The 50,707-nt window shown below is 35.0% G+C and overlaps 3 protein-coding genes and 1 long non-coding RNA gene across 5 annotated transcripts; 1 reads left to right on the top strand and 3 right to left on the bottom strand.

Annotated features, from left to right (window-relative positions):
- Nucleotides 1–9,711: 9,711 nt before the first annotated feature.
- On the top strand, nt 9,712–11,890 carry LOC120325477 (uncharacterized). Its single transcript, XR_013480358.1, has 3 exons — nt 9,712–10,406; nt 11,039–11,166; nt 11,635–11,890. It is a non-coding gene; the product is annotated as an uncharacterized LOC120325477 (long non-coding RNA).
- Nucleotides 11,891–11,963: 73 nt separating this feature from the next.
- LOC120341115 (uncharacterized) lies at nt 11,964–32,164 on the bottom strand. Of its 2 annotated transcripts, none has more exons than XM_078119791.1 (16): nt 30,378–32,164; nt 29,419–29,583; nt 28,074–28,250; nt 26,901–26,982; nt 26,232–26,312; nt 25,455–25,553; nt 24,670–24,753; nt 23,293–23,373; nt 23,122–23,193; nt 22,412–22,486; nt 21,365–21,424; nt 20,390–20,560; nt 19,116–19,205; nt 17,178–17,996; nt 13,153–13,242; nt 11,964–12,647 (listed from the first exon to the last, which is right to left on the bottom strand). In XM_078119791.1, the coding sequence occupies exons 1-16, from the start codon at nt 30,645–30,647 to the stop codon at nt 12,424–12,426; spliced, it is 2,640 nt and encodes an 879-aa protein (XP_077975917.1). In that variant the 5' UTR covers nt 30,648–32,164; the 3' UTR covers nt 11,964–12,423. The 2 variants fall into 2 exon arrangements, with proteins under 2 accessions (XP_077975917.1, XP_077975916.1); XM_078119790.1 differs by having other exon boundaries at nt 26,232–26,315; nt 30,378–32,163.
- A 1,022-nt stretch (nt 32,165–33,186) lies between these two features.
- On the bottom strand, nt 33,187–36,767 carry LOC144431995 (kelch-like protein 25). Its single transcript, XM_078119963.1, has one exon. It carries the CDS (start codon nt 36,702–36,704, stop codon nt 35,058–35,060), a length of 1,647 nt encoding a protein of 548 aa, XP_077976089.1. The 5' UTR covers nt 36,705–36,767; the 3' UTR covers nt 33,187–35,057.
- Nucleotides 36,768–44,706: 7,939 nt separating this feature from the next.
- On the bottom strand, nt 44,707–46,347 carry LOC120340388 (kelch-like protein 7). Its single transcript, XM_078120029.1, has one exon. It carries the CDS (start codon nt 46,345–46,347, stop codon nt 44,707–44,709), a length of 1,641 nt encoding a protein of 546 aa, XP_077976155.1.
- Nucleotides 46,348–50,707: the final 4,360 nt, after the last annotated feature.

Consider the following 50,707-nt stretch of genomic DNA (forward strand, 5'->3'; position numbering starts at 1 on the left):
AAAAAACTTAAATGCTTGCACAGAGAATTACATCAATGTAATATATTCCAAATTTGACACTTTGGACAACAAACAGCAGAGATATTGATTATAGTATATTGAAGTATAGTTAAATCATGCTTTACGGTACCGGTACTGTCTTCAAAACTAGCTCAGTGGAAAGTATACCATATTGGCACACTATACAAATCGAGCGACATTGTCTCGTTTCAGAGAAACCCATACTACCGATGATCAGATCCCCCTCCTTTGGGATGCGTCTGGACATTGTTTTCCCTCAATTTTAGGTAAAAATACAGTATAATGAAGTTGCGCAAAATACTACAAAAAGCGCAATCTAATAACGTCATCATTGAATTCCTCAGGAAAAAAGAATCAGATTTATCAAAAGAAAAAAAAAATTTACCGTGGCATTCGACAGTACCTGTACTATAAATTACTTGTAGCTGTAGACTTTATACTACGTACCGGTACCAGTATTTATGTACAAAACATGGCGCAATGGAAAAAAGTAACTAAGCCTAACATATTTCGGGTCTGGTATAGTTTAGTACCGTAAACGCAGGTAACTTCGGATGGTTTATAACTTCGGATGAAATTTTCAATCGTTTATATCTCGACTAAATTACGTCATATTCTGCTTCTGGCAGTTTCTATAGAGAGTCCTTATATATCTTAATCTCTTATCATATTCAGTCGCCTAATAGGATTTATTTTTTGACACAAAAAATCACCTTTTTGCCAAAAATTCACACCTCGCTTTTGAGCGGCTAAAATAGCGACTTCTATCGACGCTAACTTCGCTAGAGGGCATACACAATGTACAAGGAAAATTACAGTGATCACGAGATGTCGTACGAGATTCAAGTAAAATATATTATTTTGATTTAAAAATTTCGTCAAAATATCGACGTTACGGTGCTTACGCTGAACGTGACGTCAACAACGTGATTCAATTTCGCTTCATTTAAGGCCGACGTCACATTGCGTAGCTCGTGCGTAACTCGCTGCGACATTTGAACGCCAGACTATGTGGCGCCACGTGTAGTTAAATATAAAGTGAAAACTCCTACCTGATCCTCGTCACCAAATCCTACAAAAACTTAATTATAGCCCCGGTCATATGCTGTTTATTTATTGTGAATCCGATTAATGCACATTAAATTTGTGTGTTAACATTTCGGCATTCTTCGACCGTATAGATGTTGTTGATACGTAAGGCTGATGAACAGCCAGATACGCGTATCTATACTATCACAATGACAAGGTTTTACGATCGGCGATGATAATATATTAAGAGTAGAATGTTGCACAGGTGAGCATGAAACTCTGCACAGGTGCACACAGCAGGAGATTGGAGGTTTTTGGCGTTTTTATCCGTTTCATGTCTATCTGCCTGTGAATACATTATATCTGAATTATCAACACGGCCACAAGCTACACTGTTCCATATTGTTGTCCACTTCCATTTTTTTTACTTTTACTACCTACCGTAATTCATCTTCCATTTTTCTTTTTTATTATTTTCATTCGTTTCATTTTTGTTTTGTATTAAAAATTGTTTTCCATTTTTACTTTTACGACTTATTTTATTCGTCCGTTTTTTATTTTCATTTGTCCCATGTTGTCTCATTTTTGTTTCGTATTGAAACGATCATAATAGCAAGATATAGCACTTTCATGAAATTAAGAATAGTCAAGAGATAAATGGTTTAGTTTTGCGAAACGTCAGGAATAGGGCTGGGCAAAATTATTACATGCGTTGTATTTTGAAGCATTTAGCGGTAATAATTATGGCGCGACACTGTCAAAATCGTCGAGTAAAGTGCTGAGTTCGCAAATTCCGCAGATAAAATTGTGAATTAGTCGGTAACGGTTTTAGCTATAATAACCGTTGGGGTATTGTTTTGTTCAAAAAAGTTAAAACTTGAGGGAAATAGTTATAATTAGTGTCCGACCCGCTATCAGGACCAAAAGCCTTATGACAAGTATAAATGCATAACGGCCGATTTATTCAATCATTATTATAAATAAAAATTCAGTATTCGCACAATCGCGGGTGCAAAGCATAACAACATCAACCATCGTCTTAATAAATATCTCCATCTCGGCGACGATAATAATATCACCGTTCGCTTTAAACTCGAACGATTAATAGTATACAAACGGTGATAAGTAAGATCAAAGCCAACACGTAAGATTAAATTAGAACAAAATTAATTTGGGTTTTGAAATCAGTCCTTCTTGTCTTCAAGAGCTGTTGCCGATGTAAACACACGGGTACACCAGATATATAAAACTTTGATGTCCGCCGACCCGGAAGAATTAATAATCACAAAAACGGCCGTCATAGATGAACGTCAGTGTGCGACACGCAAAACGAATCACGGCGTCGTAAGTTCTACGCAGCGACGTTATCACGCGTCACTGATCACGCAGACATTTCTCTCTCACGACGAAGTGACGCAAAGCGAAAAGTGGCCATCCGAAGTTATAAACATTTGGAATACAGATCGGCAGGCAAATAAAGTCAATAATTTGAATGAAAAAAAGTATTAATTGATATGAAACCGAGTTTATCGCGAGGAGAAAGGCTTCAATGTATTATATTCCAAGTTTGGCTTCAATTGAACAATAAACGGCGGAGAAATTGTTCATAATATAGTGAAATCATCCGAAGTTACCTGCTTTTACGGTACCACATGCACTTCTAGTTGGCCTGGCTCAACAATTTTTGCATATGTCAATCCTCACCCTCACCTGACTACGTCACCTAAAAATTACGTCATTTCGACGTTACAGTGGCGTAATAATGCCCACCAAATTATGCGAATGGCCGTCCAAAACGCGCAGACAAGCACCCGAAATCGAGCAAGCTATCTCTCTTGTTTTCTCGTCACAACGATCACGCTAGGAGAGAGATCGCTGGCTTTAGCGAGTTCGTTAATTAGCGGCGCAGATGTCATTTTGGGCGATCGTAATTATACTTTGGCAAGACCTATGACGTGATGGCGACGTCGTAGTGACGTAATTTTTGGATGGCATAGTCAGGCGGGGGTTAGGAATAACATACCGGTATGCAAAATTCGTTATGCTACGCCCACTGGAAGTACCTGTGGTACTAAACTATACTAGACCCCATATTTCTATCCTAGTACCGGTACTTTACAAGCTCGAGCCAATCCCAGATACAAAAAGAAGAAAGCTGCAGACTTTCCACTGCGTACCAGTATTTTACCGGTACAAAATAAGGCGCAAGGGAAAAAAGTAATCAAGACTAACATTTTCCTATCCTAGTACTCACTATCACGTTACAAGCTCGACCCAATCCCAAATAAAAAATAAAAAAAAGAGCTATGCTCAGACCTATATTATATAGACCTCTGTGATGCTAGCAGCAAAACACGAAATTGTGACTGACAGAATCGCAGAAAATACCCACGCGAAAAATTAAATGTTCCCAATGATTTTTAAAAGAAAGTGTACATTTTGATTAGTTTCACAATAGCAAATAAAGCAAAACAAACATTTACTACACTCCTCGTATTGTTAATACATAGTAAACAAGCTAAAGCGAATGTTACAGTGCATAAAATTTTTGCTGCTAGCTTCACAGTGGTTATAGATAGGCTTTGAAATCTATGGACACATGGTGCCACTCAGTGGCGAATTTGGATGACGTCATAGCACACAAAAAACGAATCCAATGCAGCTCACCAGGATATTTGAAATAAATAAAAGCAATAGCTTTCTAGCAAAAAATATAATCTTTACTCACTAAATTTCAAAGCAAATGGTCCAGTAATCAATGGGAAACGCGATTTTTTCATGACAGATAACAAGAAGAATACAAATAAGAACAGGAAGAAGAAGAGTGCCAGCTTAAAATGCAAAACGATTATGTCCACTAACGTGTCCAAAATTTTTTTTTTTATTCCAACTACTCACGCTTCAACAATGGTACCGTACCAATACTTATTTGACGGTCCGTATAGTTTCATTGTACAAGTTTCCGTAGTCCCAATTATCCTCCTAGCTCAGTGGTTCTTAAACTTTTTGAGCCGCGCCCCCCTTTGAAAAATTTTATGAACTTCGCGCCCCCCCCCCCTTTTTTTTGCATTGGAAAAATGCTTTTGTAATGGGCAGGTTGCTTTATAACAGGGGTCGGGAACCTTTTTGGTCAAGAGAGCCATAAAATATACATATTTTCAATTGCATTTCCGTGCGAGCCATATAACATTTCTTCAATTAATCAGACCTGAAATGTTTACTCGAAAGTCAACACATACAATGTCAATATACATTTAATGTGATTTCTGATGCTGCATGTAGGCGCTGCGGGCCTTGAACGGTTGCTCACCTGCAGCCCAATGTGGAAATCTACGCTACTCATCACCCTTTTTCGTTTAGAAATCTCCGTAGTGTTTTTAAAACTATATCGCTTTGTGATGTCACAATATATGTTCCAGAATCCCCTTGTTTGTCACAATGCCTGTCTAGTAAATTTTTTACATAACATAGACATGTGCTGGGCGCGTGTTTTGAAACGTATTGGGAATTTCATGCCAAATTCGGCTATAAAAGAGTTTGGGATCTCGTAACAATAGTAAGCTTAGTCTAAGAATATTAGATTTTTCTGGGAGCCATATGCCGTCACCAAAAGAGCCATATATGGCTCGCGAGCCATGGGTTCCCGACCCCTGCTTTATAATAAGATGGCGCTGCAAGAGTGTTGGTCTCATAGCGCCATTGCTCAGATTGCTTAGGCATAAAACGCATCGGGGTACAATTTCGCCTTTCACTGTCGTATGCATAAAGCCATACAAACATACTGGTCATCATACATTCTCTTTTTTACTCTCATTTTGCAATGCCTGGTGAAGTCAACTTAAGTTTTACGTAAAATTAAACACGCAATAAACGTATGCTCTTTGCGCTTTAGGGTATTTTCTGCATATACGTTTACGACACGTAAAATTTCAATCGTTTACTTCACTATTGAGCAATGCAAAAATAATTACTGTGTGTTAAAAATTCACAACAATTACAGACTTCTTGGCTTACCTAACGTCTCTAAAATTCACTACCAATACCTATGGACAACCACCAGGTCAAGCTACAGTTTACACAATGTAGAAGTGCATATGAATTTATGTAGATTTGTAGCATAAAAAGGCCGTTCAATTGTAATTATGTATGTATACGTTTTCCGGCCTTAGAGTGCTGAAAAATAAAGTCCCTAATGACGTTTGCGATTGCATTTTGTTTAAATCTCTGAGTATTTTTGCCCGCGTGACGTGTTATTTGAGCCGTAAAAATCTTTATTTCGGTGTTTATCTCCCTAAATCGAAAATTTCTCTCAACAAATATTTTGTGCCGCTAAGACATGATAATTACTTTTTGCGTTCTCGCATGGAACCATTGACACCTTTGGGGAAAACGAGTTTTTTTATTATGTATTATATAATCACCAGGAGTCGTACCGCGGGTGTTATGAGGCGATGAATATGTATTTCTGATTTACTAATATACTTTATATGTAATTTCATTGTACTAAATTGAATATATATACTTCCTGAGATTTTATCCCAAATCTTTTTAACGACAATAACGAATTGATGTGGTATTTTAGATCTGTTATGAGTTTATTTTGTCATGAGTCGCCGCAACCGCGAGCTACCTTGAACATAAATGAAGTAAAATAGAGAGACATTTCGAATTCTTGTAGTTGTCATAGATCGAATATTGCGGGACAAAAAAGAGGTATTATATCGTGAAAGAGCAGGCATTTTTCTCTCGCGCCCCCCCCCCCCCCCCCAAAAGCATCTCGAGCCCCCCAGTTTAAGAACCACTGTCCTAGATAGTGTTTCGAAATTCGAATAATGAAACTTGGTGATTCTTAAATTAATGATTGTTCTTATTGAAATTTTTGTTCCACATTTATTGAGGATGTCAAAATAGTGATAATGCTAGTACGAGAAGTGTCATTATTTTATTTCATTTTAGATACAATATTTTCCCAACATCTATTATAGGGGAATTTGAGACCGAAATATTCTTTCAGCTTTCACTTGAATTTAATTTTGAATGTCCCGACAGCAGATGCCCTTTTTCAGAATTGCGACCTTTGTCGCCGGATGTTTCACACAAAATTTACTTTATTTAATTCAACTCTTCCCAGTTATATACTCCCGAGTGAATCCCCAGTAATCAGCATAACGCTTTCTGCAATCCCTGCAGCATATATATTGTCTTTTGATATTTCACAGTTTGGTTGCAAAAATGCGCGCTGAGTTTAGAGTTGTTTTTTTTATCTGAGATTGGGTCGAGCTTGTAAAGTACCGGTTCTGGGATAGGAAAATAGAAAAAGCCCTGATAATTTTTTCCCCACCATGTGCCATGTTTTGCACATAAATACTGGTACGTAGTGGAAAGTCTACAGCTAGCCATGAATACAGTACCTCCAGAAAATAATTTTATACAATCTGGAACATGCAATTCAGGCTGAAATCATGCTACATTGGCACATCAGATAAATAAATAATATGCAATGGTACCTTTTTGACACCCTCAGAAAACATCGTGTGAAAAGAACTCAAGAATGTTATGTAATGTTTATGGGAAAAAATGTATATGAATTTCACTTGGCTAAACACATTGTTTATCGCATTCATGTAAAGCAGAGGTGTGCATAGTTTTTGGACCAGGGGCCAGTATTTCGATGTAATGTAACAATGTTCTCGGTTGGCAGGTTGAGAAAGTTTGTTGTTGGCCCACCCATTACCCGGTTAGAACGCCAAAATTTCTTCATTGGTTTTTGCACAAATATTGCTCATTTCCAAAAAAGTGCGCACACAACAAAATTTCTGCGCACACACACTACAAAAAATTAGAGGGAACATTGGTTGCAGCAACAGCTCATATACCAGATACGTTTTCAATTTGCAAAAATACCAATTAATACAACATAAATAATCATACATGTTTATATCCATGATTGCGTTAGTATATTTGAGCGGTGATACTATTTATATTGTCGCAACCGCAGATTACATCTATCACAATAAAATTAATGAAGCAACACATTTCGTTTTGTGGAGATTTCGAGGTGATGAATATGTATGTTTGATATATACTTTTAATGTATATTTATTGTCCTCAATTAAATTTTACTTTCTGGGATTTTTATAACGGCGTTAACAAATTCACATGTATCAAAACTAAAAATAGTCAGACAGTTTATCTCACGTTATTATGTCCGCAGATTGCCATGTTATTTATAGATCAATAATGCTCTTCTTTGGTGGACGCAATCGCAAAGTGAAATGTCATTATGGGCTATTTTACGGAATGCATAAACGTGGCGGACCGCTCAGAAGCCGGTTCTGATGCATTTTACTGCCCCGTCTTATTGAAAGGTTATATTCAAAAACCCATTTTTTTCAGCCTTAAAAACGGGCCTCGTTCTATTTACTAAGTAGACTTATTTGCCGGAACATTTTAATCAATCATTTTATTCTTATGCGGATTGTGGAGTCGAAATAAACCTTTACTTATATAAGGCGAACACGTCCTACATGAGATGACGGGTGGTGCAAAAGACTCTGCAAGTGATTGTATTGGCGACATCTCGTTGACAAATTGTATGAGAATCAGAAAAATATAAATGTGATGGTTCCAACGCAGGAATATGAATAAAAATACAGTTATTTATAGAATGTATACAGGCAACTCCACGTGTTGACTCGATGACATAGGAGTGCTGTGACAATACAAAATTTAATCGCATTCTCAACAAATTCTTTCCGCTAGTTCATAGGTTAACATCAAGGTAACTCAATTTTGTAACACTGTAAATATTCTTCATAAAATGTAACTTTTACGTCACACTTACATGGACCGCAAGTCCAGGTGGGCAAAATTTCTGGCCCCTGGTCCAAAAACTATGCACACCTCTGCTTTACATGAATGCGATAAACAATGTGTTTAGCCAAGTGAAATTCATATACATTTTTTCCCATAAACATTACATAACATTCTTGAGTTCTTTTCACACGATGTTTTCTGAGGGTGTCAAAAAGGTACCATTGCATATTATTTATTTATCTGATGTGCCAATGTAGCATGATTTCAGCCTGAATTGCATGTTCCAGATTGTATAAAATTATTTTCTGGAGGTACTGTATTCATGGCTAGCTGTAGACTTTCCACTACGTACCAGTATTTATGTGCAAAACATGGCACATGGTGGGGAAAAAATTATCAGGGCTTTTTCTATTTTCCTATCCCAGAACCGGTACTTTACAAGCTCGACCCAATCTCAGATAAAAAAAACAACTCTAAACTCAGCGCGCATTTTTGCAACCAAACTGTGAAATATCAAAAGACAATATATATGCTGCAGGGATTGCAGAAAGCGTTATGCTGATTACTGGGGATTCACTCGGGAGTATATAACTGGGAAGAGTTGAATTAAATAAAGTAAATTTTGTGTGAAACATCCGGCGACAAAGGTCGCAATTCTGAAAAAGGGCATCTGCTGTCGGGACATTCAAAATTAAATTCAAGTGAAAGCTGAAAGAATATTTCGGTCTCAAATTCCCCTATAATAGATGTTGGGAAAATATTGTATCTAAAATGAAATAAAATAATGACACTTCTCGTACTAGCATTATCACTATTTTGACATCCTCAATAAATGTGGAACAAAAATTTCAATAAGAACAATCATTAATTTAAGAATCACCAAGTTTCATTATTCGAATTTCGAAACACTATCTAGGACAGTGGTTCTTAAACTGGGGGGCTCGAGATGCTTTTGGGGGGGGGGGGGGGCGCGAGAGAAAAATGCCTGCTCTTTCACGATATAATACCTCTTTTTTGTCCCGCAATATTCGATCTATGACAACTACAAGAATTCGAAATGTCTCTCTATTTTACTTCATTTATGTTCAAGGTAGCTCGCGGTTGCGGCGACTCATGACAAAATAAACTCATAACAGATCTAAAATACCACATCAATTCGTTATTGTCGTTAAAAAGATTTGGGATAAAATCTCAGGAAGTATATATATTCAATTTAGTACAATGAAATTACATATAAAGTATATTAGTAAATCAGAAATACATATTCATCGCCTCATAACACCCGCGGTACGACTCCTGGTGATTATATAATACATAATAAAAAAACTCGTTTTCCCCAAAGGTGTCAATGGTTCCATGCGAGAACGCAAAAAGTAATTATCATTAGTCTTATTTTTTGTGTGTTTAACAGGTTAGTAATGATCTTGAAGGTACAGGCAAACCTTATTAGTGAAAAGAATACGCTTGAATCACATTTAACCGAGAATTTATTGCCTGGAAATACAGGATAGAAAATGGAGCCACAGACTAGAGCAGTTCAGTAATATGGAGCCACACTCAAATTCGTTTTGAGAAGTGGATTAGTATTATTTTTTGTGTGTTTAACAGGTTAGTGATGATCTTGAAGGTACAGGCAAACCTAATTAGTGAAAAGAATACGCTTGAATCACATTTAACCGAGAATTTATTGCCTGGAAATACAGGATAGAAAATGGAGCCACAGACTTGAGCAGTTCAGTAATATGGAGCCACACTCAAATTCTGTTATGAGGTGTGGATTAGTCTTATTTTTTGTGTGTTTAACAGGTTAGTAATGATCTTGAAGGTACAGGCAAACCTTATTAGTGAAAAGAATGCGCTTGAATCACATTTAACCGAGAATTTATTGCCTGGAAATACAGGATAGAAAATGGAGCCACAGACTTGAGCAGTTCAGTAATATGGAGCCACACTCAAATTCTGTTATGAGGTGTGGATTAGTCTTATTTTTTGTGTGTTTAACAGGTTAGTAATGATCTTGAAGGTACAGGCAAACCTTATTAGTGAAAAGAATTCGCTTGAATCACATTTAACCGAGGTTCATATATAGGTTATAATATATATATATAGGTTCATAGTTTGTATATTTGAAAATCTCGTAATTCTCTACTTTTTAAGTTTGTTTTTAATAAATAAAAATATAAGATATCCCCCGAAAATAAGCCCTAGTGTTATTTTTCGGAAGAAAATTGAAATGAGACCCAGTCTTATTTTTGGGGAAATATGGTATATCTGTATATGGAGCCATACTTGATTTCTGTTATGGAGATGATTTTGTATTTTTTTTTTCATGGTTTTCAACAGGTTAGTAAAGATCTTCAAGTTACAGGTAACCATAATAGTATGAAATCATGTTTGACTGTCTGAAAAGTAAATACTTTGAAATTTGTTGCCGGGAAGTGCAGTTCAAAAAGTGGATTCATACAGCGAGGTGATTCGGGGACGCAATGTCTGAATGTTGTCGGAAGTGGAATAGTCATAGTTTTTATTTCATATAACAGGTTTGTAATGATGGTTAAGTTACTTTACAACAATAGTACCATAAGATTTGTTTCACTTTTTGGGGAATTATTGTTTTTTGTTCAGTATATATGCTGATATGAGTAATGATCGCAGTGAAACAGATACTATACGATAACTGAGGAATGTATACAAGAATTAGGCTGTAAGAAGCTGGTATCATATCAATTTGATCATAGATTATGAATATGAAAGTGAAAGCTAATTTGTAGTTTACATTTACCAGGTTGGGAAAAATATTTCAAGCTTATCTTACTCAAACTATTTATAAGTAATACTCATATCAGACTATACATTTTAGCCTAATATTACAATGTATATTATTTATTAGATAACATTAGCTGGCGCACTGGATTTTTCTTTTATTAAGACTGGTTTTAGGGGAAGCTTTGATTCACACTTTTATATTCGTTCGTCATTCAAATGGTTTGAGTAGAGATTTAAGTATATATTTGTTTTTGAGATTGTTCTGCAATGTTTTACGGTTGTGACAAAGCTAGAAATACTTATTAATATTCCTTATATTTTTATATCCACCTGAAGCATGCATAACATATTTGTATTATATTCTTGTGATGATTACTACTACATACATAATTGGATCTGATTTCAGGGATTGTTTAAATTGATAATGAAACCAGGAATCAAGCGAAAAAGTTTTTCTGAGAAGACATAAAAATATATTCCGAACGAGATTCCACTACAAAGATTAAATACTAAAATAGATGGAATAGTATAATGGTAAGATTTGGTATTATTTGCCTTGATCACATCATTGTAACAATAACTGTACAGATGAGACCTGAATACAATCTCCATGGTTAAATTTTTTTGTTCCAGTCAAGATTGTGTCTAATAGTCAAGTCTGAATTTTGTACATTTGTTTTCCCAAAATAACATTTGCAAGTTCTTTCACAATTTTTCTTGACTATTTGCTATTTTTATACTGTATTTGGAAAAATTTCATTTTCAAGAGATGTTCTCGCAAGATGTTTTTTGCAAATGGTGTTCCCTATTAAGCACTCTTTTTTTTATAAAAGTGTAAGATGTGAATTTTTTGCCACTATCGGTTCCATTTTTAAATATTGCCTCAATCACTAAGCATTGTAAAGAAATACATGTAATGCCTAATATGTATTAATTGTATCACATGATAAAAAATTGTTCAGTATGGCTTTAACAAATAACATAATTTTTGTGACATCTCAGGTGCTCACGTCGTAACGACATGCAAACAGTTGTCGTAGTTTCCATGTTATTGATTTTGATTCTCCAAAACATCGCGTACATAAAACAATAGAATGACGTGGAATTGGCAAGTGTGGTATTATGATTGCTCGAAGATTTATTCAGATTCTACGTACCTCAATGTGAGTTTGACGTATTGTTTGTACTGAGCTTTATAGCAGGACATAGGCAACAATAAGTAAAAACAGAATAGAATATAAAAATTGGCCCATTCCATTTGTTTCCTAACCTAATGAGTTTTTGATAATAAGTGATCTGCGATGTATACAAATCAGGGATGGACCAAACTACTTTTATTGAGACAAAGAAAAAATAGGTTGTATTATATAGGCAGAATAACAAACTAATCTAAAACATCCTCTGGATATATCAGTAATCAGTAGTTTATTTTTTCAAAAGCACACTCGACATACAAATTACAAAAAATTATATGTAAAGAAATTGCGGGGCTCCCGAAGTATGCGAACCAAGATGGTGGACATCGGAATGTAATATTTGTACTAGGTTAGGGTTAGGCCATAATTTTAGGTATAAACACTACGGGAGGCTCTTGGCTAGTCTTCGAACTGATAATAGGACTAAAATGAGGAAAATTATCGCCTAACCTGTTACCCATGTTACGTTCCGATGTCCGCCATCTTGGTTCGCATACTTCAGGAGCACCGAAATTGCATTACAGGGTGAAGGGAGTGATTCTTCATTAAATGAAGGATGAAAAAATAAAATCATTGCAGTTGAAAAACATGCAACTCAACGAAACAGCCTGCGAATTCTTTCATAAGTTCCTCTGATAATTGCAGCACTTAGTGCAGCGAGAACAATATAGGCCATAATTTCCAAAGCAGATATGGCATCTTGGAACAAACAAAGCGAGAGTATGGCAATGAACATAAAGTCTCTCGAGACAATAATTTTAGATAATTTCTTTAGTAAGAAACTGAAGCTTTTGATGTATTCCTTCCATTCCATGTTATCTGTGAAAACCAAATTTAAGGCAGTTGAATAATATGCAACTGCATATAATGAGCAAAGGCCTGATTTTTATCAATATGTACTTGTCTCTAACTGCTGTTAGTTATAATATCATTCAAATAACCATTTATTTTTCAATTATTTTCTTAAATATTTAATATCACCACAAAATTTAATGTTTGTTATATGAAATAGAAAATAATATGACAAACACATGGGCCAGTCAGTGTATCCTTACTTGTGTATATTAAATGAGGTAATCCAGAACCAGCATTGTGGAATCTGGGGAAAACTTAGTCAACTCTTAAATAAGAAGCATACTAAAATTTTGACTCCCATACCACTGTATTTTGCAGCACTGAGGCAACAATATTTTGAGATCATCGTGTGTACGCCACCTTTCTTCAACAATTTTGGACTTATGATTTTTAGAATTTTGAAATTCCTTCCACATATTGAATAGGATATAAAAATATGCCTGTCCTGATTGACCAATTGTTTACTTACTTGGCATTTGACGATGATCAATGGTCATATTTTCTGTATCAATAGCGACTATTGAACCATCAGTAGCTTTTATTTTAAGTTTTCGGTTGCCTGAAAAAGAAAAAGAAATATATAGAGATTTTTAATTAAAAAATACAATTGTATAGTTACTATAATTACTGAATACCAGTGTTGCCTATTCTAAACGGATACATTTCACCCCTGAAATCAAGGGACATAGAACAAAATTTCAATACATCCAGCAAAACATTTCAACTGATCAAAATCCACCCGATTATTAAGAGAACCAATGATGTTGGCCGGTACTGAATAGTGTTTGGATATACCCGATATAAACTAGTAACCGGACAAGAGGCCGTAGTATACCATATGCGCCTTCCCTTTACCCGGGGATAAATATGTGAATCCTATCCTACTTTTACAACATAAATAGAATAGGATTTATATATTTATCCCAGGGGAGAAGAAAGCCAATCGTCCAGTTACCAATTCATGCCGGGTATGGGATTAGTTATTTATTTCAGGTACATGGACTTGACGGTGGAGAAATCCGTAATCAACCAGCGGTCATGTGAACCACCTTACAGCGGCGAGGAGTCCAGCGATCCTCTTACACATAACTATCCCCCGCAGGGCGAACATATTCCTAACGCTTAGCATAAGGCGCCACACCGTCGAGTCAGTATAGATTTCACATACCGGTATGTAGCAGAAGCACAGTACATTATATTTGAAATTTATTTATATGCATTTAAACAGTCTTCACTAAAACCTTCATATGTGATTGAGATTTCCTAGGCGGTTGGGGCATTGGATTTTACTATCTATGCGTCACAACAGGGATGGCCATTTCCGAATACTAAACTATTCCGAATACATTCTAAAATAATGTTTTCGAATCTGGAATTCCGAATACATTCTAAAATCGAAAATACCACATTTTTGTTTTAGTTGATTAAAACCCAGTAAATTAGGAAATAAGCTTCAATAGAAATATCAGATTGAAGCCACAAACCAACAGTATATGTACACAAAGTAATTGATAGTTTATAGCTATCAATAAAAAATAATAGCAACTTGTGACACAGTCAGTTTATTAAAATTATTCACTTTGTACAAATGGGCTATTCCAAGTGACACTACAGGACAATTCCAGAAATTTTGCATGTTGTTAAATTCAATATATTTTCACATTTTCAGCTACATGTTTTGTTTCATTGTCCAATCAGTTGCTTTATCGAATATGTAAAAAATTGCACAAAAGTTACACCCAACCTTACTCAGTAGATAAAAAAAATATAGTAAAATATAGCGTGACACTACAGGACGGCAAATCCACCATGCACTAACAGTACGTTGTGTTGTGCTGTAAATTTTTGTGATGGTACAGTAGGAGCCCATAATATTTTCTGGTGCAGTAGCTGAACTACCCCTCTATGTGTTGCTCAAGTTACTTAATGTAACACTGTAAATCCATGTCAATAATGTGCATATTGTATGTGACACTACAGGACGTGACACTACGGACATTTTTCCACTTCGGAATAGCGGCATCTATCATCTCTTGAAATTCTGTTAATAAATCGTTAAATGGGTGAAGAAATGTTCTACAGCACTGCAAACATTCAAACTTTATTAACTTAAATCCAGTGCGTCAATTCCATATGAAATAACTGTACCACACAATCAAACACTTTGTATCAGGAATCATCACAAAATATGTCAATTATACCAAAATTTCTGCATTTCAGGCCATTTTTTATAAACCACGAAAAACCTGGGTGAAATTTTAAATTGTTCGATGAAATGAATGCAGTCCAATAAAATTCCAATGTCTTTTGATATCAAAAATAAAAAAAAATTACTTTCACTACACTTTTTAAAAAATTGATGGAATTCAACTTTTGCTTGGAATGGCCCAAATGACCATATAAAAAGATAGCCAAGGAGTTGTCCGACGCTTTCTATCATTGGTACCATGATATTACGATAATAGTCAAGTTTATTGACAAAAATACTACTTGTATTCAGATAATTGTGTATATTTTCTGAGAGTAATAAAATTTATTGGCAATACAGGCAACAACCATCGAAAATCCATTATGTCTTTAAAAATTCTAATATTTAAGCCTAGAGTATTCTACTACCTACCAGTATATTTGTATATTAATTTATGTGATCCATATTGTTATTATGTGTAACATATTGTTGTGTTTGGAATTAGAAATAAATTAGTAGAGAATAGATGACCACCACTGCCAGCCGCGCAGCCAGGATTTTCGAAATCGGAAATTCCCATTGCCGCCTGTAACACCCACCGCGATTCCGCGCTCGATAAAAGAGCCGTCTTTTCAGCGTATAATGATCTTCCTGTTACGTAAAATATTCAATCCATGACAACTACGAGATTCTGAAATATCTTTATATATTAATTTAATGTGTGCAACGTAACTCGCGGTTGCTTCTTCTCACGTCAAAAAAAACATTACTATTCGGTCCACGGCGATCTGTGACCTAAAATTACGAGATAAACTGCCTGATGTATTTATTTTAATAAGTATTTTTGCAATCTTGCCAACTCGTTATCGCCGTTAGAAAAATCTCAAATAATTATATAAAATCCTGTTAAGTGTAGAGTATAATTCATTTCATACAATGAATATACATACAAAGTTTAGCAGTAAATTAAAAAATACATATTCATCGCCGCGATTATGCCACCTGTTAAAAGAGTCCGACTTTTACAACAAATAATATAACAACGAATATATATTTTTCTGTTGTGCAAAGTGATGAATTCGTGACCGACACGGGCATATTTAAAATGTCTTGCTTTGTTAATTTAATTGTTTTCAATTTAACCTGAGGTTGCGTCGACAAAATAAAATCCTCACCACTCTTATATACCATTGCAATCCGCGGTCATAAAAATAAAAACGTGAGGTAAACTGCCCTATTAAATATTGTTTTGATCCGTATTTTGCGAATTCGGCAAATATTTAGATGTACTTGTTAACAGTGACTCCGCTCGATCGAAATGCTGCCACTCTGATTATTTTCAGATAAAACCGTTCGAAAAATCCATAAATATGCTGTAATATGTCAAGAGTAAAATTTATTTCATCACAATAAAATTGATTGAATATACTTTAGATTAATTATATTATATACATCCTCACAACCCGGGAAACAGTCGCGTTTCAAACCTTGTATCGTGGTAACACGAAAATATTCGACGGCAATTTAAAGTAATGGATAATCAGGCGAATCCCGCCCTCAATTAGTGACGACATGTTTCTAAACGCCGACCAAACATAATGTGTGCCAGAGGCATACGAAATTTTGCGATTTTCACTGCCTAGAAAAGCGTTTTTTAAATTTTCGCGGGCTTCAATAAAACTTATATTGTTTACGGTTTTATTTTCAGTATTTTAAATTGCCGCTTTTCAATCAAAAAGGTTGCGTTGTCTTTAGAAACTCGCCGCCGATGAACGTATTTACCAGATTTACAATTCCGTGCGCGTACAAAAATAAAATAATTGTTATCGTTATCGTGGAACAAATTTGTGGAAAATTTTCGTTTTAGCGAAAATACCACAACCGTAAAGGCATTTACGGGCCTAAATAACACGTTACGCTGATGAGTGATGAAAACAATCACGCGCAAGTTTCTATCGAGAATGTTTTCATTCAACGGAAACGGCTTGAAAGCGGCGTCGAAAATGTGTGACGTCACACAAATATCCGATATTCTTATGAACGTGAATTCCGATATTCGAATGACGAGATATTCGAATACATTCGAATTGGCCATCCCTGGTCACAAGTTAGAGATTTCAGGTTCATCACCTTACACAAGTATAAATTTGAAGCCTTGTTCAGAATGACAGCATGAAAACATCCAAATATAAAAAAAAAAATTGTCAGTTTTTGTCATTCGTTCTGCTTAATAACACTGATTAATGTATTAGATTAGATTTAGACTGATCAAGTCTACAAGTTAAAAATAATAAATATATTTATACCTCTTTCAATATCCAGTGTATACATGAAGCTTTGGTCCCTCTGGACAGCAACATTATTTACAAACAAATCACATGAAATCTCTAATCGCCTCGGTGCGGTTGCTTCGTTTGTAATATACGTCTCAAATTGCTTATCTTTTCGAATATCAAGAAAATTGTCATCAATTAAGAAGTCAAATCGCTCATGGCAAAAACGAATACCGTTAGGGTTCACGCACTTGATTGTTATAGCTATTCTATCATTTTTGTGTACAAAAATGGTATCAAAACCAGTTTTAAGAGAGCCTAGATTATATTTTAATAAATGTTCCTCTAGAACCCGACTCCTCTTGTTGAAAACTATACGAAACGAATTTTCAGGTTTCGTGTGAACACGACAGTCAAGTAAGTATGTGGGACGGAACTGTTCAACAACTCTTCTTAACAATCCAATAATGAAAGGGCTGTAGTCAGGGCTACTGAAACTAAATCTAGTTAGGCTGGTCAAGGGCTGGGTGGCAATAACTTCCCATTCAGATTTACCATCTGGGAGATGAAGGATATCAACTGTAATTTTTTGGTTAGAGCAGTCATTTTTGCACCAAGAATCCATTTGTACAGTTATTGGGAATTTTGCTGGTATTTCAGATTTTATAAATAGCATAGGAGTGATTGCCGTATAACCAGGAGGCCATTTCAATGGATCTATTTCTAGTTTTCCTTCTACTAATGTTGGTTCTTCGAAAGAACCTGGAGGAAAGGTGACCAGACAGTCACACAACTCAATGTCTCCCCCATCTGAACCTATTTGGACTCTAAATTCTTTTTGGATGACATCATCTGCAAAAAAAGTAAATTCGAATAAAAAGTTTGCTATTTCACAATGGTGACCATATTATGTATGTGACTAATGTAACAGGTATAATATGGAAGAATATTGAGTAAGTCATTCAATCTTTCTTTAACTTAGCAAAAACTCATAATTAATTTTAACAATTTTTACAAAGTTACTGACTGTGAATAGACTGTAATCAGCACTTGATTAATGGAACAAAAGAACAGGGATGAGATTAGTGACTGAAGTCATAAATCTGTTTTTGAAGTTGCCAATTGCATTCACTTATATTGGCTTGGCGAGCAATGGCGCATAGCCTTTGACTTGTCATAGCACCTTCGATTACTTTGCGTGGCTGACGATGATTAACAGGTTTGAATCTTGTGGGGGATAAATATGTGCGAAAGGATTGTTGGACTCCAAGTGTCTTAAGGTGGTTCACGTAACCACTGGTCAGTTATGGCTTCGTCCACCATCAAGTCTATGCATCGGAAAATAGAAAGCTGGCCAACTAATCCCATAGCCTGGTAACAGGTTCTCACATGATTAACCCGTCTTAACGACATTCCTCTCTTCCGGGATAAATATGAAAATTCTATCCCATTGAAATCACCTACTGAGCATTTACAAGTGTGGTTAAAAATTCAGTGTGGATAATGGAACCAAGAGATGCCTAGTGATAAATTGGTAAATTTGAAGATTTACTAGAGTAACAGAAGTGGATTGACATAAAAAGGTATTCGTTTTTGCACTATGTGGCCATCCTAATAGGGGTTGGTTCAAGTTTATTTTTTTTTCAACCAGTAAAAAATCAATTATATACAATATTGAAAAAAAAAAAAATTTTCACACAGGTATAGTGGGGAGGGAAAACTACGAGGAACCAAAGCTGGTTATCGAGATTAACTGGATTATTCAGCCAGTTATATGTTTTCGGAAACATGGGCATAGAATACAATATAGTCAACTGTACAACCACCACAATACACAGGGTGAAGGTATGTCATTTGGCAATAGATAGGTCATTTCTCCACCTATCAGAAGAAGCTTGTCTGTGGTTGTCTCATTGGAATACCTGGTGTGTGGATCATCTGTAATTTTCAAATATAAAATAATATACTCACCATTAATCACCTCACTTTGATTGTGTGAATAATCACTTTGCTGAGCTTCCTGCAGGTCTGGTTCAAATTTGGCACCCATATCCATGAAATCTATTTAAATGAGAAAAGAACATTTTTCCGTCTAAAGCCAGAAATAGAAATGTGTTAATCAATGTCATTATTCTGTGAAGTATTATTGATTATAGTGCTGTGTTGGTGTGCTACACTGAACCTCAAAATACATGTTACTAGTCTTGAGTCACTATTGCAAATACTTGCTGAAATTTCCTCGGAGTTCTAGCCAAATCGCTCTAGCGGAATTTGAGATCAGACGACTCATTTCAAGATTTTGTCACTTCAAATCCTTAGAAAGTCACTCAAGCCAAGCTATTGGGTACTTAATACTGGTCATTTTAAGCATATTTAATGTATCTATAAGCATTGAGTTAAGCTTTAAAGCAACGGTCACAACACTTTATGACTTGAGAACTCAGGGCCCCCTGTTTGTCATACCACTCATTTTGATTGGTTGTTTCAAATTCCATTTGGTTCGTGCTCAACAAAAGGAAATCAACCTGTGAAATAACCTCGTCAAGCAATGAAACTAGAAAGAACAGGTTTTCTTCTGAAGGAATCAGTAAAATCAGTTTTGCGCCTAGCATTTTGGACTTCTAACTGCTCTGTGGCGCCTTCAATGGGCCACGTGTCCCCTTGACCTCACAACCGCTGCTTCAGAGCATTGTTTTTCAACTTTCGGGGTGGGGGGAACCAACCATTGGGGAAAAATCTCTCATCATTAGTATTATAATCATTATTTATTAAGACACAATAAACGAGAATATCGGTCGGAGACCGAAGACTTATCGATCGAACTGTGGTTTCGATCATGACTCTATAGTGACACTGCACGTCCCATCGCTAATTAATCAATAACTCGCCAATTATATGACATAATTCATCCAAAATCAATAGGCTTCTGGTCCGAGACATGATGAATGCACATGCAAAATTTGGAGCAGATTCAACCACGCCTTCGTGAGATATGGCGTGCATCTAACAGACAGACAAATACCTATCAACATACTTACCGATCTGAAGATCGATAAGTAATAACTTGAACTGTACATAAACAGGTGAGCGGGATTCATAGCTAGGGATTCATTAAACATTGAACAAATAAAGAAATCAAGCAAAGGGGGAATAAAGAAATGGGCAAAAGGAGGAATTTGGCAAAAAAGATTACATACCACTGCTTTAGGAAGAATAGAAAGTGTGTCATAGTGTATTTAAATTACCTCTTGGTTTTATGTTGCATTCCTCAACAGCCAGATCTTCTTCCTGATCAATTTGTGCTTGAGTTATTCCTGTATCTCCATGTAATACACTCACCACACTTTCATCATCACTTGAAACATAGCTGTCAGAACTACTCTGGCTTTGACCATGCGTTGTTCTTACATCACTACCTGTTAAAAAGAAATGATAAAGTTCACTGAAATGACTAATCTAATTACTAAATATTCTATGAGCGAATATTCTATTTGAAAAGATTTTACGCCAATTGTCGTTAAAATTTGCAGATAATGATTTTTTTCAGATATGCCCATAAATTTTGAATTTCACAAAACCAGGTTACCCTGACCAGGTTATGCCTAAGAAAAAAGGCTACTCGAAAAATTCACATAGTTAAACAGATTACTGTCATAAAATGATGTATTCTAAAAGGTATTGGTAATTGATTTTGCCTTTACTATTTGTTGTGAAATTAGAATACTGTGGGAAATATTGCCATTTATTGCTGGGACTCGAATCTCATGGGAGAATAATTATGTGCGGAATGTTGGGCTCAGAGGTCACATAACCGCTGGTCGGTTTCGACGTTTTCCACCATCAAATTCATGCATCTGAAAACAAATAACTTACTAGCTAATCCCATACCCGACATAGACTGGTAACCAGACGAGGGGCTGCTTTATGAATAAGCTGTTTTATCCGCTTTCCTCTTCTCAGGATAAATATTTTGACCTATTGTCTAGAGTTTTTCCTTTGCCAAAACAGAATATCAAACTTGATTGAACGTCGTGTTGTCAACTTTTGGCGCTATTTACAATGACAATTACACGAGAAATACTAATACCAATTATTTTCGAAAGTCGATTGTTCTAGTGGCAATCTTCAGTGAGTCAGACGAGCAAGTCACTTGTAGTTATTTATTACAAATTTGAGTTTCACTCTGAAACAAAAGGAAATCAGAAGTAGTAAAATCTCACCATTTTTTATTTCAAATTCTTCTCTTGAAACCAGCGTTTCAGTGGATGCTGTCATAGAATCTGAATGAAATTTATATTTATTGAAAACTTGAAAAATTATTCGTTTGTGTTAAGAGTTGCCAACACAATTTCACAGCATGTAGCTATCGTTGAGACCAAATTCAGTGATGAAGATAAATATCTGATGCTCTAATTCAGGGCTACTCAACTGCCCACCTTTTCGAATTTCCTATTATAAAATGACTTTCATAGTTTTGACTATATACGAAAAGAAACCACAATAAAAAAATTTAATTTGCTACTAATCATTAGTCGGTCGAGGAAGTGCTCGTTTAAGGATGCCGAAATATCATTTTTGGGAAGACCGGACCCAAATAATTTTGAAGTTTTGTTTGCGGACCGTCGATAAAAATAGTTGAGTAGCCCTGCTCTAATTCATGGGGTGTGCCAGCTCACGTCCGAATTTTTAATTTTGTCCAATCTGGTACGTGTGAGTGAGTTCGAGCCTATACCCTAGTCCAGGGGTCGACAACCCGCAGGCCGGATCCGGACCGCGGAGCACTATAATCCGGCCCGCGCCGCTTCACTAAATTATAATAACAAAACATCCGTTTTGACGAATATATTTTTTAGACTAAATTATATTATAACCTAACAATTATATAATTTACAATTACTCGTTTATTGAGCATATAATTTAAATATAATTAAGCAAATGGCAACAAAACGCAGAAAAGTTGATGCTAAGTGCAAAGGGTTCAATGGCGCTGAAAATATTCAAATGGAATTTTATGAAATGAAATGGGGAAATAAATCTATACTCTACTCGAGCCGTTAAAGCCGTTAATAAAATTCCGATAAAAAAAAAATAAAACTGATTACAGAATCAGGAAAGGGAACAAAACCACAAGTAAGGTTTAAAGCGTAGAGATGAACATGGTTTATTCAGACTTTCCAAAGCGACTTTTTGAGAAATACCGTACGTGAAATGAGAGATTGCAAAAATGAGATTTAGAAAATGCAAACAGAAATGAAGATTCATCTTACGTTCACCATTTTTTGAACATTTGCTGAGTTCTTTGGAATTTGATATTAGAGTTTTTGTCGAGGCTGCCATAAAATCTGTATAGATAAAATATAAAAAAACATTGTGCTCATCTGTAATACTGGGGGAAGGAGGTCACAAAAGCCTGCAATGTAGGTAGCTATTATTTGTCATCCTACTATTACTAGAATGACAAATTGACGAAGCAAAAAAAATTGACAGATGAAACATGTTTTCATTCTGTTAAATTTTTAGGCTAGGATAGTATTTTCATATTTATCTCTAAGAGGGGGAAGCTTATAAAACGACTTAATCATACAGGCAACCATGACTTTACATTTGGCTACCAGTCCATATCAAGAAATAGTTAGGCCCTTATTTGTTTTTGCTGAATGGATTTGATGGCGGAGGAAGCCGTAAGCATTAGCAGTAACTTGTGAGCTACCCTACAATGGCAGGTTGTCCAGCAATCCTCTTGCACCAAATCATCCCTCACAAGATTCTAACTTGCGAACCCATGTAGAGTAATCAAAGGTTCGAATAGTTAGCCAGTTATTTGTTTGTGCTGTATGGACTTGATTGTGGAGGAGACGGCCACTGGGAGCCACCCTACAATGGTGAGTTGTCCAGCAATCCTCTTGCACCAAATTATCCCACATGCGTATGTATATATGCTTGGCACATTGCGTCAACTGCTGAAGTTCACACTTACCTTTATGTAATTTTCCGTTGTTGAAATTTTTGTGGAATAATGGATTAATCAGACTTGATCTGCTACTTGCAACTGGAAAACAATATTTTAAAAATAATTTATAACTTTATTTGCTTTCATTGAAAATTTAGAAAACTAAAAGAAAATGTACAATCTCATAAAATTGTTCACCTGAATCAAGAGAATTGGTAGATTCACCAACGCCCGAATCTCTGCTATCTGCTTTTGATAGATTATAAAAAGCTCTCAAAGCTGAAAAAATATAAATTTGGTCAGAAATCCATCGATTAGAATTTGATATTTATCCCAGGGAATAGGAAACCTGGTTAGTTAGTTATTTTAAACTACCCTATGGTACGGAGTCTAATAAGCCGAATTCCGAACTTGAACTTGATGGCCAAAAGAGCTGTTATGTGAACCAGCCTACGACGGTGAGGAGTCCAGCAATCCTCTCTCACATAACTATCCCCGCATGGGATTCGAAGCTGCGAACACATGTAGGGTAATCAGAGTCTGGGCAAGCATATATATTCCCAAAGCTTACCATGATGCGCCGAATACGAGAGGAATGAATGACTTTTATTTTCTATCCGGCTCCAGTGATCATGGTCACTACAATAGTCCAACTTAAAGGTTAGCAAGTCGTTTCGACTATTTTGCCACCAGAAAAAAAAATTCCAGTTTATATCTTATCAAATCTACTCAACTGAAGTGAAATATATTTAGAGTATAAAACTTTGACGTGCATAATTATCAAAAAGCAAAATTTTTCATGAATGATTTAGAATCCTGAACAATGATTAACCAACACACTGACATGAACATAGTCCGTATGGTTTTTGCTCTACTAAGATTCTCATAGTCACCACACATTACCTAATTTATTACACTTTAGTTGAGGTGATAAGCACAACGTTTTAACTTGAAACCCCTATACCAGGGGTGGGCAACTTCTCTAGTCGGCGGGCCAGATGTGGGAAAATGAAGTCCTCGGTGGGCCAGATTATTACAAAAAATACTTCGGTATCCAATCTTTGTTATATGCTCGACACTCTCTGTCAACTTTACGTTTCTTGGGATATTCCATGGGTTAATATAAAATCTAATTTCTAAAATCTATTTGTATTTAAAATCTAGATATAGCTGATAACAGTAGTGGGGAATGTTTACAACGCTCTCTGCTTTGACCTTATATTGTTTGTTCAACAAGTGTGCTAACGCAATTGTTTGTTCATTAAGGCAATTGTTTATTTCACCAGCTCGCACTGACTGACTGACTCACTGCGGTGAGAGTAGAGCGATCCGCAACTTTCAGGAATGATGCGTCGGACCACATTACAGAGTGAGGTTGGATACAGTCAGCGGGCCGGTCAAAATCTCGTCGCGGGCCGGACCCGGCCCGGATGTTGCCCACCCCTGCCCTATACGCTATGAAGCATAATCTGAGTCATAGCACTAACCGTTATGGGTATTTTCGGGATGTTAACATAATTATTTTAAAATCGCTAACCACTTGACCATTGCAGTAATTCCTACTCTGTGATTTACCTTTATTGATTGGAACAGAATTTCTTTCAGGTTTGGTGCTTCCAGTAGACAGGGGTAAGGATGTTGTAGAGGTTGCTCTGAATGCTGGAAAATAATTCAGGTATTTTAATGGTATTGTCTTTCGTTATAGTACATCATAAATAGCACAGTAAAGAGTGCACCCGAAGTATGTATACCAAGATGGCGCACAGCCTGAACATAGCATGTGTACCAGGTTAAGGTTCAGGTTATGCGTCATCTTGGTAAGAATACTTCCAGAGCGCCCAGTGAAGATTGCAATAAAGCATATCTGAAAAATATTGGGATAATAGAGTCCTTCACTAGGTACTGTTCGTTATGATCAACTTTATTGAATTAAATTAACTGCAATTTGTTTAATTCGTTAACTAGAACAATAAAACAAAACCCCCCAAAAATGGCCCTAAAACGGTGAATTTATAAAAATTCACATACAAGCCCACTCTACAAATCAGAATACGTCGTACGCATCTTTCACAGCAGATGGTTGCTTTAGTTACGTGCATATAACTTGGTTTGGCTATTTTTTTTGAGTCTTAAACTCGACTATTTGCGAGAATTTACGAGGGGTATTTTCATAGAAGAGTGTTCAGAGTTTATGGATCATGTAAGCTTGAGAATCACTGACTTAGACAGCTTTTTTACAAAAAAAATTTTTTTTATGAATGCTAAAATACCCATCAATAATTGAAAAATGCCTTGGGTTGCAAAAATCATCACGAAACAATAAAAGCAACACATGGTATGGAAAAAGTAATGTAACTAACGCAGCAGATTATGTTGTGGTTCTCTTTGTCCAGTCTCTTCTAACACATTATCAATTTTTTCGATTGACAAGGGCTCTTCTTCAAGAAAAGTTCCCAAAGCTGAAAATTTGATTAATCAGATTAGAACATATAATGAGATATTGATACGAAAATTTTGGTTTTCTTGACTAAAAAAAAAATCAAATTCAACTCCAGCTCTCAAATGCAAGATTACTGAACTCTGTAAACAAAGACTCAAGCTACTGTTTAAATTAAATTAACTACCGTAAGAATGTTTTGAAAGTCTGCGATCCCTGACTTTGATGAGTTTAGAAATTAATATCAGTATACTACTTGACTCCGCAACCCTTTAAATGTGAGGAAAGCTTAATCTGAATACAACTGAAAAATGACTATGTGGAAAATTTTGACATGAGGTGTTATAAGAAAATCTGAATGTGGTGTTGCGCTTCTTGATAAGCATTAGGAATATGCTTGCCCTATCGCACCTCTGGTAACCCTGCGTGGGTTCACAAGTTCGAAGTCCAAGGCATATAATTATGTGTGAGGGGATTGCTGGACTCCTCACTGCCATAGAGTGGTTCACATAACTACTGGTCGGTTATGACTTCCTCCACCATAAAGACCATCTGAATACCAAACAAAAAATAACTGGCAAACTAATCCTATACCCCACCATGCACTGGCCATAAAAGGCCTCTCCGCTGGGATAAATATGGAAATCACATCCTAATAAAAAAAATTGCAAATTGGCGAAAATAGTATACCGGTACTAACATGGCTCAGTCTCTATCCTCTTCACAGGAAACTCCTCCCTAGTTTCAGATGTTGATGGCTTATCAGAAGATGCTTGTGCACCTACTAAATATGAATTATTGAAGTATATTCACCTTAAAAATTAACTATCAAAAAAATGACCAATAATAATTTAAATTATAGATATTTTATTGACAAAAATGTTAATATTTAATTTTTGTTTTTCCTTACATTAGATTACAAAATCTTTAAATTGCCTCCATATTAAAAAAAGGTTGAAGATGTCATTGAATTTAGTGCTACGACCTAGAGATTAGCATGTCGCATGCAACGACGCAAGTATACAGAAAGTCTCTTGCCCGCTGCCTCCATGCCGACCAAACGAGGTATGAGGTCAGCCCGGAAGGCTAAAGAAAAAAAGCACTGGTTCAAAAAATATGATAGCTCTGTACGCACTAACAGCTTGCATTAAGCCTCACTAAGTGTATTACCACAGAAAAGCATTGCACTTTTTAGAAAAATGTTTTAAATTGTTTTTAGGTTGGACTATGGACAAGACTATACACAGGCAGGACTAGAAACTTTCAGATCTGGCATTGCTTATTCTATTTATTACATCCTGCACAAGATAGTAGTTTCAACCACAAGGCCAAACAAAATAATCGAGCATAAAAGAGATTTCAGGCATACCAGACTGCTCAGTGTTATCTTCATAATTCTTCGTAACTCCTGAAAATTGTGATTCAGGATCAAAAACTATCTTGGCCTGTGTCTGTAAAAAAATTGTACTTTGTACTTACCATAAATGAAAATTGCACATTCAATTTCAGTTTAGTTCATAAAGGTTTCGGTATTTAATTTTTTTGTAAGAAAAAAAAGAAATACAGTAATATGATTACATAGCTTAATAATATGTGACAAAATACAGTACCATGCCATATTACTAGGCCAGGTAGAGTATGGGTATTTCAGATAGGTATTCTATGTACAATTGCATTGGATTTATTTTTGTTTAAACTTGTGTGAAGTTTGAGGACTGTTATTGGCTCATCATGACTTCCAATAACAAGGTAGCTTGTATTGGCACAAAGGTTAAAAATTACACAGAATGGCATATGAAAGTGTACCCATGGTTCATGGATTATAAAACAAGAGAGTGAAGCTCGAATGTGACTGAGCATTGGACTCCTTGTTGGTGTAGGGCAGTTCACGCAAGCGCTCGTCGTGATTCGGCATATGATTAAGCCCTCGCCTCCCATAGAATATTACGTAAATTCTATCCTTTCCATAGTACTACAGCATGGGAAAAATATAATTTCATTCTATCGGCTCCTAACTTCATGCAATCTATGTAATACATTTTTTAGTGTTTGAAAATTGCTTTACTTAACCCGGTGGTTACCTGTGTTTTATGGCCAGTGACCCCCTTCTAGAGGTTATCAGCACCCACAAGCCCCTATTTATCATTCCAGTGGTATGTATAGTGTCATTTTGATTGGTAGATTCTAAGTCCTATTATTTTCAAATAATTCATACTCAACAAAGTGAAAACACTGTGATTTGTGAAATAATATTACCAAGCAATAGAACTATAAAGAATAGGGAGTTTTCTTGTAAAATGAAAAGTAAAATCAAATTTGCACGTGGCATTGTGGCTCCCCTCCATTGGCCCCCCGCAAACTGACTGAGCCCTAGATGGGAACTTACCCCAAAACATCAACGCAAATGCAACATTGAGTAGGAGGAGGAGTTGAAAATTTTCCCTTATGCGATAATTATTCAATCTTATTCAAATCTTTAATTTTGTGGCATAAAATCAATGCTAAACTAGTAGAAATATTGAAATCGAAAATACACACATACCGTTATTTGAAATAATTTGCTACTTGCTGTGTCACGCAGTGACTTTTTTTGCTCTTCCGAAATTGTGCAACCAGACAGATCTAGTTTTTTTCGGATTTTCTTATGCTTCAGTAAACTAAGAAGTTTTTCGAACAATGTATCAGAAAGATCGTAATTGATGATGCTCAAGTGTTTGAACTGAAAATGTAAAATTTATCATTAAATCATATTTATTCATGGCTTAGCAATTGTCGTTTCTTGCTAATCATAACAACACATTGGACTTACTGCACTGTGTTGGTTCACATGGTTAAATTCTTATTTAATCAGTTAAAGTATTAAAAAATGGGTACGAGCAAAAGAATTGCTGATCCTGTAAGTTCTGGCTAGTCACAGCTTCCCCCACTTCTCAAAGTCATTGTAGTTAAAAGTATTAGACTTAGCTATTGCATATTAAAGTCTTGGGTTCAAATCCCATGCTCACCACTTCAGATTCAGGTAAGATTCTAAGCTACAGTGAATAGTTACGGTTTATTTAGAGTGAAAGGTGTATAAATATATCACATGAAAAATTCGGGGCTAGTTCACAAATCGCCGTCAAGTAGTTCTAGCTGGCGTGGCATAACCATTTTCGCATATGTCATACGCCATCCAAAAATTATGTCACTACAACGTCAACGTTTTTGTCGTCGTAACGTCCCGATATGAGAGAGATCGCTGGCGTGTTCGTTATCGTCGGCAGAGATGCCATTCCGAGCGATTGTGGCTTATCTTGGCAAGCTCTATGACCTGATTGTGACGTCGTAGTGATGTAATTTTTGAATGACGTAGTCAGGTGAGGGTTAGGAATAACGTATTCAAAAATGTTTGTGCCAACTAGAAGTACTTACGGCGCTTAGTGAACATGCGCCAAAAATTCAATTAAATTATCTTATTGCCCTCCACTCCCCTAGAATAAAGAGGGAACCAACAACCTTCTACTAAGTCAGTGTAATGTTTACATGAGGTAAAAAACGCACAGCCATTAACGATACAGCACAGTGGAAACAACAGAAAAAAAGTAACTGGGCACTCTGCTTCAACTGAGATTGCAAATATTTATGTATTGCTACTTCTTATTTGCTAATCTAATACTAAGTCAATTATTTTTTCCAAATTTTCCATATTGGTGTGAGAGATTCGATTTCTGATTTTGAAGGGGTACAAAATGTTACAGGATAAGTACACCCCATATTGAACACCGGCCAAAAGCAAGGAAGTCAAATAAGTAGAAAAATTCATGGTTTACCCAAACAAAATCTAAAGATCATAAGTCAGTTTTTACAACAATTTAGGCAGTTCACGTTTTAACAAATTTTAGCTATACCTTTTTAGAACTTTCTTGGATTTGTGTCAATATCCTTCCTAGATTGTCTTCTGGAATTTCATGAGATACTTTCAAAGAAGAAAGAGACCGTTGCTTTATCAACTTCACTAAAGCCTCTGTGCAACCCTCAGTGTGTCCATTTTCGGTAATGTCAAGTTGAGTTGACTGTGAATGAGAAAGCAAACATGTAATAAAAAAGTAACCAACATTGTGACACAAAAGCACAGCGTTCAATTTGAATGGGGATCTTGGCAAAAATCAAAATTAGCAAAAAAATATTTTAGCTCAGATGAAAAATATGCTTAAGGAATCGGTACTCTGGACTTGATTTTTTCGAATAATCACTCATCGAAAGATAGGTTTAAAATTGAATATTTAAAAAAGTTACCAAACTAAGGGGTCAGCTTATACGTGCATAACTCTGATCGCACTCAAACGAAATGACATCATGCCAAATTCCAACAGCTACAACTCAAACCATGCTAAGTTTTAGGGAATGACATCACAAACAGTCTGTGATTGGTCTGTATTTTAGGGTCGGATTATATGCAAATTTAGACGCTTCAGAAGTATGTGTACCAATATGACTATGAGGTAACTAATTTTGTTCGCCTATTCTACATCGCCTATTTTACATTACTATTTTATAAGTTGTGTAAAGGGACTGAAACCTATGGGCAGGGGGCATATTCACTTGGCTAACAGAGACAGTCCTGAACTCGTAATAGAACTAAAGTAAGAAAAATCCGAATATAATTATGGCCTAACCCTAACCTTGTACACATACTAGGGGAGTACCCAAATTTTTCTAAATTCACCACTTCACAGCTGTCTTCAGGGGGTCGGCTTATATGCAGGGTTGGCTTACATGTGCGGATATTTTAAAACTATTGAATTAAATGAAATAAAAATATATGGAAGAATTTCCAATCTGCAATAGCATTTTCAATCTGACTCACTTTTTTGTCAGGATTTTTTGACAAGGCCTCGAGGAAATTGCACAAGTCTTCTCCATTGGAAAAGCAACTTTTCACAGTCACCTTCTTGAGCTCAGTACAATTTTCTGAGACAAAATTCAAAGCTTTGTAGTTCACATTCTCATCCAGCTGGTTCAAATATATATTTACAGCTATCTTTCTTTTTTTTTTTCCATTCAATTTTTCATGAAGACTAATCAGATCTGCGCCATTGGATATTACCTCTACATTACTTTTATTGACCATGGCCATATAGTTTTATATTTCTAAATGAAACAAAAGAAAACAAAATTGTCATGAAATGTGAATATAAGCATTTTTAATGATATTTTCAAATTAACATGCATGAAGCAAATACAATTTCTATTCCTAGGAATCTCATTCTTATATTGACATAAATTTTCATATTTATCCTGGGAGGGAGAGACAAGCCAATATGACCCCTCAATCCTATGACATATCACAGACTTTCGTCCCATTACAGGTTCATGTCGGGTATAATATTATTTAGCTAGTTATTTATTTTGAGAAGCATGAACTTGATAGTGAACTACTCTACCACAAAGAGTTCAACAGTCATAATAATCCATCACATGATTCAAACCTGCTAACCCACACAGGGAAATCAGAGGTGCGACAAAAACAGGGACTCTAAATGGGGTTATTTTAATAAAACCTAATTATGCAAAATATTCAAGATACAGGGAAAAGAATCCTCTCTTACCTATCTAGCTAATTTGAAATCCAATACTATTCTATAGTTTAGGTTATCAAAGACCTCATTATAAGTCAATGATATGTAGCAGCGTTGGGCTTAAACATCTAAGTGTTATGTATTTGCTTGACATTGCACCTCTGACTACCCTACATTGCCTACAAGGACTCGCAGGTTCGGATTCTGCGGAGGATAATTATGTGTGAAAGAAGTGCTTGGCTCTGTGTCATCGTAACTGGTTAACTATTCCCACTAACTAAACTAAACAAAGGCATTGGTTCATCATATGATTAAGTTATCATATCATCTTTTTTTTCAGGGTATAAAAACCCTACTCCAATTTTATCCTGGTATATATACAAAATCAATGCTTTGGGAACTAAGTTTTATGTAAGAGAAATTGAAAAGAGTACACAATTGATGACACCCATATAATGTATAGAATTAATACTAAATAAATTTGGAAACTATATCAATCGGAACTGAAACTATGCAATCAAATTTGTATTCTATCTTTTACAAATGTCATGTGTAAATGTGTTGGGGGAACAAACTTGAATTATCGTACTTTATTATCTAAACCTTGGGTATTTCTTTACATCTTAGATGTAGCGGATGCTTATCTTTGTTCAGACAAATTGGTGTGATATCTCTCATATTAAAAACAGCAGAAGACTAGCATTTTCCATTCGTTTCATCCATAGTTTGAAATATCACCCTGATGTTTTTTGCCTAATGTGATGCAAATTTTGTTTCTAATAAATAGCCACCTCCTTATTAAAGTTTCAAATTCGCAACTTTCCTAGTGTAAAAGTCTGTCATGATTCTCCAATTATTTTATAATTTTTTTTATATCCCATCTATTTGGCTGGACGGTGGTGTAACTAGTTATTGAGCAGTAGACTTAAATTTGCATCACATCTCTACAGTCAGACAGGAATTGCAGGTTTGGGCCCCACTGAGATAGCCATTAAAACCAAACTGAACCACGCTTCTATATTGGTTATGAAGCCTTTTAGTTTTTAGTAAAAGTAATAAAAACTATAAAAATTTCAAAATCTGATATCCAAATTAAATATGTTTAAAACAGAAGTTGAACTATGATTTTCTGTTGGTTCAATATAACAATAAAAGCATTTAATTATCTTTTTACTATTTTATTTGCCTCATATAATAATATATACGATAAATATAAACAATACAGTTTTTTATCTAAATTTAACAAAACATAATAACTCTTCATATTAGTACAATATCTGTAAATAAAGATGCCTGAATTTCTATATCTGTCTTTAATAGCAAAGAAAGTCACTTTTATTTGAGTTTCAACAAGAACATCTTCTTCGAAGCTACAAGTAATAAAATATATCCTTGAATTGTATCGCTTAGCCTTCTGACAGTCAATATGAATAAGATTTTCAAGGGCATTATATTGTACCTAGATTTTATTATACAGTTATTTGCGAATATAATGAAGCCAGGTGTCTCCACTGTTTACAATTTAATTGTATTATCATTTGACAACGTAACCTGATGACTAAAGTACAAAACTTTATCTCTGACTCTTTGTTGTCACTTCAGTATTTCTATTCAAGAGAAGTCAAGCAACAAAAGACATGAGAAGCGTCTGCGATATACTGAGAAACATAAAAGACCAAGCACGGCCAGAAAGAATTATAATGCTATGCCAAGTATGGAGTAAAAAAATTCAGACCCACTAATTGTGGAACTAGCAAAGTGTATTGATCCATTTTATTCTTAGCCACCTGTGAACTACTGGTAGCATATCTGCAGAACAAGCTTGAATCGAATAAGAAAACAAGAAACAAGAGGGAAACCACCGGGGTGTCAGTCACTGGGCTTGGTTATATTTATTATATTTTTTGAACTGTACAAATTTAGGAACCCCAGTAGTATGTGTACCAAGTTAGGGTTAGGCCATAATCCGATTTAAAAAGTAAATATTCCAAGTAAATATTCCCTTCGCGGCTCTGCCCACCGGTTTTGATACTTCCTGGAATAAAATTATGGCCTAACCCTAACCTGGTACACATACTTCGTTCCACCATCTTGGTTCACATGCTTCGGGAGTACCCAGGTTTCAGCCCCTTTACACAGCTTGATGTAATATAGGCAAATAAAATTAGTTACCTCTATGAGGCGGTCTTTTATTTTCATATATCAAAAAAAAATTACAAAATAGAGAATAACAAGATTTTCGAATATACAAAATATGTATATTTACTTATAAATAACACATTTTTTATTTGAGTACATTTCAACATCATTTTTTGTCGGTGGTCCATATAACCCAGGGGCCGAGAAACCATGGCCCGCGAGCCATATATGGCTCTTTTAGTGACGGCATATGACTCCCAGAAAAATCTAATATTCTGAGGCCAAGCCCACTATTGTTACGAGCAATTTGGCAGAAAATTTGCCAATATGTTTCAAAAGGCGCGTGTCTATGTTATGTAAGAGAATTCCCAATAGGCATTGTGACAAAACTAGGGGATTCTGGAACATATTTTGTGACATCACAAAGCGATAGAGTCGCAGAGCGGAGTCCATTTGTAGACGGCGCACTGGTTATTCAGTATTTGTCATATTTAGATCGGACTAGTAAAGCTAGTTTTTAAAATACTACGAAGATGCCTAAACGAAAGAAGGAAGATGAGTATCGTAGATTTCAACTTGTGCTGCATGTGAGCAGCCGTTCAAGGACCGCAGCGACTACATGCAGCATCAGAAGTCACATTAAATGTATATTGACATCATCTATGTGTTGACTTTTTTGTAAAAATTTCAGGCCGGATTAAGTCGAGAAATGCTATTATGGCTCGCACGGAAATGCAATTGAAAATATGTACATTTTATGGCTTTCTTGACCAAAAAGGTTTCCGATCCCTGATATAATCCAATGTTTCTCGACCTATTTGGGTCGCCTGAAAACTTTCTTGAGTAGCTTGTTTTTTTCAAAAAAAACAAAGTTACTATTTTATTACTATATTATGTATTTTTGTCCTTGTGATTGCCTTTTTGAACATAGGCCTGTCGGATTAGGATTTTATTCTTGATGGGGAAAATTTTAGTGTTGCTAAGGACCACACTAAACAGCTCGGCGGGTTGAGGCTCATGGGCCATTTGTTACACACACCGACAAAAAATAAAGAAATCATCGCTATGAACTACCACCAATACCCCTATAAAAATAGTTAGAATCATTTGATACTGATTGAAATTAATTTTAATTTTAAAGCTTCTCAAGCAGATTTGAACAAAACATGTTCCAATCTGTGAAAGAACAGAATATCACCCGATCATGCTGATTTATACAATATTTGGATATTAGACTCTGGGATTTTAAAAATTTCAAATTCGACTTGTCAAATACAAAACTGTGACACTGACCCCGGATGCAGCAAAATTGCCAAATTCCAACATATCAACCCAGCCAATTTTTTAAATTGACTCATCAACAAAAATTTCAAACCATCACGGAAACTGTAACAATAATCAACAGCATAAATATCAACCAGGCTTGGAATGGTATGAATTTATTATCTGGTCATTGTTAGGCGACTGCCATATTTCAAGATATCAGTATCACTCATAACTTTGTTTGGCGCTCCCGTAGTACGTGAACCAAGATGGCGGACAACGGAACGTAGTATGTGTACCAGGTTAGACTTAGGCCATAATTTTATTCCAATTCTCCTTATTTTTTTAGGTTCTATTACGAGTTCAGGGACTAGACAAGCGACTCCCATCTTGGTACACATACTACAATAGTACCCATTTTTTTACAATTCTTTCATTATTAAACAGTTGAATAAAAAGAAAGCATTGAAGATATGTAAATCATATCATTTTATAGTAATAATAAGACGCCACTTCTTGGATAAAATTTGAATTACTAAATGAAATAAAAGACAGACATTTACACATTAATATAAATTTTTGAGCTGAATTTTAACAGCTTTTCTCATTTTCAGTTTTACTCCTCCAGGTATCTCAATCATGTCCCATTTATTCTCAGCAATGTCGTATTTTTCCAAACTACCAGGGTAACTGTTGCAACCACCAACTGCATAAATATCATCTTGACTTGCAAAGGTACGGAACCAACTCCTAGGGATGAGCATTGATTGAAGTGATTTCCATTTATTGTCATGTGGATTGTATTGCTCAGCTGTGTTGAAGTGTCTATGTTTCTGAGTATATCCACCTAAGACATAAATCCCTTCATCTAATTCAACAGCAGACACAAGCCATCTTGCATTAGTCATGTGACCAATTGTTGTCCAATTTCCTGTTATTGGGTCAAGTTGATCAACTGCATCTATATATCGACCAGACGAGTATCCACCAACACTATAAATTTTAAAAGCTATCACTTCAGAATATTGGGTAGGTTGTAGTTTGTCACAACATTTTGTCCACACATTCAAATCCAAGTCATATTTTTCAACAGTTGCTTTTTGACAGTGATCATGACCTCCAATCACATAAATCCAGTTTTTGTAAACAACAGCTGGTGGACAACATCCATGATCTTCAAGCATATCAGCCATTTTCTCCCAGTTGGCATCATTGTCAGAATATTGAATTCTGTAAACTGATTTGTCTTTCATTAAAACATAAATGAAATCACCAGCAGTAACAGCAGAGAAGAAGTCATTCTTCATTTCCTGATCCATCTCCTGCATTTGTGTCCAAGATTTATCGGTTGGGTTAAAACACTGAAGATGACCAGAAATCTCGTCAGAAAAAACAATGGCTTCAGCATTGGCAGTTTGTTTCACCACTTTGGTTGGTTTGACATTCAACGAATCCATACCAGAAATACTGAATCGAGACACCAAATCAAGGCTTTTATTTATTAATGGTTCATTTTCAATAAAATGTCTCCGATATCCAAGAAATACTTTGCATAAGTCAACAAGACCAATCAAGTCATTTGCATATTTACTGGGATCATCAGAGTCAAACTTGATCCAACTTAGTACAGCATTAAGCTTTACTTCCTCAGAAGCTTTCAACTTCTTGGATTCGATCATTTTTGCAACTTCCATTTGACCAAGATCATTGAAATCTTCCAGTTTGGAGATTTCTTCAAAGTTTACCAAAGCAAATTCATCACATTTTTCCTCAAGTGACTTTAGAATAAACATGCTCGATAGTTTCTTGGTAACAAAATATGATTCTGGATCCAAGTTTTCTTCAAGAAGTTCTCTTATGCCATCACAAATTTCATGCAGTTGCATCATAGTGGCGACATGTAATAAATCACCAAGTTTTTCATATGGAGATGAAATTTCACAACTGTACATGTAGTCGACACACTTTTTCACACAAACTTGGTCAACTTCAACCAATGTAACTTCACCCGATTGCTTTTCCTTTGTGTTGTGTGTGAACATTGCTTCGAAATATTTCGAATTTGCAGACAAAATATTTCTGTGGGCCAAAATTTTTTCAGAACCAACTAGGATTTTAAAGTCACATCGTTCGGAATCTTCCCTCATTTTATTGAGTTCTTGAAACACTACTGACATACGATTGTTCTTATCAACGTCGATTTTATGCTCCATCTTGTATAACTTGCAGAAAAATATCAGTAAGAATTTACCAACTAAGCAACTTAATTATGCTGCCAATTCTTCAAAATAGATGAATTGTAACAAGATCTGCATAATGTCAAACTCCAAAAACAAAAGTGAAAAAGGGCCTAAGAGGCGAGAATATTTATATGTTGCATATTCACGGTTTTCGACCTGAACAAGCCCGAACTGCTAGGCCCATGCAGAAAGAGTACCAACCAAATCAACTCGTTTTTTTTCCCGACTTGCAACAATTTATTATGTGTCGTAAATTGTAACGAAGCGCACGAATTTATTTAACTTATTTAATATCTGATTATGGTTTGATCCATGCGAGATGCTTGACTTAATGCATATGAATGCGTAAATTTGAAGCCTTGCATGAGAATGACGACAGTGCCAATCAGGCAACCATGCAAATTTGTTGCAACAATAGATAACAAAGATAAAAAAATAACAACAAAGATAACAAAAAATCAAAGTGCCAATCAGCCGATATTATTTCACCGTCATTGCAATACGTGACAAAGTACGGAGAATCGTTTGAGGAGTTCCCTCTATAATGAAACACCTCGCTGACAGCGAATAGTGGCAATTAATCAGAATTATTCAAAAATCAGCCGAAAAGTTAAATATTCGATTCGTTTTGGACAACCCTGTATCCGAGGAGCTACTACTTTTGCTTAACCAATCATAACTCTACAGTTGTAACCTGCATTACCTAACACTACAACTGCTAGGCCCATATAAGACAGGGGTGTCAAACTTGTGGTATTTCGAGGGCTGCATTACATTTTGGGAATTGTGCAAAATGCCGCAAACAGTTTTTGATATATATATTTTGATAATGTTTACGTGAAGTATATTATATTTTTAGATGGGTGTAGTTTGTGACATATATTGTGAATTTTTGATGCAATTAAACAACCGAATGAAATTTCGTTCTTTTTTGAATTTCAAATGCCATTTACATATTATTTTTGCATCTTACTATTATTGCAATTTACTGTATTTATTACAAAAAATCATAACTATTTATGTACAATTATCCAAAATATTTCTGAACAAAGTTTTTATGAGGAAAAAACAATATATACACTAAAAATAACTTAATCTAAATTTAAAGACCTGAAATTTAAAAAAATACTACAGAATAAGCTAAATCTATTTTCTTTACATATGTCCTGACGTTTGGTATCTCCTTTGTGCCACCAGCTTACTAATATCAGGCTGAAATGATTTTACAGTACCAACTCTAATTAACGAGGTCACATGATCATCGGTTAATCTGGATATTTGAGAATGTTCGATTAATTTCAGTTATGCAAAGATATTACACTTATCATTTCATGTATAAATCAGTAAACAAACAAATGACTGATTTTTGGACCAGACATTTCCCGCGTTATTTCCTACCATTACGTGGCATAGGACTGCTCGGGTTATGATTGATATTGATTATCTAGTAACTATGTAGGTGTATAATTAAAATAATATAAAAACACATAAAAACTTTTCTGTTCGAAGTTGATTTTTAAATTTGTCATATTGACTGCTGAGCTTATTCTGATAATGTCTTATATTGTATTCTTTCACTGTACTGATGGAAATGTGACAAATTAAACAATGTGCTTTAGAAATTTGAGAAATGCAAAAATGTTGCAACTCCCATTTTTCTTCATCCCATTCTCATGTACTTTTTGTGTTTCATTTAATCCCCAAAGTGTTTTTTCAAGTATTTTTCTGCTAGCTTGAGGTTTATCTATAATTGGGTCATATTGAAAACAAAATTTTAATTTTCCAAAACTACTTTCAGTAAATTGTCGTTTTCTGTGTGGATAATCAATTTCACTTTGAAAGGTTTGAAAAATGTATTACATTTAGATAAAAAAAAACTTACAAAATATTGTTAAGCGTCCGAGGGCCGCATTGGAAATTCCCTGGGGCCGCATGCGGCCCGCGAGGCGCGAGTTCGACATCACTAAGGAAGAGAATGGGATGAGCCCAGCTCACAGCAGATATGAGATTACACATTGACATGGGAATATACCAACTGATAAAATGAAACAAGAGAGTTGAATTTGAAATTTTTAAAGTATATATTGTGAATTTGTATTAAGAAGTATTTGAGATTGACTCAACCCCAACAGCTAACCCTAGAATAATTATTTAAAAAAAAAGGCGCAGATGTAACCTATTGAAAAATTAGATATACAATTATAGATTATGCAATTAGCAATATGATTGAGCAATCTTTATATTTTCATTAGGTAGTTAAAGTACAGCTTGTCGGATACAGCTTCCTTCACCATCAAGGGCATGCATCTGAAACAAATAAATTGCTGACTGATCCCTTATCGACATGAACTGAAATCGGATGAGAGGCCATGGTACACCATATAATTAAGCAGTCTTAACGACTAACCTTTCCCTCAGGATAAATATGTAAATCCCCATTCCAAACAATGCTATGTACAAACAGTGGATATAGATGCGAATATGTTTCAGAATGGCGAGAAACTTCATGGCTGCATTGCCAACCGATTTAAACTGGATGAGATAGTTGTCATGTGAAAATATATTTTTTAGGACGCTTTTCCACGCATTTACCCAATACATGAATTTAGATCTGCTCCCACTAAAACTAAGATAGCTCCTGCTTTACAATTTGGCAATGCCTACGAAAGGTTTCCACACTTTATTTACTTTGGTTGGTGAATATTTACCAGACTGTCCATTGTTGTTTGTATATTAACGGACACATTACTTAGAATAGGGACTAATATTAGCGTTGTTTGAACAATAAGATTTCCGCTGAAATTAAAATGCTATGGAAGATAAGCTATAAGCTGGTATTTTATATGTAAGTGGATGATAATTGTATTAGGGCATTTCCAACCAACATAGATAAAACCCACGTTATAGAAACAGATTCTAAGAGACTCTTCTTAGACATCCATAACAAAACATGGACAGCAATAACAATAAATATTTTTTATCAACAAAATTAGGTTGTATAAACGAGCCTTAGGAGGAAATTCATAGTAGTATTCATAGCATAGAAAGTCGAGTAGTTTTCCAATTATTTGATTCGTGTTTCCCGAGAGTAAGAATTTTTTTTCGAAAAATAACACTAGAAATTTTATTTTTATTTATCAAAAACAAAATTACAAACTAGAGAATTATGAGATTTTCAAATATACAAAACATGAAAAACCATCATCCATTTACTTATAAATAACACGTTTTTATTCAAAAAATATGTTCGCATGTTTGAATCCCATGGGGAATCATTATGTAAAAGCGGACCTTATACCATTTTTTCCTCGAAAACAAGATAGGGTCTTATTTCAATTTTAGGTAATCCTGAGTGTGTATAGCACGTTAGGGTTAGGCCATAAATTTATTCAGATTTTTCTTATTTGAGTTCTACTACAAGTTCGGGGACTGTCTATGTTAACCAAGTGGATATACCACAGGTTTCAGTCTCTTCACACAACATGATGTAAAGTGGGCGAACAAAATTAGTTACCACCATAATGGTACACATACACACGCTTCTGAAGCCGAATTTTATTTGATTTCAAGATTTAAGATTTTAATGTAAGCCCTCTCCTGAAAAACACGCTATGTCTTATTTTCAGGAGAGGGCTTACATTAAAATCCTTTTCAAAATTCAGACTAGGTCTTATTATGGCGCTCCCGTAGTATGTGTACCAAGATGTTGCACAACCTGAACCTTAACACGGTACACATACTATATTCAGGTTGTGCACCATCTTGGTACACATACTACGGGAGCTATCATATTATTTAAAATACTCGAGTAGTTATTCAATTGTTCAATATGATACAATAGATGGGAGAAGAATAATGTACAGCTTAACTTCAAAATTTTGCAAACTATACATTTTAAACATAAAACAAATATTTGCCTTGATCTTTAATTATCAACAATTCTCAAAATTTCAATTATCCAAAGCGATACAAAACTTTTGTCATGACAGTTCCATAGTTGCAAACCTACGTTGCTATTTGTTTCAAAAACATAAGTATGATTTCTGTAGCGTTGAAAACTTAAAACTCCACAATAACAGTAAATTTCTCTGTAAATTTTTGATTCACAATTCAGAAACCCACACTTTGAGTTGGGTAGCAGAAGGAGTAGGCTGCAGCAATACCCATTACTTACAAAGTTAACATTACAGTGAAATTCACTGTTCTACATGCAGAATTGCTTCTTCTAAACATAAAATACGCGACCAGGTTCTGTAAATCAATTCTAAAATACTTGAAATGAGCAATTGTGAACTATCAGCTCTTATAAACCAGGGGTGGGCAACTTGCTTTCGACTACGATCGACTGAAATCTGAATGTGCAGATAACTGCACACATGCATACAACAAATTTCACCGCAGCTAATAAGCTCAGCATTATTAATACAATCGCCATAAAATTTGTATTTCTTATGATCCAAACTTGATTATCGAGTTGTACGATGAGTTAATGTTTCATTATTTATTTAACATTTATTCAAATCATACAATTCTAATCTTAGGGTTGCCTAATTTTTATTTGTGAGTGTACGTAAATTCCTCAAAACACCTTGCCAGGTATACATGTATTATATATACAGCGAAGAATAAATATTCTCAAATTAAATGTTTATACTGTTCAAACATCGGTATCTAATTTGCAAGTACGATTTTTCGTTCGCTCGGAATTAGAAAAATTAGCCATTCTGATGCTGCGTTAGCCACACCTGTCATGAACAAACAAATTTTATTTACCATTCGAATACTTTTTCAACATGTCACATTTGCAATGATCTTAACTTATCATTGCTTATAAAAAAGTCAAGTATTCCAAGGTCTTTAGGGCATTAATTCCCATTTTGTATATAAAGGGTAAATCCATCATCTTCACATCTTCAAAAAAATAAGCTATGATGAGTAAAATGGACTATAGGAAAATGTCCATCGATAAATCTTCAATAATGAACTCGAGAAAAGGATATTGAAGATTGTGCAGAATAACATAAGGAAGAAATTTGTGAATGACATAAAAAGATACCTCCTTTTGGAAGAACCAGAATCTATTGGCTTGGCATTGACTATTCAATATACTAAATCCTGGGTAAGGTGGTGGATATGGAATTACAGCCTGAGGATTTTAACTATTTATAACAGTGTAGTTTAGTACAACGTCTTAACCACCACGCTAACATGACCACTAGTCCGATTTGAAAAAGTTGGATTAGCATGGCCATGACAAAATTTCTGATGTTACTCTCATCATTATATAATAATTTCAATTTTAACTCTGAAAAAGAAAGGCTGATGAGAAATCTCCACCATACATAAAACAGCAGCCTCTCATCCAGTTACAAATTTAGTTTGTATGGAAATAGTGTAAGGCCCTATGCAAAATGTGTGAAACAGTAAATGCAATCATGTTTCTGACCACACATGGTGATGTCTTATAGTTCACTTAGAGATTAGGGCAAGACACTCTGGCAGATCCCTTAGTCCAACACTGATAAGCAAAGCCTTGCTAAGCATAACTATGCAATATTTCTTAGAATGACACCTCTTAACTTGAATGTGGTAAGTGTATATGGCTTACGTCGGTTGGATATCCCCTGCTAATCAAAAAATGCTACCTGTTTCTTTAAATATAAGGCAAGAACCACATGAACTAAAATTGAAGTAATTAACAAATTAAAACTGTGGCTGTAAATACAAACCCTTGAATGGGGATACTTGAACAATTACTTGAATTTGATTATTTGTAATTGACGACTTTATTCAAAATATGGAATTTTTCAGTAACAAAGCAGGTTGTGATATAACTGGTTTTACGACGATTCATATTATAAATTTGAAAAATAACAGTGGAATCTAACTAAAATACCAAGATTATCCCTACAGGTGTATTCAAATTAAAATCAAGTAAAAAGCATAACATAGAAAATCATATTATTCATTCCGGCCTTGGGCACTAAAACAAAATAATAAAAAATCACAACAAAAAACCAAAGAGATGTTTAACAAAATAATAAAAAATCACAACAAAAAACCAAAGAGGTGAAAAACATCTAAAGCCTAATTTCACATAAGATTCGTTGTATCTAAACTTCTTTTTGAAAGATATGTTGAAATGAATATTACAGATCTGATAACGTAAAAATATAGGCCTACCGTTACCATATGTTAAAGGCTAAAGCTCTACTTACCCAATGTCAATATACAATTATTGTGACTCCTGATGCGGCATGTTGTCGCTGCGGGCCTTGACCGGCTGCTCACATGCAGCACAAGTTAAAATCTATGAAACTCATCTCCCTTCTTTCGTTTAGGCATCTACACTGTATTCTAAAAACTAACTTTGCTAGTCTGATCTAATTATGACAAATACTGTAACCAGTACGTACAAATGGAGGAAAAGCTTTTCTATATTTGTCCGCGGCTCCGTCGCTTTGTGATGTCACAAGATATGTTTCAGAATCCCCTAGTTTTGTCACAATTGTCAATGCCTATCTGGTAATTCTCTTACGACTTACATAACATTAACATTAGCTGGGCGGGCGTTTTCAAACCTAGCCTATTAGCAAATTTTCTGCCAAAAATTGGGCTGTAAAAGAGTTAGAAATCTCGTAACAATAGTAAGCCCCAGAATTTTAGATTTTTTATGGGAGCCACATGCCATCGCTAAAAGAGCCAGCGGGTTCCTGACCCCTGGTCTACTACATTACTCAGAATAAGGAACATCATTAGGTTGTTTAAACAAAAAGATTTCGCAGAAATTGAAATGCTATGAAAGATAAGCTATAAGCTGTCATTTTATATGTAAGCGGATGATAGGCCATTTCCAATCAACAAACAAAACAAAGACAAAACCCATGTTATAATTAGAAATTCTAAAAGACTCTTCTTGACATTTGATCAATACACATGGCCAGCAATAATAACAATATGTAATTTTATCAACTAAATGACTGTAGGTTGTTCAAACTAGCCTTAAAGGGCTGGAAACAAACAGTGAACTAGTAAGCTTATATATTGTGTAGATACTTCAGTAGTTTTCCATTGTTTGGTACGGTTTCTTACATTTTAAGGATAAACAGATATTTGTCTCAATCTCTGGGTATCACTAATTCTCAAAATTTCAATTATCTAAAGCAATACGAAACTTTTGTCATCCCACATTTCATAGTTGCAAACAGATGGAGTTACTTGGATAAATCACTATCTAATTTGCAATTTCCTCCCAAGTCCCATTTCTTGCTTGCATGGAATTAGAAAAAATTGGCCATTCTGATGCTGCATTAGCCATCCTCTTTGGTTTACTATTCAAAAAGTTTTTCAACATGTCACATTTGCAAAGATCAAGACTTACCATTGCTTATCAATGAGTCAAGATATCCAAGATCTTTGGGGCCTTATTTCCCATTATGCACATAAAGTGTGAATCCATCATTTGACTAAAATACTTATCTATTTCTAATAAAATAACTGCTAGAAATCTGTAATTGAAACAAAATACATTGTTGGACACATTGCATAGATTATACACTTTAGAATATAGAAAGTCTTCATTTATTAGATATTATTTTATGATACTACAAAAATTATTGGAAAATTAAGCGATAAATTTTAAATGTAAATATTGATTAAATTTCCATTCGCATGATAGAATGATGTAGGTATGAGCATATTATATGGCAGCATTAAAGCAAGCAACATGAAATATTTTAATAGCAACCGTCAAATTCCTAAAGTTAAATGAAACAAATTAACAAGATAGGGGAGATTTTATCAAGATCTGCTGGTGCATTACTTCCTTCCTATGAAAAAAGACATTTACAGAATTTCTTATCAAATCAAATTAACAAATTTTGAAGTCGAGGTATTTCATTAACAAAACATCAATAATGAATACAAAATTACATGGTATGAGAAAATAATCATCAAAGTGATTTCAACAAAGTTTTTAAATTATGAGCTGGATTTTCACAGATTCTTTTATACCCAGTTTTACTCCTTCTGGTATCTCAATCATCTCCCATTTATCTTCGTCAATTTTGTATCTTTCTAAGCTATTTGTACTCGTCGGCCAACCACCCACTGCATAAATTTCACTTTGGATTGCAAAGGTACGAAACCAACCTCTAGGTAAGAGCATTTCTTTGAGAGATTTCCATTCATTCTGCTGTGGATTGTATAAATCAACAGTATTGAGGTCTTTGCCAGTATATCCACCTAAAACATAAATCTCTTCCCCTGCATTCACAGAAGATACATATCCTCTTGCACTGGTCATATGACCAACAGTTGTCCAATTTCCTGTTTCTGGATCAAGTTGATCAACTGCATCTAAGTATCCATCAGATGAACATCCACCAAAACTATAAATTTTATTTTTAAAAGCTATTACTTCTGATGATTTTGTAGGTTGTAGTTTGTCATGACATTTTGCCCACACATTCAAATCCAAGTCATATTTTTCAACAGTTGCTGTTTCACAGGTGTTATGACCTCCAATTACATAAATCCAGTTCTTGTAAACATCGGCTGGTGGGCTCGACTCATGACTTTCAAGCATATCAGCCATTCTCTCCCAGTTGGCATTTTTATCAGAATATTTAATTCTGTAAACTGATTTGTCTTTCATTAAAACATAAATGAAATCACCAGCAGTAACAGCAGAGAATCTCCCTTTCTTCATTTCCTGATTCATTTCCTGCATTTGTGTCCAAGATTTATCGCTTGGGTTGAAACACTGAAGATGACCAAAAATCTCATCGAAAACAACAATGGCTTCAGTATTTGTAGTTTGTTTCCTTAATTTGATTGGTTTTATATTCACTGAATCCATCACAGAAATGCTTAATCGTACCAACAAATCTTTGTTTTCTTGTATTATTGGTTCACTTTCAATAAGATGTCTCCGATATCCAAGAGATACTTTGGATAACTCAACAAGACCAATCAAATCATTTGCATATTTACTGCGATCATCAGAGTTAAACTTGATCCAACATAGTGCAGAATGAAGTTTTACGTCTTCAGAAGCTTTCAACTTCTTGGATTCGATCATTTTTGCAACTTCGATTTGACCAAGATCATTAAAATCTTCCAGTTTGGAGATTTCTTCAAAGTTTTCCAAAACAAATTCCTCACATCTTTCCTCAAGTGACTTCAGATTATACATGCTCGATAGTTTCTTGGTAACAAAATATGATTCTGGATCCAAGTTTTCTTCAAGAAGTTCTATTATGCCATGACAAACTTCATGAAGTTGCATCATAGTGGCAACATGTAATAAATCACCAAGTTTTTCATATGGAGATGAAATTTCACAACTGTACATATAATCGACACAATTTTTCACACAAACTTGGTCAACTTCTTTCAATGTAACTTCACCCGATTTCTTTTCTTCCGTGTTATGTGTAAACATTGCTTCGAAATATTTGGAATTTGCAGACAAAATATTTCTGTGAGCCAGAATTTTTTCAGAACCAACCAGGATTTTGAAGTCACATCGTACAGGATCTTCTCTCATTTTATTGAGTTCTTGGAAAACTACCGACATGCGGTTGTTCTTATCAATTTTGATTTTATGCTCCATCTTGTATAACTTGCAGGAAATATCAGTAAGAATTTACCAACAAAGCAACCTAGTTATGCTGAAAAATTGAAGCTTGCGATAGTCACATTTGTAAATCAATTCAACTCTTCAAAACTAGCAACTGATAAATTGTGAAAAGATTCGCACAATATCAAACTCCAAGACCAAAAGTGCGAAAACGGTCCAGGAAGCAAGAATATTATACATTTCTTCCCGAACAAGGCATCATATAGGCAGCGACTGATACCTGACAATATGGAAGTAGCTACTCTTTTTGCTTACCCAATTTGAGGTGTAACCTGTGTTATCTAACACTACAACCGCTATGCCCATATAGGAAAAAGATGGAACAACTCACAGCTGGCATTAGATTACATGTTGACATAGTAATAAACCAACTGATAAGATGAACCTAAACTTAAGAACAGAGTTGAGTTTGACATTTCTAAAGCATAGTAAATTTGTATTAAGCTGCTAAACCTCTACTAACTAGTAGCTACCCCCTAGAATTAGTTATTTTAAAAAAATGAACAGATGTAACTTCTTCGAAAATTAGATGTACAATGAGAGATTATGCAATTAGCTATATGATTAAGCAATCTTTCATTAAATTTTTATGAGGTGGTTTAAGTAACTGAGGGTTGGATACGGCTTCCTCCACCCTAATGTATCTGAAACAAATAACTTGCTGACTAATCCCTTATCAACATGGACTGGAAACTAGAGAGGCCTTCGTATGCCCTGTAATTAAGCCGACTTGACCTTTTTCCAAACATAAATACCTAGGGTTATCATAATTTTTTGACTTCAAAGCAGGACGCCTCCAAAAACACAACCCCTTAGCTGTGATCCTGTAACTTTACAGTTTCCGATTTTACTACATAGGCCTAAAGATCATGCGCATATTCACTGTCTAAATATCGGGTTCAGTTCCAAAAATAGAAAGGAATAGGCGCTAACGATACAAATGATCCGAATTTAGTTTTTTTAGTACTGTACAGCAAAAGAAATAAAGAATAATGAAATAGTCTGCCGTTTCCAAGCATTGAGAATTTACTTATTCGCCCAAGCATGCTTTTCTGTAGATAACACCTTCAAAAAGACGTTGTTCAATGTTATATTCATGTGAACGTACGAACAGGACCAATTAGAATTGATTTGACATGTGATACATTCGCTAACAATGTTAGCGGGAAACAACGAAACAAACAAAATAAAGTTCACCTTCAGTATGTAGGCTAGCGTTGCGCTACACAGCAACAACAGTAACGAAAACATGTTCGTGTGTCATGCTGGATGGCTGAACGCCAAAGCGGGACATTTGACTGACTTGTGACGAAATATTTTTATTTGTACTTTTGGAACACCACGAATAGTAGATTATCATAAGTGGTTTAATAAGCTTGGTCGGAGGAGCCTGGTCTGGCAGTTTGTTTCTTTATATTCAAACTTGAATATGATTGTTACTCGTTAGTGAGAAATTCATTATTAAAAAGTATATCCAATAATTTTAAACACCACAAATAGTAGATTATAATAAAAAAAATTTATAAGCTTATTCGTAGGGTTTGGTAGTCTGCTGCTTTATATTCAAACTTGTGTATGGTCATTACTCGTTAGTAAGAAATTCGTAATTAAAAGGAGCATCCGATATATCCCTTATTAATTTTATAAAAATTTTACGGTACAGATATTCTTCAGAATCTGCCAGATTCATTTATCATGTACTGGCATATAGTCCATGATTTTGCTATAAAATATTGCAATCTAGTACATACCAATTGAAATTGATTACAAGGTATAACATGGAAAGTTCATAATATTTCAATACATCCTCATCACACAATAATAAAGATTCATAGATTACTCATTTGAATGACAAAGAATTAAAAATCTGTTCATGTATGACAGGTATTAGCATCGTCCTGGTATTGAAAACAAACATGGATTGGGATGCTTTGGGTTTTCCAGTTTCTTTACTTGGGCGTAGATATTTACTGACTTGTCTGGTATTGTTTGTCTAGTGACCGATACATCACCAGAATACGAATAAACATAAGGTTAGTCAAACTAAAGGATTCCATCAAAAATTAGATGCTTTGAAGGTTAATATGGTAAATTAAACTTCATTTCTCTACATAGGTAATGAGATAAGCTTTGGTTATTTTCAGCAAATACAGCCAATACCCATGTTGAGAAGTTGGACATACACATAACCAGCAATAATAATAAACACATTGTATAATCCAACTTATACCATACAATATAGCCTTAACAGAGCTGGGAATAAATAACCTTGACCTAACTAAGATTTTTAATCACTGTGCGACTTGTGTGTGTATTCACGCGAAGCTTTTGGAGTGTTTCGCATGATTCAATATATGGAGGAGTAATAATTTATTGTTTATTGACAGAGCAAATACTTTATTATTGACAATTTTCAAAATCGTGTCAAAATGCAATAATTTAGTGACAAAAACTGCATACTGCATAAACAAAGAGTTTAGTAATAGTAGTAGTAATAATAAATTATGAGAGGTTGACTTTTGTAGCACAATACAAGGGGTGAAAAGTGAAAAAGTCATGAGGGACAGCAATAACATTGCTTAGAATAGTTTTGGGTTACTTAATCAAAAAAACAGCTCATAGGTTATAGCTGCCATCATTAAATTTCTAATTTGCAATTCACATACACGTTTCATGTTACATAGCTGGGGTTTCAATATTACCCATAGCTATAAATCAAATACTAATTTTATTTGAAATTTTTGAGCGACTTCAAATTCATAGGTAATCATTGCAGAAGACAATTTTTTTTAATATGCTCTAATCCAGGGTTGTCCAGCCAGTTAGTTACGTTGTGAGGTACCAAAGCTAGCCATAAATATTAAACAGTTGAGCAATGACATTCAAAAGCAAGTTTTGCATTAGCTGAAAAGAAAAAGAACTGCTGACTTTAATTTTTTTTGGTCGATTTTTCATGCCAATTGCTTGAGAGTAGTTCATTTTGTGTAAAAGATAAGTTGAACTTTGTGTTGTTTGTTTGCAAGTTGTGTTCAGAAATCCGCAAAAGTGTTGTGCAATCCAGGCGTAGCGACGCTCAAATTCTAACGTAAATCGGCATTGGGCTGGTATTCTAGTTGGGTAAAAATATTTGTGCTCCCGAAGTATCCGTACCAAGATGGCGCACAACTTGAACATAGTATGTGTAGCAGGTTATAGTTCAGGTTGTGCATCATCTTGATACAAATACTTCAAACTCCAAAACGTTTGCGGCCCCCAATGAATTTCCTCATGTGAAAGTGGCCTGCGACACTGAAAAGGTTGGACATGCCTGCTCTAATCCCCAAATCAGTGGTTTTCAACCTTTTTGGTAAAATGGAATCCCACTGAAACATTCCTTTGCAAAAGTTTAGTTGTCTCATGTTGTCTAACTAAATTGTACATATATGAGCAAACATAATAAAGGCAAAAAATGATCTTCCAAATGTATAAAATTCTAACAATAGTGGAAAATCTAATAGATATTTGGTTATATTTAATCAATATGCATATACCGGTATTAATACAGACTCTCGTAGATGACTGAACTGTACTGGCGGAATCCATAGTGTACTGCGAACCCCCGGTTGAAAACCACTGCTTTGATAGTGTCCAAACAATAATCCACATGTCATATATGCACAACTTATGATTCTCCTTGATCAGTAAGTCAGGTATTCCAAGTTGTTTGAAACAAATATTCCCCTTTTATATATCCTGTTTGAATCAGTCAAGTAAACTAAGATACTTATATATGCATTATATAATAACTGCTTAAAATCTAGAATCAAAACAAAGCACATTATTAATATTGTATGCATTAAGGAATTTACAGTTTTCAAGATAATAATAATTTAGAACTTGTTCAATGATTTGAAGGCCAAACCAATTAATTACATTTCATTAGAAAATGATAAAAATAACTCAAGTATAAATATATATGTACATATGGTCACAATGGCCTACTGATTCAGGTGTTGATCTTTACTATGTTGGCATCGTAGGTTAAAAATCTCAGATCCAGATACCATGCCTACATGTTACCAAGGGTCTAATTCATTAGGCAGGCCAAACAAGAAAGGTTTGGATCCTTCGAAACGGTAGTATATCAAGTAACATGTTCAAAGCCGAAAGCATATAGCGCAAATAGAATTTATTTCCAAACTTCCATGGTGATTCACTTCACGCTATTTACAGGTCAATTGAACAAATATCAATAAATAGAAAGCTACTCATTTTTCAGACATTTCATACATATTTTACTCAGAAGTAGCCACAGATATACAAATATAATTGAATATTTCGTCCTTTTGACACG

The sequence above is a fragment of the Styela clava genome, chromosome 14 (genome assembly GCF_964204865.1).
Source record: "Styela clava chromosome 14, kaStyClav1.hap1.2, whole genome shotgun sequence".
Taxonomy (NCBI): Eukaryota; Metazoa; Chordata; class Ascidiacea; order Stolidobranchia; family Styelidae; genus Styela; species Styela clava.

Excerpts from the sequence above, each read along its gene's own strand:
- LOC120341115 (XM_078119790.1), bottom strand. The coding sequence starts at position 30,647 with ATGGCCATGGTCAATAAAAGTAATGTAGAGGTAATATCCAATGGCGCA. Across the intron at positions 26,983-28,073 it reads GCAAATTATTTCAAATAACG|ACACAGGCCAAGATAGTTTT; the intron begins GTATGTGTGTAT and ends ATTTTTTTACAG. Across the intron at positions 23,374-24,669 it reads TTCTGTTCCAATCAATAAAG|CTTTGAGAGCTTTTTATAAT; the intron begins GTAAATCACAGA and ends ATATTTTTTCAG.
- LOC144431995 (XM_078119963.1), bottom strand. The coding sequence starts at position 36,704 with ATGGAGCATAAAATCGACGTTGATAAGAACAATCGTATGTCAGTAGTG.
- LOC120340388 (XM_078120029.1), bottom strand. The coding sequence starts at position 46,347 with ATGGAGCATAAAATCAAAATTGATAAGAACAACCGCATGTCGGTAGTT.